The following is a 60603-nucleotide window of genomic DNA, read 5'->3' as shown; positions in this document are numbered from 1 at the left end:
TCTGTGTGTGTGTGTCGTGTGTGTCGATCTGTCTCTCTCCCTCTCTCTGTCTCTCTCGCTCTGCCTCTCACTCTCTCTGTCTCTCTCCCTCTCTCTCTATCTGTCTGTCTCTCTCTCTGTCTCTCCCTCTCTGTGTACGTCTGTCTCTTTCTCTGTTTCTCACTCTTTCTGTCTGTCTGTCTCTCTCCCTCTCGCTCTCGCAAACACATACATACACACGCACTCTCACTCTTTCTCTCACCCACACTCTCACACGCTCTCTCACGCACACACACGTGCATACGCGCGTACACGCACCTGTTGAATATGGCAAGGGTATCTGAACATTACGCGATGTGCGGGTATACTTCAGAGACAAACTTTTAATATGCACATTTAACTGTAAACCTTGCAGTAACTGGTACAGGCTGCATATACAGGGGATCGATTACACTTGACCTGTCCTATATATCGCATTGTGTCTATACAGGATGTAACACAACGCAACAGGTGTTGTCACCCCCAGCCCTTCCAATAGGTCGAAATATTTACGTACCTGAGTTGTTCAACAAAGGTCTCAAGTTTTATTGTTGAACATGATTTTTTTAAAGGTGTTCTAGACTTGCTCATCGGAACAGATATGGATCCTACCTGTAAATATATAGACGTGATTGGGCTGCATGTGATAAAATAATAACTTAACACCTCATACAGAAGGGAAAAAAGATATAAGATATGTGCGCGTGCGTGTGTCCGTGCGTGCGTGCGCACGCGCGTGTGTGTTGAAAATGTAATTAAATGTTGTCTTCATTATTCCATTATTAGTGTTGAAAAAGAATAAATGTCAACATCTACATTATATTTTCCCCCTGATATTCACTGGAAGAAAACCCACTCGTCAGTAAACGTCCATGAGGTGGCTAAAACCTATGGAAGCGTATTGGTGCCACATTCTGAAAACACAAACATTGATACTTCCATCTACATGGATGGTGTTATTTAATCTACACTGAAGACCGTATCATCTACAGTCGAGCATCACTGTCAGAGTAACTATTATCACGATTATAATACCATAGACGTGGTATACGTAGGTAACAGTATCAACTCCGAGGATCGATGCTCATGCTGTTGACCATTGGGTGGTCTGGCCATCCCTCGATTGTCTGGATAGTAGCAATACTGCTGAGTGCGGCGTTAAACAAACAAACGCACTCCGTAGATGTGAGTAGTATCAACTACCTAAATGTACGCATCATCCTTACGTAGACGTAGACGTAAGTACCCTCTCTACGTAAATGTAAGTAACATATTTACGTGTCACCTTTTCATAGATGTAAGCATGACCTATACGTAGATGTAAGAATCGTCTTTACGTAAACGTAAGACTGACTGACTGAGTTTGGTTTTACGTCGCTTTTAGCAATATTCCAGCAACATCACGGCGGGGGACACCAGAAATGGGCTTCACACATTGTACCCATGTGGGGATTCGAACCCGGGTCTCCGGCGTGACGAGCCAATGCTTTAACCATTAGGCTACCCCACCGCCCCTTAAACGTAAGAAACATCTTTACATAGTTGTAAGTATCATCTACACGTAGACATAAGAACCATCTTTACGTAGATGTAAGTTTTCTTTGCACGTAGATGTATGTATGTGTCTGCCCAAGTGTGATCAGCAAGGCTTTGGTACAAGACGTTTGGATCCAGAGACAGGTATGTGATCGACAGCGTTCCACCACACAGCGGGAAATCAGGTTTCTCCTAACTGCAGCAAGTGAGTATGGTATTATGCCGCTTTTAGCAATATTCCAGCAATATCACGGCGGGGGACACCAGTAATAGGCTTCACACATTGTACCCATGTGGGAAATCGAATCGTGACGGGCGAACGCTCTAACCACTAGGCTAACAAACACCCACACCCATCCCATCCCCTAAAGGGGGGACGTCATTGATTTGTGACTGTTATGACACTCAGACATGACATGCGGAACGCCAACAGCGTTAAGACTGTGCGTAATCGTTTCTATGAGGTTTGTCTCCAGTCAGGAAGGGCCAGCTAACCCGTTATCACAGGCCGACATGTTTGGATACATGGCTTAAAATCACAGCAAATGGACAGGACTAGACTGGGTACCTTTGACTCAAGTACCTTTAACGGATGAATGGAGATACTGCCTCGACCTAAAAGTCGTCGTGGACAAAGAGTTTGGAGCTTAGATTTCAGGATCTCAACGTATAGTCCAACATGGAGACCCTACATGGGTCATGGAGGAGGCTCAGTCATGATTTGGGACATGATTAGAACCGAGAAGTAGAGAGGGACCGATCTCCATGTCCTACTGTGCCACACCACGACATATGTACATTATAGAGATGACGTTCTGGATGCATACCTGAGACCGTGTGCTGGTTCAATCTGACCGGACTTCATCTTCATGGACAACAACGCATTATACCATTGTGGTGGGGTCGTTGATGGCTACTTACAACATAAGACCGCATGGAGTGGCCAGCCTGGTCACCAGACCGCAACCGTACGGAACACAGGGGAACAAGCTTTAAATCGCCCTCAAACTAATTGCTGTCCTGCCGATATTCTACAGGAACTCGGCAATGCTCTCACTGAAGAGCGGAACATTTCCCCCTTCAGTCATCCAAACACTTACTGGAAACATGACACGACGGTGCCAAACTGTAATCGCATTACGTGGATCACAGATATGATACTGAGAGAGTGGTTTTGGGTGTGTAGGTTTTTTTCTAATTCTCTGGGGTTTTGTTGTTGTTGTTGTTTTGTTTTGTTTTGTGTTTTAGCTGGGCGATCTGATTGATTGTTGATCATGTTATGTGGCACTTCTGTTCATGAAAGTTGTCTTCATGCTGTAAAACCATTGGTTGTTTCAACAGATGAACAAACATGTGAGAATGCGAAGTTTTAATTTTTAAAACGGTTATCCTTTGCAACCTGTGAGTAGGATATTTAGATAGGAAAGAATATAGACAAAAGAAAGGCTGGAAGAAGAGGATATGACCGGCTTTTCTATGAAGCGTGCATCCAGGAAATATCCTCGTCTTCAATTTCTTGATTACAGAACCCAAAGCACCACGAATGAGTGAGTGAGTGAGTAAGTGTTGTTTAAGCCGCATCAACAGTCTTGCAGCTACTGGCGTCGAGAAAATCCAATATTTCCTTTAGAAACGACTACACAATAAAAGTAATGACGATGATCACTAAACCCTCAGTCTATTATCACAGTAAACTGTAAATAACGTATATTTAAAATTCAAATTCAGCATCTTATCATACAATTTAATTTTCTTCAGATATGCTAACATTAAATGGTTACAAACACTATTGAAAAGTTCAGCAATCGTTTGAATTACATAAAAACGTTGTGGAATGAGCGAAAACTCTGCAACAGGTGCTTGACAGTAATGGTACTGTTGCAAGTAACACATTGAAGCAGCACATAATTAGAGCTCATTTAGATAATTATATTATTTACTCTTTTATGTTGTACTGTTTATATTTGATATAAACACATATTCTCATATGTTATTTATGAATGGACATCGGTACATTACTGACATTCTAGACAGGGTTATTGTACCATACATGTATACTGAACAGCAAAAGAAACGCAAGTTTCGAAAAAATGAAATCCCATGAAGGTAAGCGTTCATGTTTATGGAACGTTCATGGTAAAGTGACGTAATGATCCCAGATGAGATGATGTCATGCAATTTGACGTCCATGCGAAACAATCGCACAAACACACCAACAGTGCAGCAAAACCATAATTTTAGCACGTGCATCGACGGTTATGGAAGAAAAGCATGCATTTCACTCTGAGGTATCCTTTATAAAAGTTTGTGTCAAAAAACAGTGCAGTATTGACGCTAGGAGGTGTACACGCCACACAAACGATGCCTAGACTAACGACTGAGCAGAGGGGAATGGCCATTGGAAAGTTACACGGAAGTAGCACTGCAACCGCAGTAGCTAGACAATTGGGCTGTCATCTTACCACCATTACACGACTAGCTCAACGTCATCAGCAAAGCGGGTTGCTGCTGATTGTCCCCATACCGGACGGCAACGAGTGACAACTCATGCGCAAGATCAGTTCATCCGGGTCACTCATCTAAGGAACCGAACTCAAGCAGCAACAGTAACAGCAGCCTTAGTTCTTGGGTCAAGGGGAGCAGTGCCAAGCGATACGATTAGGCGTCGTCTTAGGCTGGAATCCACTGCCGAAGGCCATATGTGGGGCCAATTTTGGCACGTCAACAACGCCAGCGACGTTTGCAGCCCTCACACAGCAAGGGTGTTGATGGTTTATCTGGCTCAGAGCAACATTAACGTCTCTTTCCCCGGATATGGCTCCCATTGAACATTCTGGGACGAAATTGGACGGAGGATTGCTGAAGGTAGACAGCCACTCACACTTGCACAAGTGGAATAGAGATTGGTGTTTGAGCAGAACCAGTTGCATCAGGCATTCTTTCAGACTCTAGTGAACTCAATGAGGCTACGTTGCACGGCCTGTGTGCAAGCTCAAGGTGGCTATACGCGCTACTAAAGAGACTGTCACTTTTCGCGTTCAAGGGTATCTCCATTTGACGGACTGTGATCAATTTGAACTTATTGCAATTCAATGTCAACAGCAACTTTTAGCTGTTACATTGACAGTGTTTTCTATAGAATAAATGATTAGACATAATTTGGGTTGTTCTCTATTCAAAAAGTTGACAAAAAGCCAGACTTGCGTTTCTTTTGCTGTTCAGTACATTTCGATGACCTTCCTCTGCACACACAAAGAAGGTCTTCATGGACGAGAATGCTTGGACACATCGTGCACGTTGGCGATTTCATGAGTCAAGAGGCGGTAGCAACTCTACTTTGGCTCCCCAGGAGTCCAAAAATACATCCCATAGAGAATGTTTGGTAATTACGGTCGCAGAATACGCCAGAGGTATCCTCCAGTACAAAAACCCTGATGTATTGGAACAAACACTCCATTAAAACTGGACCGCAATACACTCAACGTCAAATTCAACGTCTAATTGTCAATAAAAAGGAGGGTCAAGGTTGTTATTGGAGTTGGAGGTTACACCAGATATTGACAACGCGCTCAGTTATCTGATTTCTTGAGGATTGTATGCCAGAATCTTGAAAATAACCGCACTTGTTAACGTAATACGATCATAGATATACTATTTCCCCACTGGTAGAAGCCTAAAATAACATCGGAAATATATAACTTTTTTATGTTAATAAACATAAACACCCACTATTTTTCAGTTAATGATTTCAATATCCATTTGTGACCTTTGTGTGTGAAATTTGTGACACTATAATGTTTTGAAGAGTCTTAGATATAATTTTAAACATGATCATAAATTTAAAAATGAAATGAATAAGATAAATTAATTATCTGCCCTAAACCAATGGTCTTGGTTTTGAAGTTTTGCTTTTGATATATTGATTTCTTATAGATAATATCTGATGTAAAATTATATTTCTTAAATGGCTATTAATCATGAAACTATAAGTAACCAAATCAGAGAGTCTGGCCAACTGGTCCCGTTAATCGCCTCTTACGATAAGCATGGGTTAATGAAGACCAATTTGAACCCTGATCTTCACGGTTTCCCCAAGGTGAAAGATGGCTAAGTACCATTGTACAGTGCAACATTAGTTTTTATCCACAGTCTGATGAAAAAGAAAATCTTATCACATGAACACTAAAAGCCATAAAGACTGTACATACTTGCAACTGAAACAGTTTGAGAAATTCCAACTAGTTAGTCTCACATCTGGGGTAGCTGCGCCTGAAGATATTAAAGCTGATCTGCAAAGTGCCAAAGGACAGCATACTCCTGATGAACTGGCCTGTTCCCATTTCGCCTACACCCTTATCAAAACAAATTTGCACTTGAGTGAACATAGAATTTGTATGTTGTTCACTGTAGTTTAATGGACTAACCCAAATAATAAGAAACAAACTTGTGAGTTGGGTTGAATTGGTCTGACCATTTTAATAGTATATATATATCTCAAGTATATATAAAATAATATACTGATAAACTTATCAACATAGATATAAAGTGACTTTGATCTCAAACCTATTACAGTAATTTACATTATTAAGCAACAAACCACTTTAATTAATAAAATAACAAAACAAAACAGTAAACATATTATTTTGACGACACTGAGCAGGAAATGTGGGCCATCCCATTCACTGAATGAGGGATGGATGAGTTGCCATCCTCAATTACTGTAGGCGAAATGGGATGTAGGCGAAAGGGGATGTAGGCGAAATAGGAACATCCCGATGATTTTGTCACCAAACAATTCATCATCAGTTTGGATGAAAATATTACTCAAATATCAAAGACCTTTACAACATTGGATAAAGCTTTATTGTCCCCTGGAAGACTGTCATCATCGCTGTCGAGAGTTATAGAGACACTACAACATCTTAATACACCTTTCTGCCTTCTATCCCAGTCTGGATGATGACTGGAGCATATCCCAGGTTCATTCAAGCGATTTCCACCAATTACTCTCCTTACTGTCGCCGTAGGGTAATTGCATTGCCAAGTTACTGTGAAAATCTTAACCTAATGTACTAAACATGTGCACAATTGATGAAGTACGATCACTGAAATGTGAAACAAATATTCTGAAAATAATTAAATGCGACACTGTCAACAAATGATTCTATCATGATTTACAACCTGAATACCTTTTGTTTGAAATCTGCCCAAGACAGCAGAAAAGCATTCCATGGTCTGTTGATACATGTTAGTAAAACATCTCAACGATTTTAAACTTGTTATGAGACTAGCCCCTAGACTATCTGTCTTGACCCGAACACCAAAACCATGCTTGACAGCCTCCCCTTGACAGCCAGAACTAGGATGGTTCAAGAAGTATTAATGTTTTTTACTTCTAGAAGCAGTGCCAACCTGGAAATATCTGGACGTATATTTCTTGTGTACATTTCTGACACACTATCTGAACAACGTCCAACTTCTGCATCATTTAGTCTCCAACTTCTGCATCATTTAGTCTCAGCAGGGTTTTTCAGCAATCAAATATGAAGGACAGTTATCCCAAAGCATGCTTGTCCTCTCGTCCTGTATTCCCTAAAGTGTTTATACAAAGGCATAACCACAGCTCTTATTTGCAGTTTCTCTCTCCCCGTCAAATGTTCAATCTGACTTATCTCAGGTGTGTTCATCAATCTGTTACTGACAGTCTTGTACCCTATTCTTCACGCACTTGAAATAAATGCAAAAAACACTTCTACAAAATCATACGCAATGTCTACTTAAACAGAGTATATTGTACAATTCCGATTTTATCATAGACTGTGTTCATAAACCATGTACCTGGTGTTTCGAAGGTGTTTCCCAGGCATTGAATGATGTAACCCTGGTCAATATTACCTCTGTCGTATGATGTCTTTGAAAGCTTACATTACAGAGGCAATTAGTTTATGAAGCCATGGATAGTTCGATTTACCCTTGTATTACCTTACTGAGATGATTAAATAATAAAGTAACCAAAACGTTTATACTTATAAAAATATTGGAAAAAATACGAAATGCACACTGTCTAAAACCATATTCGTATATATATTATGGCAACTGTATTATATTAATAACAGCTAAATGAAAATAGCAAACACCTGCTAACTGTGTTTTGTCATAGTGATATCTAAATGCATGGATAGTATGTAATCAATAGATAATTGTCACCGCCCACATCCTTCAAAAACCTGCCGCACCAAAACATCGCTTTTGTCATATATTTGTGTTTCAATAATAATGTGTCAAAATGGTTAGTTTCGGCATTGCATTTAAGTAAAAATTAGGTACCTCTTTAATTTAAAGAAACAAATGGATGATGACGTAATTAATTCAGACCAGACTAAATGAATAGTTTCATCTTCAGCACTTTGCGGGCACGAGGGACCGATCATTTAACAGTTTCTCCACAGCTTGTCTAGAAAAATAAATAAATGTAATAATACGATTGTTCGGCTACTTTAAGAGAAATTATTACGTCTTGGGACAGCGTCCGAAAAAATATTATGTCTTTAAAAAATTTATAAGCATCCTCGAGAAAATTAAATGATCGCTCCCTCTGAAGTCTGTCCAGTCATTCCATTTGCGCAGCAGTCGACATACCTTCAGATACAGCCTCCTCCAAAAGTGTCAGGAATCATAAGAAAGGTTTATATAATAGTTGGTATATGTGGTAAGTGTACATGTCACCAGTACCACGTGCTGGCCCCATGCAGGGGCCATTAGCATCGCGTGCTTACAATATTAGGTTTAGGTGAACCACGAGTGCTAGTAATACTTGGCAAGGTGCTTTTGTCTATGGTCTTATCTATACATGGATATTGTTTAATCCAAGCATAGGTTTTGGGGGGCATCAGCGTATAATACATGTTTAAAGTATGTTGTTGCTGTTATCGACTTGAATTGCACCATTAATATCATGAAACTGACCATTAATACAACTAAATCTATTAAACGCGATTTTTGTCAATAAGAACATCAAACTATTCAATACAATCTATAATTAACTCATGAAAAAGTCATAAACGATATTTTGAATAGTACTGGTTTTGATAATATTAAATTTACATGACATCATTTGAGGATTAACTAGACAAGTCCTAAATAATTTTCAGTTGAACGTATGGCCAAAAAATCTGAAGTATTTCCCATGCTTGTCCACAGGGCCGACTGTAAAATGGGAATCGAGAGGTCAGTTATGATCTGGCTAACTGACAGGGGTCATCGTACCCCATGGGGTTGACCGTTGGGTACAATGTGGTACACACATGGGTACAATATATGAAGCCCATTTCTTGTGTCCTCCGCCGGGATATTGGTGGAACATTTCTTAAAGCGGCGTAAAAATAACCTCACTCACTCCACATTTTACAGGAACATTATAACGTGATATATGTGTCTGGTTGCGGCGTTAAACAACATTCTCTCACGCGAATGATGTAAACATTTACATTTAATCCCATGTGACATTCGTCTATCCTTGGGAAGGATACCACCTCTGTATAAAGTAAAGCAGAATAGCAGAGCGAGGGACTGCTTAGTCCGTTATAATTTGCCTTCAGTATATATGTTATACGTGAGTTATTATCTTCATAACCATAACCGCGACAAAATATCTTCCAGAATACACTATCATTTGCTTGAAGGGAGAATTTCTGCAGTGAAATAAAGGTTCATGTAGTTTTATGTTTTATCTCAAATCTATGAAAAATACAGGAAAAACGTTATTTTGCCTCTCGGTTTAGTAAAACGAAACACTTTTCACTTTACATGCAGTGTATTCAATACCCAAACTACACTTAAACAATGAGGGAATTATATTTTAAAAAAATAGAAGCAAAATTCAGAGAAGTATTTTTTTACACTTAACATGGACAACCCACCTCCCCTATACTTATAGGCATCCCATCAGTCAAAAACATTAATGAATTAAACTCTATACAATATAAAAATACTTTCCTTCCTTCCTTATCAACTTACTAATACTTCCCGCTAGCATCTCCTTACCGATTAGGCCAGATCAAATTAGCCTTAAGCACTGCCATGGAGCACAACATAACTAATGTATACTTAGAGTTAACACATACAAAGCACTAGTCAAGCAACATTTTAAAAAAACACTACATCGAGTGAGTGAGTTAAAATTTGTTTTTTTAGCAATACTCCAGCAATATCACGGCGGGGGACACCAGACATGGGCTTCACACGCTGTACCCATGTGGGGAATCGAACCTGGGCCTTCGGCGGAGTGAGTGAGTGAGCCAGTGAGTTGCGTCTTTGTGCCCAAAAAACACTACAAAAGACAACAACACGTCCTGTGAACTGCTAAACACTTATGACCTAAAATTAATATGCTCTATTACTTCATACATGCATCCCCCTCACTCCCACCCCACCCAACCCGAGTCAGCAGGGATAAATAATAGGAAAATAATCATGAATTATTTTGAAAATTGTTATTCATTGAAATATTCTACGTGTTTCAATTTCCCTTGATATGTCATGGTTTGAATATAACTTTCAAGTATGGGTGTCGGTTTTCTACAGAAATTTAATCCCAACCAACTACCGCATTAATATATCATAGGCATAGTTAAAAATTAACATATGATGTGTAATGGTTATATACGTTCTAATATTAAGCCTGGTGTCAAATGAACTAGCTCTATACAAACTCGCATGTCATTAAGCGAGTTACAAGAAAGTATTCACCTTTTTCATTATATAATATACACCCTCCATCCATCCAGTTATAAAAATAAGGGCATCCATATCATAATGGGATGGAGATATATCAAGCGGCTGGATAATAGAGGTTGCTGAAAGACCAAATTCATGGGCAGGTGTCCGCACAACCTTAAACCTTAATAACTGATTTGCTCTTATAAAACGTTTTCGACTTCCAAATATTTGTGAAAAATGTCAGTCTTTTACAGTCATAATCAATGAGAGTTTGCCAGATTGTACACATCTATATTGCGTGGTGTTATTCCACAGGCAAGCTATACAGAGGCCTGCTAACTTCCTGGTAATACTTCCTGAAGTATAGTGTACAAGCTTGGAAGTATTATCCATGTGCTACAGGCGTCTTATCAGCGCAGGTAAATAAATAAACATGATATATGAATTATTAATACAGCGCCAAGCACAGTCCGTAAATATAATCATCACATTCTGTATCTAGCCTGTCTCCAGAATCCTTGAGAATATATTCAGAAAAGAAGTCGAGAACGATTTAGCAAATCTCGTCTACCTCGGAGAGAGGAAATAATCACTTTCTTGGTTCCATTTGGACTTTGTTTTATATTTTGTGGATTTATATTTAAATAAGATAACTAAAATCTTGGGACCGATGTTATAGTGCAAATCAATCATCCTTCCAGGTAATGTTGAACACTGTATGGAGGGAAATATGTCCGTTGATTATAGGCTACATTGACACGGACTCTATGAATCTAATGTACCGTTAACCGGGCTATGCTTCAATGCAGTTCGTACGAGAAGCACTCAGGATTGTATAGGGGATCTACCAAGCATACACATTCCGATGTCTGCATGAGGCATGTTCATCCCTCACTCAGGGGTGTGCACACTCATTTTGAAGAATATTATACGGTAAAATGTTCTATATATATTTCGTGTATACTAAAATTATACGGATATAAACGCAATAACTTAATGAAAATTACATAATCACGCAACGCAATTGTCGGACGAAGTCATGCACTGTTTCCTGTTCATGTTAAAGCCAGGATCGTGCTTATACTGTTATTTAAATGCAAGGCAAAATTGTCGCTGAAAGATATAAGTAGAAAATCGTGACAATTCTAATCCGTATTCTATTGCGTTACGGTTAGGAAGAGGAAGTACTCAATGGACGGTGTGAATATCGTCCCGTCATGAACGTTAGACTAGTTTTGGCGGGAAACGTTGTGTCACCAAATACCACGTGTCTCCCGCCTATCTGCTCCGAGTTTTTCAAATATATGAGTCAATATTGATAAACTTTACATGTTAATGACACTCAAGCCCAATTAGCCTTTATCTAAAATATGAACTATAAAATATTATCAAAATCCTACGACACTGTAAGACTAAATGTATTTATTCCTGACTTTACCAAAATTCTGTTTTCTGTAAGTTATACCTCGGGCGTATACAGTGTTGTTCGTGGTTACACGTATCAAAATTTTAAATAATTTCTATCAAAATGTGGTATATTTTGCTAAATTAGATTTTTATGACGAATCTAGTTCTTAAATTCATGAACGAAATACGTCGCAGTATTCGTTATCCCGGAAGTAATATAAAAACAGTGCCAAATTACGGAATGGTCCCTAAGAATCGAACATGGCCGAGGTAGTTTGGCAGGGCGAAGTGACACACAGCACAGGTGAATAAAATTCAGCGTTTTCTGTCCTCTGTCAACAACAGATATTAATCTGTATAGTAGCGGGGGTGTTGAAGGTAATACTTAATCATGTTTATTGCCGAAACACACCGGCCTTGTGCATGGCAACCCCGCTAATCTCACCAGTCGATCGGCCCTCGACATATTGCTCTGTATCATCTCATTATGCAAAAAGCCTATCATTCCAGTTCGTCTGCTTGTGGCGCAATGCTTGTGCTCATCGCTTACTGCAAGCTATCCCCGATAATGTCTGCGCAAGGTGCAAATTGGGGGAACAGAGAGCATAGTTTGACACCGCCACTGCAAAATCTGTGAATAGTATCCTGCACTTGTGAATACATTTTGGGTGAAATATGTTATTTTGTACCAAATACGTTGGTTGGGATGTATTCGAGGGAGCAGTCATTTTTCGCTTATTGTTTTACATGGGACATTGTTATTCATTGAGGCTTAGTCAGTCCTTCACCAGCTACCCTGCTTTGTTGGTTGTATTTTATGATTATTATTATCATTTTATTATCAAGTAATGTTGGACAATAATAGTTGAAGTTGAAGAGATTGTAACAATGTTATGACATTGATGTCGATTATTGATGTATAGTCAATACCATGGCCTGACTGGTATATATATCCTCTTCACAGCCTTACACAGTATGCAATGTAGAAACTAGTGATTTTCACTTTGCTCAAAAGGACCTAAGGTCTTGTTGAGCTTATGACATTGTGTTATCTATCATCCGTGAGTATATGTATATTTTTTCTGTCTCCGATCTAGCTGAATGGGTGCATTGTAAATATTGCTGTTTGTTTGGGATGAACATTACGTTTCATATATTTTGTTTTGGTTAAAAAGAGAATTGTGAAATGTATATATGGAAACCAAAAGCCTATGGAGGCAGAATCCTTATTATGTTATGAAACACCTCTCTAATATACCAAGACAAAGATCCAGTAATCACATCTATGAAGGTAATGGAGTAATATGAGTAAATTATTACTATCAGTTTGTGTGACTTCAGAGATTGTGGCTCAAATGTGTTTTCAATTAACCTTGAAGTATGAAACATAAAGCTTTTTTGAGCCTATAGATGTGTCATCATCATCATCATCAATGGTGCCTCCCGCCGTGATATTCCTGGAATATTGCTAAAAGCCAACTCACTCACTCATTTATCATCATCATCATCATCATCATCATCATCATCATCATCATCACAAGCAAATTCAGTGCATTGTAGACTATGTGTGAAAAGTGAAGTGTTTTTGTGAAAAATTTGAAACTGTTATACTAAATGTGTTGCAGGGCTCCAGATAAGGGCCGTATCGGCGTATGTACGGATAGAAAAAAATATGTACGATACGGTAGGAAATATTTTGGAAAACGTAGCAGATACGCCCCACAGCAATGGCGTACGGACTTAGAATCATTTACAGACGTATTTATTGGAAAAAAGTATTGTTTTATTGTTCATTGACCTGTTTACAAAAGAGCAGCAATGTTGTGGTGCATATATGAAACGAAACACAAGATTACTGATACTCCAATAATTTCCATTTAGTACTCTAAATGGACTCTTAAGGTTTTCCAGTACTCATATACTGAAAATATAAGGAGTACGTACTCTGGATGTTGAAAAATTATCTGGAGCCCTGGTGTTGAAACTTAAAAGATATCCTACTTATCACGACATTTTTCTGTGTTGTCTGTTAGATATTGCTCTGATGCATTACAGTCCCAAGTCTCACAAAGCAAGTGATATTTCAATGTGATGTGTTGCTAAGCAACAGAGCTGGGATGCTATTTTGACTGGGGATTTTATGTTTGACATGGTTCAGACCACTGTCACAAAACATCTGTTGCTTACATTGATTTTAGATTTTTTGTTAACCACATGTTGAAAGGAAATTCACTACCAGCTGTTTGATAAAACAAATATGGTTGCAGTTAAGTGAAAGCAAGGAAATGTTTGTCTGTGAATAGTTTCTCCTCTTTATTTAAATGAAATTATGAGGTCAAGATTGATTTGTCTGTGATTGTTTTGTTATGTTTCTTGGAAATTGATATGTGAAGATCCGGGTTAGAATTGATCTTCAGTAACCCATGTATGTTCTTATGAGGCAACTAACGGCATTGGGTGGTCAGGCTCGCTGACTTGGTTGACACATGTTATCATATCCAATTTATATAGATTGATGCTCATGCTGTTGATCACTGGATTGTCTCATCCAGACTGAATTATTTACAGACCGTTGCCATATAGCTGGAATATTGCTGAGTGTGGTGTTAAACAACAAACCAGTCAATCTGATGCAAAATCTCCTGTATGATGGTCACAGAACACATTCAGGTGAACTTTCCACTCGGCCAATCAGCATCAGCTTCTATATTTTGGATGCGAGTCTGCAAAATATTTTGACCACCATATATGATTTCTACATCTCACAAAATAAACCAAAATGACTTGTTTGCATATTTCTATATATCAAAAAACAAACCTAATGACTTGCTTTAATATAGGTAAGGGACCGTTCATAATTTATGGCTAGAGGGGGTGATGATGATTTTTATGGAGAAGCTTTTACAATGTGAGTGGAAACACACACACACACACACCCCAAAAAAATTTATGTACAAAATATGTGAAACCCCCCACCCCCCCTGCATGTCATGTACAAAAATCAATGACCCCTTCTCCCCTACCCATAATTTCTAAGCATAATTTTAAGCATATTTTTATCCCCCGCAATGCGTTTTGCGGGGGGTATTAAAATGGAGTCTGTCCGTGTGTCTGTCCGTCCGTCCGTGCACATTTGTCTTTTCCGGAGCAGAACTCTAACACCGTTCACTCTTTCATCACCAAACTTGGCACATAGATAGATCTGGTGGTGTACTGGTGCCTTTTGGTAGTTTTGGAATTCTGAATAAAATATTTTTGGTGTTTCCATGGCAACAAGTTCGACTTTGACTGAAATTGGTGGTAGTGTTCTTTTCTGGAGCAGAACTCTAAAACTGTTCGCTAGTTCTTCACCAAACTTGGCACATAGATAGATCTGGTGGTGCACTTGTGCCTTTTGGTAGTTTTGGAGTTCTGAATAAAATATTTTTGTCATTTCCATGGCAACAAGTTTGACTAAAACTGAAATTAGTTGTAGTGCTCTTTTCCAGAGCAGAAATCTAAAACCGTTCAATGTTTCTTCACCAAACTTGGCACATACATAGATCTGGTGGTGTACTGGTGCCTTTTGGTAGTTTTGGAATTCTGAATAAAATATTTTTGGTGTTTCCATGGCAACAAGTTTGACTTAGACTGAAATTGGTGGTAGTGCTCCTTTCTGGAGCAGAACTTTCAAAACCTTTCAATACTCTCCTTCCACTTTTCTATATGCACACCTAAATATTTGACATAATCATAACTCGTAGACATAATCATGAAGAGCATTTTGCCATTGCCGGGGATATTGATGACTTTATCTTCTTCTTATGTACAAAATTGATGACCTTAATGCCCTTGTGTGTAAGTGCATCTGTACCCAACAGCAAGTACCACTGAAGGAATATCCCTGATCTGTGTGGGTTTTCTTTTGAAAAACTGAAAGTACCAAATCAAGGTATTAAAGAAATTATGTCAAATCATTTTTGAAAACTTATATCTGATTGGCCAGAAAAACAACACAAAGTATTTGTTACTCAATGTCACTCAGGTTTCACCTGACTACACCATCTGACACCAGATCTGACACCAGATCATTAGGATTCAAGTACTAGAGCAGCAAATCTCAAGAAATCCAATCTTCATCGAACAGTCATACAATGTATGAATAATGAAGATACACGTCTCGTTAACATTACCTTACAATTGATGTTCGGCTCACCTGCCTGAAAGTAATATTGGCTGATGTCATGGCACTGAAAATTGCTGACATAATTCAAATCCAGTTCAAACATGGACATCAAATCGGCCATTTTGAAAATGTCATTTTTGCTCATTTTTTCCCCATTTCTGCATGTGTCATCAGGGTTCGAAATACCCCATATATTAGGGTGCAATGGCACGGTAAATGTTGAAATGGCACGGATAAAAAATATTCTCGGTGCCCTTATGGCATGCCTAATTTCTTAGAGACATAAATCACCTTTAAGTCATTTAATCCCCCAAACAAAACACTTATGCAAATGACAAACAAGCAAAAACATTTATTGACTTCATCCCCAGGAAATTACTGGAATTATGATGGATGATGTAAAGAAATCTGGTTTTTTTTCCATTTAGATTGATGGGAGTACTGATAGTTCAGTTATTGAAGAGGACATTGTGTATGTTAGGTATGTTGAACAAGATAACCTGTCACACAATTCTTAGCTATCAAAGGTGCTGGGAAAGCAGAACACATGATGCTTAAGAAAGCCATCTTAAACAGAAGACAAATCAGTGATAACACAAAACAGGTTACATTTGTTGTTTACTAACAATAAATTTCAAATGATCATCATCATTGCTACAGTCATTCATTCTAAAAACGTGGGCACACTTGATTTCTGAAAGGCAGAGTTAAAATATTTGCCTGGTGCCCAAAGGCACACTTAGAAAAAAAGTATTTCTATCCCTGGTCATGAAATTTGACAGACAGCCTATCAGGCATAGTTTGAACACTCTGACCTTATACCCCTATATTTTTAATGTTTCTGAAATTACATTGTCTTTGTAGTTGAAACTTTATGAATAATTCCAGTTACTGTTGTTTCTGAAAAGTGTGGCTGTTTTAAAACATGGCCACCATATTTCCTAAACATTTAGGTGAGCTGAAGTTTCATGACGCTATTTTATGAACGTGTACATGTTGTTGTTTTTCAGCCATTGGATCTGGAACTAGTGCAACCATTAGCGCCAAAATGCCACCTAATTATTATAATTAAGATATTAAGTGCTAAAAGGCTTGGAGTATTTCTATGTAAATCAGTGATGTACAACAGTTAGTGTTGGGCTCAAAGAAGTTAGTTATTAGATTTTCATCTTCAGAAATTGAAAGGCGGGTGTCGTTTCCAGTTTTAACTCAGTTGACTGGAAGTTGTGAGCGGTCATGGCCTGCTTGTCTGGCATCGGCCATCACTGTGTTAGACAAAACCTTCGGATGATGAAGCTGAAAAGTTCACTTGCTGATTCCCACCAATGATGACTCCCAAACTGTTTAAGGTTTTAATCTGGCATGACTACCAAAAAAGTGCCATTGTGAATAGGGAACACAAAGTAAAAGGCTTGATTTAAGCATTTAAAACCTGCACAGGTCCAACATGAAACTGAAAAATGCCTCCTTATATTTATACCAACTTGCACAGGTGCAACCTGAAAGTGCAACCTCATAGTTATACCAACTTACACCCAGTGCATGTTAATATTAAGACTTCAACTGGAAAACAGAATAATAAGGAACTGTCTTTGAGCAGTGACTCTGATGACAACTCAGACAGTGTTAGTATGACTGGTGCTGATCACCTTATGCTTTTTTATGAAATAACACAAAATGTCTTATCAGACCTAGAATATTTTTGTTCTAGTGATGTTCTAAATCATTAATACCAATATTCAAGCATTGTATAAAGTTACATGTTAAACAACAGGTGCAACCTGATTTTGTCTGGTGCAACATGGTCATTGGGTAAGGTTGCACTGCGTGCAAGTAAGTTTGATTTCCTTAAAGCAAGCCTTGAAGTACCAACAGGTAAAAGCAGCAAGTGTTTTGTTTTTATGATGTGAATACTTGAGGTGTCATTTACCTGTAAAACAATGGTTAGTAATCAAAGTTATCATATTCAGAAAAGGTGTTAGATCTATTTTCAGGGTTCTGTGGACGAAACAGTTTAAGGTGCAGTCTGAATGTTGGAAATACCTAGTTTACAGTTTTGTGTAGTACAGATTTCTTTGAGAGGCATTTAGAAGTCGGAGTTGTTTGGAAGGATAACAATATATGGATGAACGTCTTCTTTATTACAGTGAGAGCTAACTTTATATTATAGTGAGAGTTTATCAATTGTTATCCTTCCCTGTTACTGTAGAAACAAGCATATTTAGTTTTTTCACTCATTAATAATGGAAACCTACCCATAAGATTGTCAACACAAAATCTGAGCAAGTTGAAAATCCTTGAGTAACCCGTGAAGATCCGAGTTAGAATTGATCTTCAGTAACTCGTGCTTATCGTATGAGGCAACTAATGGGATCGATGGGTCAGACTCTCTGACTTGGTTGATACATGTCATTGTATCCCACTTTTGTAGATCGATGCTCATGCTGTTGATCACTGGTTTGTCTGGTCCAGATTATTTATAGACTGCCGCCATATAGCTGGAATACTGCTGAGTGCGGTGTAAAACTAACCTCATTCTCTCTTTGAGCAAATCATTATAGATGTGTTCACATGTTGTTTCTAGACTGTGCTTAATCAGGTTTGAATCATAAGTCCTGCAAATGTCAAGATGCAAACAAAAGTTGTCTTCCCGTCCATGCTTCTTTGCTGTTGGTGAAAGTTGTGATGTTTGAAACAAATCTTTGTTGATTTTTGACACAACATTTTCATTTATTTGCAGTGCTGTCTTCAGTGCCGTCTGACACTTGGAGCGACATGTCCCAGAAACCCAAGCGGAAACATGCAGCGATGACGGCCGAAGTGGTGCCAGTGCCGTCGTCAGTTGTGGCAGCAGCAGCAGCAGTGGTGGCCGAGGGGGGCCACAACGATGAACCATCATCCCAGCCTGAGAAGAAGCCAAAGAGAGAACAACCTTCAACATCCAAAGAAGACCTAAGGTCACCTGAAGAAATCACCAAACAGCTAGAAGACACATTTGACATCAGGCGCTCATTCATTACGATTGAAATGCCAGGAATTCCCATTATTCTAGAAACATACCCAGATTTGTTCACAGGGAAGAATATGTTGTTGGAATTCCAGAGGATCTCCAAGATAGACATTGATCACACCATTCAGGAATATTGTGTGAAGTTTGCTCCAGGGATTGTAGAACTGGCCAAGCATACATCTGGATCGGCAGCCATTTTGAAACAAGCAGACCAAGCCAAGCAGGACAACGCTGCATTGAAGCAGTATTGGGACATGGTGACAGCACTGTGTCTCATACCTCTGCTTCTCAAAGAAAACATTGTCGAGATGGTTCGCGAGATCGGTGAAGAGGATGAGGTCGATCCACGAGGGAAAGTTGTTCCAATTCTTATTGCACGAGGGAGCATCTTCAAAAGTGATGAATTTTTCCTGGTTGCCGAGGAAACGGTTCTGCAAGAGTTTGAGGAGTTTACGATGGCATTTGCAACGCTGTTTTCATCATACTGGGTGTTCAACATGCAGTACCCACGTACACTGAACAATACCTATAACTTTGTCCAGAAAGGCATTCTCCACTTGCGGGACGAGACGCCGATTCCGCCTCCATGTAAACAACTGGTACAGAAGTTGCAGAAGTGGAGCAAGATTGGGAAGGGGAAGAAGTAGATCTGTCCATGGTTGTCTTTGGTAGAGCTGGTCCAATGTTATTGTGTCATATGTTTCATACAGACATCGTTGGATTAAGGGATCGGTATAGAAGGTTGCAGTAATACAATTCAAAGTATGTGTTGTCTGCAGTGACTGAGTGGCAACAAACACCCTTTTTCCGTCATATATTTAAAGGGACATTTTTGATACAAAAGTTTACTGGAATTCCCTTATCCAGATTGATGCCAGCCAATCAAATTTTATGAGTCAAACTTCAATCTATGTCCCATGTTAATAGAATGCCAAAGATTGTGTCATTGGACATCACCATTGGAAGTGCAAGCAACTCAAGATAGTTTTGTTGTTTGGAAATGACCTTGGTCCTGCGTTTGTAATTCTTGCCTATTGGTATCTTGACTGTCCTACACCATGTGGAGTCATTTCTACTTGTGCCATTTTCCATCCTCAATGATGATTAGCTCAACAGTTATGTCTAGTGTTTGCCTACACCTTCTCCTGTTGACATTTCGGTTCTCAGATGCGGAAAATCAATAACTGGTTTGGGATTTGTACAGCTGTTCGTGAAATATTTGTCGAAGTTATTTAGTCCAGAAACCAAGTTTGACCTTCCAGATCAGTAAATATTAACTAGGTCAAGGTCACACGAAAGTTAAGAAAAATGTGTGATTAGTTTCTTGGTGTTAACTTTGACAAATATTGAAAAGATTTGAACCAAATTTAATTTATTGTGTTGAATGTTAATTTTTGATAACAAGTCAGCATAAAGGAGATAAAAGAATCATCTAAGTTCAAGAACACATCCCTTCATTTGAGCACAAATCCAAAAGGATTTCTGTTTTATGACCAGACCCGATGTCAATTTATTGTGTTGCCCTGTGTGAATCTTGTATCAAGGACACTGGTCACTGCATGATTGAACAATGTTATCGGTGTTTAATGATCTGAGTCAAAATGCACATCCAGTGTTTGACCTTGGGAAGAGTCTCTGTTTAAGTTTGAAGGGATGAATTGTGTATGGGACATACGGTACATTGAGGATTGGTACAATAACTAGTGTTCATAAAACTGATGTCCTCCCTTATCCTTTGATCGTTAGCACAGACTGTAACAGCCAAAATGTTTCGTGAATTCATGCACATCCCATCGAGTCACAGCAGACGTGAACTTGACATGAACATTTTTTTAGGCATGAATGGCAGAATTAGATTTGACCTCAAGGTTGCATACAGGATAATCAAAGTCATATAGATATCGTATGTATGATAGATACAATCATTGGTACGTATTGCCCGGTAATTTAGAAGGAGATGTTCTCTGTATGTTGCAATATTGCTGTTACCATGGTTACGCTAGGGCTGTAATCATGCACTTTGTTATGATACAGTGTGTGTATCAGGTGATCAAGGCTAGAGTTTATTAACACAAGAACTTGTCCTGTATTGAGTGGGTTTAAGGTAGATATGTCGTCATTGGTTATTTGATATTGTTATACGATACTTTAATAGTGTTTACAGGTTATAGGTCAATGATTGTAAACCTAGTGAAATATAAAATACACAGAATTGGAATATAGGTTAATGATTGTCACCTGTCATAAATGTTCAGTACACAGAAGTTGAATATAGGTTAATGATTGTCATCTCTGTTAAATGTGAACAATGCACAGACGTGGAATATAGGTTAATGATTGTCATCTCTGTTTCATATGAACAATACACAGAATTGGAATATAGGTTAATGATTGTCATCTCTGTTTAATATGAACAAAGCACAGAAGTGGAATATAGGTTAATGATTGTCATCTCTCTTTAATATGAACAAAGCACAGAAGTGGAATATAGGTTAATGATTGTCATCTCTTTTAATATGAACAAAGCACAGAAGTGGAATATATGAACAAAGAACAAAGCACAGAAGTGGAATATAGGTTAATGATTGTCATCTCTCTTTAATATGAACAAAGCGCAGAAGTGGAATATAGGTTAATGATTGTCATCTCTGTTTATATGAACAAAGCACAGAAGTGGAATATAGGTTAATGATTGTAATGATAAAAAATGTTCATATATGTCCATGATTGTAACCCCAGTTAAACAATGAAAAATTCAGAGCAGGTGCATATAGATTCACGATTTTCACCTCTCTCAAAAATGAACAGAGCACAATAGGTGTATATAGGAACATGTTTATCACCTGTTAAAGATGTTCAGTGTACAGGTCACCTCTGTCCAGTAATGGGTAACAGTCTTGTGACAGTGATTATTATTAAGCAGCAGGACCATTTGGCGGGTTATCCGTAGATGACTCCACATTACAGAATATTCAGACAGTTTATGTCACAACAATATGTATATAAGGAATTAGGCCTCTTATTCTGGTAAATTGTTCAAGAATTTTCTCTCTCCTAACATGAAGTTGGTTTCTGGAGAAAATGGATGAAGAAAAAAAGCACTTTAAATATTTTTGGGTCTTTTGTATAAACTTTAAAGGCTACAAGGTGCTCCAAAAGTAATCATTATGATCAAATGCCATGGTAGCCAAATGAACAGTCACACACAAAACTGAAAAATAATAGTTGTGTTTCAAGTAAGATGTTAATAGAAAATCATTTGGTTAAATTGTGAACAACTATATAACCATTAAGTCCTAACTAGTTACAGACAGTGGAACCAAGTTTGTTAAATTCACAGAAAAGGCATGTGTCATCTTTTGCCTTACCCTGCAGTGGATCTTTACAGCCCTAGGTTGCTGGTTTATGTATTAAATATCTCATTCAAATCAGATTCTTACTTCAGGAGGATATACCTCTGACATCTCCAGTAAGGAAATAAATGTTAGATTGTTTTAGAATTCTGACATTGGATTGACTGAAGAACACTGTGTCTGTTTTTGACTGGGTTTTAAGGTTTACACAGTCTTGACCTGATGTGACCTTCCAGATTCCAATGCAGGGACCTATTGCATGGCAGTAAAGGATCTGATCTGAATGAGATTGACGAATTTACGAGTTGTGTATTGACAGATTCATACTATGATCATGTTGACTGCGTATCTTTGACAGATCTTTGACAGAGTTGAGCCTATCGATGTAAGATGCTTTTTCGAGATGTTCGCATGTTTACCATTGTTATTTTTAGAGCAGGAAACTTTCCATCTTTGCTACCAGTGTCATTATTCACCTTCCCTGTAATATACACATTATCACACACCTGTCAGTTTCCTGTACAGTCAGATCTGGATTGATGATGTATTAAGCCGTTCTTACGTTCTGATATCGTAACTGTTGGCTTTAACAAAAACCTGGACAAAATCAGAATTTTTGTTTTTGTGGCAACTTTTGTCATGTCGTATGTAATGTATGATTAAGATTTTATTTCATGATGTGATGTGTGTTTATGTACGTCCTGTCAATCACTTTGTACATTTCATTATAGAATACATTTCACAACCCTCAGTTATCCAGGGTACTTGGTGGTTAAGTTTTCTTGCTGCTGAAGGCAGAATGGATTGCCCTTTGATGTAAGGCCAATAACTCACTGTGCAGAGTTGCTTCCCTTAGGTGCCTGGATCTGAAGAACATGGGTTCAGATCCATGTTCATACCATTCAGATTCAGAACCCAAGATACATGCTTGTGAGTTTATAAAGATTATAGACACCTTTTGCTACACATATACATCTGATACGTCGATGTTCTGTGTCAGTTTATTATTATTTATTATTATTATTATACGATATTTATATAGCGCACATATCCTGGCAACTAGTGCTTGCTCAAGGCACTGGTATTTTTTCCCTCGATCATTGGATGTCAATCTCAACGGCACATCGTATTATCAATCTCAGCTCTTGCAGCCACTAGGTGCACCGAGTTATTGTGGCTTTTTCATCCTAACGAGGTACCCATTCACAGCTGGGTGGACTGGGACACATAGTCACAGTACTTTGTCCAAGTTCACTGCACGCTGCTGTACTCGCCACTAAGCGACATTAGTTTAGAGACATATAGCAATTCTATCATGGAAACCAATGTGGAGAGTTGCATCAAAGTTTCAGTGATCATGAGTTTGAATCCCAGGTTTGATCTGATATAGGGTTAGGTTTGTCAGCACCATCCTAGTGCTGGGGGTGGGTGGGGGGTGTCAACAAAGAGGCAATGTCTTATACCTGCATTGCTCCAGATGTTTCTCCATGATAATACTTATATATTGTGCCAAGCATCATGAAACCAAAGTTACTCCTCTGCTAATCAAGCAGCTTCTCAACTATTTAGTAGTTAGAAGATTTGTGCATGAAGTATATCGGGAAGTGAGGACCTCTAGCATGCCCTTATCTAAACATAATGAGCGTTTTAGTCCAAAGTCACTAATCTTCCTGAGATGTTTGTTATTCACAATGTGTCCAGTTGACTAAAATGTGTGTACATAACTTTGTGTGTCTGAGGGTTGCATCACAGTCCCATCCTTACCCTCCCCATATTAATGTTATTGGAATATACTTCCTTATGACAAGCAGAGAAAAGCCAGAAGTTACTGTCCACCCATGTAGGGAATAACATCTGTATAGTCCCTGGTGTGTCTGACGGTTGCATCACACTCGTCCCAACCCTCCCCATATTAATGTTATTGGAATATACTTCCTCATGACAAGGAAAGAAAAGTCAAGAGTTACTGTCCATCTATGTAGGGAATATTTTCTGTGTATACTGGAGGTGGTCCGATTAATTAAAATAATCGAAGATTGATCGCAGTGACTAAACGACCAAGCAACGATCATGTTTTCTCATAATCGAACACAAGCAATTTTGGAACACTTCCTTGCATTAACATTATTTTTCACAAGTTTTTTTGTCTGTGTCATTACATTTACATTTCAGAAGCACTACAAGCTCGTTCCAAGTCATGACTGAGTATTTCTTAAAGACTCGAGGAAATTTATTTTCCTAACATACCAGTAATCCTTTAAAGATGTGAATTTTGCAAATGCAAAATTTTGTGCAATTTGCAAGAAACCCCAAACTTTTGTGCATTAACAAACATATCAGGAAAATTTGATAAATGACGCTAACCGATCATCAATTACGAGATTTTAACCAATATCCAACACTAGTGTATACCCTGGTGTGTCTGAGGGCTGCATCACACTCACATTGTCATCCTCTGTTCATGTTGTCTGATCTGGTCTGTCATCAACAACCGATATAAACCACACGTTCAGGTCTTGTGTATAGCAACTGTATATTTGATCACCTGAAATGATTTATTATTACTGGTAGCATCTGTTGTGTACTAGTCTGTCAGTTCATCATATCTAGCAGAGACCAGCCATTTAATATTTGGTCGGAGGGTTTGAATTTCTGTTTAAAGACACAAATTGTTTTTTGTTTTCAGCTTCAGCATGTAGTTTTATGTTGGGTTTATGTTGCAAACAATTTGATTCTCGCACATTATATCATGCCCAGTGAACAATTAATGACAGATTATTATAAAAACACTTCCAGGGCCATCACAAAAAATCATAGTGCCATGGCATGGGTCATTATTCCACAATATTTTCGATGATTGATCGGATACGTTTTAACCTTATTTCAAATGGTATAATGGGTGGTGGGGTAGCCTAGTGGTTAAAGCCTTCACGCTGAAGACCTGGGTTCGATTCCCCACATGCATGCAATGTGTGATGCCCATTTCTGGTGTCCCCTGCCATGATATTGCTGGAATATTGCTAAGAGTGGCGTAACACTAAACTCACTCACTTACTAAAGTGATATAAAGGAAGCAAGATGTTTTGTTTGTTTTTTGCTGCTGTTTTTTAAAAGGATATCTGCTAATGCAGCCAGATACCTGGCAGGACATACGAGGGGGCTTCATGTCAATAATCAGAAAAAAATTTGATGTTTTTTTTCTATTTATTAAGGCCAGCTTGATTTTGGGTTGATGCAGTAAATTTGTTTTCATTTTCTTTTACTTTACTCTTGATCCACAATTATGTATTTTCACAAAGCAGGAAATTGCAGCATAACCATTTTAACTTTCCTGAAATGTTTTGTGTGTTTGTATTGTCACTATGGTTACAGATTTATTTGAGCATTTTCTACTTTCATAGTTTATCCCATACAGCTTCCTGTTAGGGCCAATGGTTCCTGCAACTGTTTATAACATTGTCCTCCTTCAGAGTCCCTAAGACCTTCGTGGTCAGCACCTTCCTCTAAAGCAGTGCATGTGCCGTCGTTGTCCAAGTGGTGTCTCATAGTGTATGTAATTAACTATAAAAAAAAACATGAAACTTTTATATGAAGAGGTTGACACTCTCTGACCTTGGGCAATGACAAAAATAAAATATGCAGCAGTCTGTTTTTGATTTTTAAATAAGAAAATTTCAAACGGAAATATAGTGCTGTTGAACAAATATTTTGCTCTTGTGCAGGTTTTGCATTAGGTAAATGTTCAGGCTAAAATGTGAGCAACGGAGCGACAATTTTACAGCATTGTTACATTACTGTTTCATGTTCTCTCCTTGTTTCTTGTTTCTATATTTACTGATCAAAAGAAGTAAGCACTTAATTCCTTTGATACCTCTTTAGTTGACTGTCTAACCATGAGAGATTAACATAATAGAAATATGAAAGAATCGAGAGATCCTTTACGTCTGATCAACAGTATAATCACAAATTTAGACTCAAACCTAGAATACATATTTCATTGTTTGCAATACAGTTATCATATGTTTATCATTGAAGTTGAAGGATGTAAAATGAGAGTGCCAGGCCCAATTCACAGCAAAACAGTCCATGAGGAAACAAAGCTTGTCAGGAGTGTAGGAGTTGTCTCCCTTTCTCAATTTCATCACCAACAATCAATATACAATGCCAAAGCGAGGACCTGAACTAAATATCGGTCTCCGGCTACTTTACCGATGCACTATTTTATGTTGGACTGTTATACCAAACAAGTTGACCTGTATATTGGGTGTTGTATATATTTACAATTTATTTGAGTATTAGTATTTTTAATACCCATGTTTTATTTCATGCATATTATCTGATATCTGCCATACAGATGATGAGTGTCTGGGTGGCTAGTGTAAAAATATATAGCTGTAGAAAACCATATGCACAAATTATTTTCCCTAAACCCTATATGATTGTGTTTAGTAAGGCTATGTGGTCGCACTGTGTCGCTTGTTCTGTAATGGCTTTTAATGGGAAGTATGGAGTATAATGGGCTACTTGTCACAGGAGGAATGATCTCCACATGGATGAGATATAAGGAAGGGAGAATCTGAAAACACATTTTGTTCGCTTGACGTTGCCATGCTGAGATGTTGTCTGTTAAAGCAGTGTATCAAATAAGGCCCGTCCGACCGCCCAAGACGGGTTAGATTTCAGACGGATGGTGTAGATTTACAGCTTGCCAGCCTGATGGTCTGGTAAAAAATTGAGATGTTATATACATCTGAGTCATATCTTGGTGTCTGGTCTGGTTAAATCCATTTTGGACTGGTAACATTTTGAAGATACCAGCCCTGATGTCATGCTGGGGTTTTGACTTATTTCATACCCTGGGTAGTGATGGACTTTCAGTTTGTGAGAACTATCTTATAGCCAGGCACAATACCTTTTGGGAGATGTCATCAGAGACAGTTATGAATGTGATGATGAAAATGTTGACCGTGGTATGTAAAACCCCAACTTGAAATCTCTCTACGTGATATATTCAGTTTAAAACAATGTCCATTGTTCTGTATTGACATAATGCATTGTTGAATCTTGTTTTCCATCTAGGCTTGCTCATATATGCATGCAGTGCTAACAGCTTATCACATGTTGGCTCATGTTGGTTGTCGGCTCTTGTTGATCGTTGGCTCATGTTGGTCGTTGGCTCATGTTGTTGTAGGTCGTTCTGGTCATTGGCTCATGTTGGATGTTGGCTCACGTTGGTCAGTTACTCATGCTGGTTGCTGGTCATGTTGGTCGTTGGCTGAAGCAGGTAGTTGGCTCATGTTGGTCATTGCCTCCAGCTGGTCATCGGCTCATGTTTGTCGTAGGTCATATTGGTCATCGGCTCATGCTTGTCATAGGTCATATTGGTCATCAGCTCATGTTTATCTACATTCTCATAGTACCAGTGGGGACAATGAGCCAACCTGTGTATGTCTTAAGTACATCCGGTGCCCACCCTTCCAGAAATCTTACCTTGGTAGTGGGTCTGTTTTATTGAAGGTCACATATGTGAAGAGAAATATAATCTGCCTGATTATTGTATGGACTCAAAACCAATTAAATAAATCAATATTATGTTGTGTTAAACCAGTGAAATAGACAGCCAGACATTAGGCTATTTATGTTTGCACTTTAAAAGGAGATCGAATTATTTCTCTGTTCATTTATGCACAGATGCACCTAATAAATTACGTTTGCCATTTTTTCAGAAATATTCAACTATTTAGTCAGTGTAAGCTGTTTTATTGTTGATTTTGTTGCATTAATTTATTATTTTGGGTTGTTTTGTTTGTTTTGTGATGTTGCTTTAACTGTCATTGAAATGTATTGATACGTTTGGTACAGAGCAAAGGGGTCAAGTTCAACTTATTTGATTGCTTACGCTGGACCTTTTTTTATGTTTGAATCATTTTGTTTCGTGTGTGAAATGCCCATGATAGTCAAGGTATTCTGTGGTAAGGGTTTGCCAGTATAAAATAGAAGGAGGTTATATTGACTGTATCCTGAAGGACAGACGTTGACCGTGATGCAGGGTGTACAATTAATTGGACTAATACAGGAACAGAAAAAAGCAATAAAATGTATATGTTGACAATGTTGCTATTTTTCCTACCTGAAAGTTTTTGCTTGGAATCAGTCAACATCAATAGAACAGTTAACAGTCGTCACAGTCTTTAGCTTCAAGCTTGAAACAATGTCTGTGGTTTTGTATAGATCAGCTAGTTTAATAACACTGATAGCACGGCTTGTCCATAGCGTGCTTGTTGTCTGTTTTCTGTACTTAAGGCCAGACCAATTTTATTTCTTGTTTTACGGACTTTTTGTCCTCAGAAAATCTAAAGGCAGGAGGGGGAAAAAAATAAAAATAAAATGAACAGTCAAAGTAATATTCCTTCTAAATACTAAAAGTATTTTACTTTTGGGAATTTATGAAGTGTATATGGGGCAAAAAAACAATCTTGTAAGTTTACATTTTTGCCCAATAAAAACATTAGGATTTTATTTTTTGAGCAGGGAAAATTAATTTTATTTTTTTTCTTATTCTTGAAAAAATACGACCGGCGGATCCATAAACAAGAAATATAATTGGTCTGGCCTAACCAACAAATAATGTTGTGTCTCTTTGAGCAATTTTGTCTTAGCTGTTCACCTGGGCCCATTCCAACATATGACCTTAGCACTAAGATGATCATAACTGCCATGTCTTAACATTGTGACAGTACATGTGCTAAGATTGCCTCGTGGAAAAGGACCTTGTTGTTCAATCAATCCCTGATCTATAAACATTATGCCGCCCTGGTGACAATGTGACTGTATAGCTCAATCATGCTGAAGATCCATATTTGTATTGTTTTGTATTTTAAATTTGTTCTACTTCTGTAACCCTAAGGGACAACCATGTGATGTTCCAAGGGGAAGGATGGGAATTCTTTTCTGGGTCCTTTTGTCAAATGACCTGTTTCTGAAAATGCAATGGTAAGATATTTTGTCTGCAGGTTTTACAACACCAAAGAGCCAGTGCAGCAATGAGGGGAGAGGCTTGAGAATTTTTTATGTTTTTGTGTTTAGCGAAATAATCTGTTCCTGAAAATGCTATGTAAAGTCATTTTGTATCCAGGTTTTACAACCACAAGGAGTAGCATGGTGGTTCAAAAAATGCTCCTGTAATGTTCGAAGCCCATAATGGTGCTCCCACCTTGATTTTGCAGTAATACTGCCAGTTCTGCAAGCTCCATACTCGCTATCACAACAAAATATCATTCAGAATTTCGTACAAAATGAAATGTGAATACTTCCTGTTTCAAAGAGAAAAATGGTAGGTTTTAAATCTTTGACTTTGCAAATATTCTGGTTCAAACAATAATACAAGTCTCCCTCTCCCGCCTCCCCCTACTTGAATATCACAACAATTTCTAAACATTATTTGACTTGTATGCACACTGAGACACATCCAGATTGATTGTACCTCACAGCACATGATCTGTCTGCTATAAACTTGAGCTATCTGTGGACACCATTTATTTGACAATGATCCTATGCATGGAAAATTATCTGTTTTGCTGTTCTTAGTCAGTGATGTGAACAATTGATATTTCTGTATGGCTGGACCGGCCTCAGTTGATACCACGCCACACCACTCCAATCCATCCAAACTTGGATACCCTTATGTATTTTTGGCATGAATTGCATATGTTATAACAGTCTGCATCAGTCCCAGGACCTAATCTTGTAAACTTCTGTTTGTTCTTGTGGGCTCAGCAAATAAAAGGACATATAATAACAGTAAACGCTACTGAAAATGATGAAAGAGCAAAGTTTGAGCTAACTCACTAACTCACTCACTCACTATAAGGAAGTTTCTTTTGTCCAAATACCCATCCGGTAAATTAGTAAAGAATTATGATTAATATGTGCTCTCGGGAGTAATTCACTTGTTTATTTTTAGAAAAGATGTACCAAATGAATGTACACACAAAAGCCTTTTTTCAAAGGAAAAGTTATGATTTCCTGCCGATCTGGGTGTGAATCTACAACTCTCCTTTTCTAATGTCTACAAATGTGTGGTTGTTTAAAGACAACAAAAGACAAAAGTTGTATGACATGGCTCTGGGCCTCCTTTCACAAAGCACTAAAGTGATCGTAAGTCACTAAGTGAACCTTAGTGCAGTGTTAAAGAATGGGAGTTAAGGTTAACCTTAGTAAAGGTTGCTTCGTGAAAGGAGGCCCTGGTAAATAGATTTCTGTGTTAGTAGTTAGTTATGTTTGCCATTTCATACAGGGTTTTACTTGATTCCCATTTCATACGTGGTTTATCTTGATTCCCATTTCTTGCCCAGTATGTTTGAATCTTACTGACTGTTTCTGTTATGTGAATAATGTGATTCCCATGTTGTACAATGCCATGGTTAAACAGTATTCCCATTTGGATTACCCTGTTCCCATTTCCTGTTATGTGAATAATGTGATTCCCATTTCCTCCATGATTTTACTTGATTCCCATTTATCATGAGGTAATAATGTATTTCCCATTTCTGTGTGATGAAATTTGTATTTGCCATTTATGGAGTGAATAAGCAGATTCACGTTTCCAACATGGTGAATTATGGGATTTCCCAAATGGGACAGTGTGATTCACATTATCAAGATGGTTAATTATGGGATTCCCACATGGGACACTGTGATTCACATTTCCAACATGGTGAATTATGGTATTCCCCACATGGGACATTGTGATTCACATTTCCAACATGGTGAATTATGGTATTCCCAACATGGGACACTGTGATTCACATTTCCAACATAATAATCCATACACCAGCTACTGTGCAATGATTTAGCATAAGTATCATCACAATAATACAGAATCATAAAATTTCAAGCAAGTCTACAGAAAAGATGCATTTACCATACACAATATGCTGTTTCGATTTTTGGCAACATTTTAAACCACTGTGAATAACAGAGATATTTATTTGTTCATGGTTGTAAATATTGCTAAAATGTACTGATGGTCATAGTGTCTACATTTCAAAGCAAGTAAAACCACTGGTTCTGTGAAAAAGGATTTACTTTTCATTTTCTACATGAACGAATTAGCAATGTCCGTGCTGGTTACTCAAAAGATGTTTTATTTCATGGCCAGAGGTGATGTTATCCATGAATCACAAACTGTTTGTGTCTGTGCACCTGATTACATGTCTATAAACTTTGTTCGAACAAATATATGCTTGAATTAATAGATACCGGTGTCCCTGATAATATGTTTGAAGAATTACTGAAGGGAAACTATTCTGTAAACATTAACCTGCAATATTTTAGTTTCAATTGTTTCCTGAAAAGACTGTTTCTACTTGAGCAGTAGGGCTCTGACGGGTAGGGTAGAGTCCAAAATTCCAGGACTCGAGTACCCGACAACGGGAGATAACTCTAAACTAAACGTGACCACATGTGCAATCATGGATGATAAAAGGTCAAACGTATAGGCCCATTTTGATCTTGACACTTCAAAACACAAAACCAAGTGTTGCCTTTGCGACATTATGCTGAGTTATGCAGGGAGCTCAACAAGCTCAATGAGAAAACATCTTAACATGAAACATAAGTCCGTCAGTGTGAATGATTCTTCCCAAAATCCTGTCAAAAAGCAGGCCACGTTGACGCAGGGATATTTTTGGGGTTACATTTTGTGTATTCATAACCACGTGTTGCAACATGTGGCGCTATACTTCACATGAACTGGTTTCTGCTATGGGCTGTTTGCGCCAGTGTTCAGTTGAGTAATGTGACCCTGCATAGACCAATGCTAGTCAAATAAGTCAATGATATTAGGTTTGTGTTTCATCAAATTGATAACCACACGTTTTAAGGAAAGATTTTGTGTAAGTTTTCAATTCAATACAGACGTCCTAACTTACAGGTGCGGCATTCTTGTGTGAAATTCCATTGAAACTACTTAAAATGCACGCACATAGCTCTCACTAAAATTTATACTATAATTTTCGGGTACTTGAGTCCGGGCTGGGTTTTAGTCCCCGGGTACTCGAGTCCAATTTTTGCTACCCGTCAGAGCCCTATTGAGCAATTTGTAATATGTTGCAATGTTACTGAGTTTGATTCTAAATCAAATTTTGTGGCTCCAAAGATTTTATTTTCGCACACACTGTTCAATAGCTTGCTATGTGTGATACTATGTTGTTTATATTAAGACAGTTAGCATATACATTTGTACATGAGTTTTTAAGTGACGTTGAAAGTTTATATATTGTGGTCAACTTTTGTGATCATCTCACGTCTATTGTATTTGGTGGAATTTGTCTAAGTTTGTGAAGGTATTACTACTGCAATAGGGCATATACTGGTGCTGTGTCCAATTGATATAGTAGATATTTATTTCACTAAAATGTACCTGGTTTGTGGACTGTATACTTCTCACATTTTACCTGCACAGTCCTTTGTGGTAAGGAGCTACAACACCATAACAACATTTAATCAATCACTTTTGTTTCTGGATGCACTGTGTATTGGCATTCACTGTTTCATATTCTGGTGGGGCCTGTCATGTATTTATTTAGGGTTTTACTTTATTTTACTTTTTTGTACAAGGAGGAAATGAATAGTTAAAACAATTCTCACAACTCATATTTGGGTACAACCAGCATACAGTTATGTATTTCACATTTCTGTGTGGTGAAAACTGTATTTGATATTTACTATGGAGTGAATAAGGTGATTCACATTTCCACCATGATGAATTAGGGATTCTCCACATGGGGCTTTTTGTGATTCACATTTCCAACATGATGAATTAGTGGATTCGTGGATTCTCCACATGGAATTAGGGATCTTTGGGTGTGATTCACATTTCCACCATGATGAATTATGGGATTCCCAACATGGGGCTTTTTGTGATTCACATTTCCAACATGATGAATCATGGGATTCCCAACATGGGAAACAATTATTCACCTTTCCAACATGGTGAATTATTGGATTCCCCATATGGGACACTGTCATTCACATTTCCAACATGGTAACTTCAGGGGACAAATTATGTTTTTTCCAGCTTTTTTTATAACATTCTGAAACATGCCCCACTAGGATGTCACTTAGTCAGTCAGTGTATAATGGTTTCAACACAGATATTATGGAAGATTAGTGTTAACTGATGTCCTTAGTCTGTATTTTCTTTGTTTCACTAAAAAAATACTTCCTTCACTTCAGAAGGCAAAGCTGAATGTTGATTTCAAGCAAAATATTTTTTTCACACAACTGACAATCGATTAAGATTGTTTTGATATAGAGACAGCAGACAAATATCCATATAACAAAATGGTTCAAAAGGAAGTATTTTATAACAAACTTTGTAATTATTCTACAAATGATCCAGATACATTGCAAATAGACTTCATGCAAAATTCAACTTGTAATTCCAGTTCAGTGTTAGCAGTAGAGGTTATCTCCCTTGATTCACCACACATGGCTTCAGCTTTAGCTGTGTGTCATGGCCTGTTTCCATTGTTCCGAAAGCATGTTTACATATTGTTGCTTCCTGCATGTACCATGCTCAAATACCGAGAATATTTATTCAAGGTCATTGTTCACACAGAAAATGCTTTAATGAAATTATACTGTCCGCCTCATCAGATTCTCAAAGATGACTCCAAAAACTAAATTGTCTAAGAACTGTCTTTTTTTCTGCATCCAGTATTCACATCATTTGAAGGCCAGACATATTTTGTTTACCTATTTCTTTGGTCAACTTGCCGAAAAGCTTAAGTCAGAAGGCCAAAAATGTGAAAATTTAGAAGTTGATGTAAAGTTAATTTCCTAAAAAATCGTTTTGAATTAAAAGTTGTCAAGTGTATGACTGAGCCGTGTATGAGATGGCATATTTTCAAATGCTACTTTTATACATTTTCATTTTACAAAATTTGGGTAGACACATATATTGTGTGAAACCTCACTATCAAAGAATAATCAGTCTGGTTCATAATAGATTCTATTGAGCATAAAATCCAAAATTGTGGTGAAAATTAAGCAAGTGGATAACTAGTGATAACTAGGGCTGGGATGTGTAAGTCTGGTGTCAGGCTGCTAAATGTTGCTAATATCATATTTCTCTCTCACTATGCATATGCTGTTTCTCTTTGTGCAAAGGGAAAGCTTCTGTCACCATTGGCATTATCAGGCTGTTTTATACTTGTATCTAAATAGTTGTTGATTCTGTTCTAATTAAACAATTCTTTTGGACACTTTACACAAACTTGGGACATAACTTCAGCATCGAGTCAGGTAGCAGGGGCTCAGGTACCAGGGTTGTAAATCTTGAATAGCCCTAATAATGACACCAGGTGTTCGCGGAATGGGTTTTAATATCCTGTTGTGATGGATAACAACAGTAACACAACATATCTTGTCTAGCCTGATTAATACTTGAGCAGTTTTGGTCTAAACATTCTTTATTGGCAAAACAACACAGTTGGAAAAATATTGTCCTCTTATGAGATCCTTTCCTTGTCGAAATCTCAAGACATTGACATCAATGATATTTACACATTTAACTTTTTAACAGATATATTAAAATGTGTCAATATGCTATGGAACTAATATTTAACCATATAACAGCTCAAGCAGTGAAAATTTACCTAAGCCATGACTTTTTGATCAGATTTTAAGTAAGTTCATGTGAAAAATTATATCCAAACAGTGGAGACTTAAACAGGACTTTATATATAGTATTAAAGTACAGGTATGTTTGTAATTGTTTGGCTGTTTTAATGTATTTTTGAACAGACTCAAATGTTTTATCGTATAAAGACTCCACTCTTCTCTGTGAGCAACTGTCGAGCAACTCCTCATCTTAAGTTTACTTAATCTTCATTGAATGTATGTATATTCAAGTTAGTTCTGTGTCAATTACAGTCAAGTATTTGGAATGAATGGTATTCTCATGGAATTTTCTGTCTTCAGAAGAGACCTTAATAATCTCGGTGTTTGATGATGAAGTATCAGCTTGTTATTTTTTGCCTTTGCGGTAGTGTTCAATGTTAAGCTCATCACGACAGCAAGGTTGGATGATGTAATTGACTCACCTGTTGATGCTATTATCAAATCTTGACTGGTCATTGTGTATTCATTGACTGGTCTAGTTTGTGTATGCTTGGACTAATAGGTGATGTTTATAAAATTTGATGTTATATTACCCGGTGGAGATGGTCAGTTTTTGTTTGGTATAAAGTTATAAAATTGAAAATCAATTAAATCTTTGAAAGGCATTTAAACTTGACACATTTAAATGCATAACAGTTATTTTTCATTCTCTTTGAAGACATAGCAGTGCTGCCTCTAGCCCCTTTACCCAATGTAGCAAGAAGTAGTTCTGAAATGTCCTTTAAAAGAAGATGTTATCGATGAAAAATGTCATGTTCTTGAAATTTATTTGCTTTACAATTTCAAGTTAAACATCTCTCGTGAAGAAGGAAAATCATTCATCAAGGAGGTCGTGTTGACTGGTTGTTTTAAAGAGTTTTTTAAAACCAATGAAGAATCCATGCTCATGGCTCACCATCATCCAATCAAAAGCATTTACAAGTCAGTATTTTGATGAAGTATTTAATCTTCCATGTCCATGTTTTTGCTGGCAGGTGTCAGATGTCCCGTTTTCCACAGGTCTGTAGGGAAATGGTTAGTCTGATGCGTTATTGGTGTGTTGGCATTTACAAGATGTTTCCTTTTTATGTTTTTGTTAATGCTTTAACAGGTGTTGTTTTATTTCTGCATATTACAAAGGTCTTTAACATTGTCACAAAAGAATGAAGCCAAAAAGCTGTTAAAATATATCAAATCCAGTTAAATATATTTTTCAGAGATTGTGTTTTATGTTCAGGGTTAGAACAATACCTTCAGATTATGACATTTGTCACCTGATGTTAAGACAGTCTGTGAACTCACTGTTTGATTTCAAACATGTTCTGAAATATTTGCTTATAGTTATCACAAATGCAGCTGTTTCATTCCTTAGTGTGTGTTCTAACCCTGGGTATTTGCTGGGAGGATGTCTCTTTGTTCCCAAGAGATGATTGGTACCATCTGATGGACCATCAAGAACCTGCTAGTTTCTCTGTCCAAAGAGAAGTCAGGTGCTCCCTGATTGACAGTCTAGAACCTGCTCCTTTCTCTGTGCCCAAGAGAAGTGTTGTGCTCCCTGACAGATGATCAAGCACCTAGTGTCTCTGTGCCCAAGAGAAGAGTTGTGCTCCCTGACCTTCAAGCACCTAGTTTCTCTGTGCCCAAGAGAAGGGTAATGTCTCTAACAGACCATCAAGCACCTAGTTTCTCTGTGCCCAAGTGAAGAGTTGTGCTCCCTGACAGACCACCAAGCTCCTGCTGGTACACACAATCATCACTGCATGGCTGTCAGTGCTTGTGAATGTGCTTGAGGCTTCTTGTTCAGTATTCATTGTTGTGTTTCTTCAGACTTACTGAAAAACAAATTTAAATGTATTCTTAGATATAATGTATTACAAACACTGGGAATAAAGATGTTGCTTGGTGCTAGTCAAGTCTTCCATGGTCTATGACTGTATACATGAACAGTGTGTTCAAGGTATGATCAACCCGAGAAGATTCAGGTTAGAACTGGTCTTCAGCAACCCATGCTTGTCATAAGTGGTGACTATTGGGATCAGGTGGTCAGACTCGCTCACTTGGTTGACACATGTCATCATATCCCAACTGCGTAGAACAATATTGATGTTGATCACTGGATTGTCTGGTCCAGACTTGATTATTTACAGACCACCACCATATAGCTGTAGTATTGCTGAGTGCGGCATAAAACTAAATTCACTCACTAATGTTATTCTCCTCTTGAGGATTCTAGAGGTGACCAAATGGGTCAATTGGTGACTCGATGTCTTTGTTGGTTGTGTGCCATCAAATCCTAACAATGTGAACTGGTGCTCACAATATCGATCACTGGATCGAGGTATGATCGCTCAGCCACCCACATACATATGGTGACTGACGAGTCATGGTCAGGTATGGAGTTGCCATAATCCTTGAAAATGAACACTCATTCTACTGCTGATCCAAGAAACTTCAATGTAATGTGAAGAGTTTCATCCCTTATGCCAGGATCTACTGATCATGGGATCAAACACCAGATACATGCTGATAATGATCCTAGGTTTACAAGACCAATCTACTGCTTGTGAGGTTCACTGTAGCGGTACTGGTAAACATTTATGACCTGTATAAATCTCAGCTAATATCCCACTTGCAAGTCCTGACAACTGGAAACACAGTCCAGCAGACAAGCTCTTTCAGGGCCCCGTTCCTCAAGGCGATCGTAGCGCTAAGTTGATCGTAACTCCATACTTTAACATAGACTTACGACTGTCGTAGCGCTAAGGTGATCGTAACTCCCATACTTTAACATAGACTTACGACTGTCGTAGCGCTACGATGATCGTAACTCCCATACTTTAACATAGACTTACGACAGTCGTAGCGCTACGATCGCCTTGAGGAACGGGGCCCAGACCATTAAGAGCAAATTAAAAACTAAATCCAATTCAAGTCTAGACTGACTGGAAGTTTTTATTACTTGAGCTCAAGTTAACCATTCCTCTGGGTTCCATCTTGATTTGATTTTATTGTTTGCTGGTATGGTTTTCTGAATACAGCATATTGACAATGGGAGCTCTTGACAGTATCGACAGCACAGCATGATTTCATCAGAGCTGTCATTCACAGAATATTTATTTGTAATGACACCATGTCATCGTATCCCAAGTGCGTAAACCAATGCTCATGCTGTTGATCACTGGATTGTCTGGCCCAGAGTCAGACCGCCGCCATATAGCTTAAATATTGCTGAGTGCAGAGTTGACACCAATACCTTCACCAAACTGAATTATCTTCTTTTTTAACAGAAACAGTAGTTGACTCGTAAATATCCAGTTTAGAATCTATCTTTGCCGACCAATGAGAGTGGGTCCATGTGGTCACTCGCTGACTTTGTTGTTTGATCCTTTTTGCGTAGTAGGTGCTAATGACGTCAATCACTGGACTATCGGGTCCAGTCAAATGTACTTGTTATGTTTAATGCTTTTCTTTGGACAAATGGAAGATGGGTGACAACAAATACCTTGGCTTCAGTAAATCAACATTTTGTCCCAACCTTCGATTTGTACAATTCAAAAGAAAATACACAAAACAAGTTTTACATTTGTCAGGACCAGACAATCAAATGATTGACATCATAAGCATCACTATTTCAAATTCCATAGATAATCAGAAATGGCTCCCTGACATTGCTGCATGCCAAATCACGTCAACACTAAAGTAACCCTACTCAGATTGTGTGTGTTGAACATACACTAGACTAACGCTAAGTCTCTGAATATATATAATTTTGATAGAAACAAATAATTCCTTTTATGTTCAAAAGACGCCCCTGTGAGATGGGAGATCTTGAACCCGAGGACTTGCTTCATTTAGGGCTTTAGCATTGCAGGGAGGGCTGAGAGAAGGGGAAGATAATGAAAGAAAAATAATGTACAGGCCTACCAAAGAAAACTTTCTCACTGTGCAGAAAAGCCCACATTAATCGTGGAAATAGCAACATAGACATAATACCTCGCTACTGAAACAGTAAAAACGGCAACTTTATATCGCTAACACTGCATCACAAAACGAGGGGCCGCAACTTCGATTTTGCGCATGCGCACATGGAAGAGGAGGTCTCGACCTTATGTTGACATTTTCCAGCTTGGACAAAAGTTACATTCCTTTTAAAGTATTTCTGTTGTGTTATTTGGCATTTATCATCATGATACTTGTGTGCACACTTGTTTAGTTTACTTTCCATTCGTATGAAACGATTGACAGCAATTATTTCGACATATTTAATACTTTTTCTACGCGAGGCGATTCACTGTTGCTCGGAAATTGGAAAGAAGCCCGGATCGCAGTAGAGGTCAAAGTTCGCTGATATATAAATGTTGCAGTTTCATAGTTTTTCGTTGCCGTTTTTACTGTTTCAGTAGCGAGGTAATGTGTTTATGTTGCTATTTCCACGATTAATGTGGGCTTTTCTGCGTTTTTCTGCACACTGAGAAAGTTTTCTTTGGTAGGCCTGATGTAGTTTAGGGATTGTGAGACAGATTAGACATACCCATGAAATATGATGCCCCCTTTTCATTATGGCCGTGTCTTTTGAGTAACCTACAAGCAGTGATGGCTGTCCTCACCATCGGCAGATTACCCCGATCTGTGTGGGGGTTGATAGCTTAGTCGGCTAAGCCTTTGACAGTACTAATTGATGGAACATGGCCGAACACACTAAGCTTGACCACTAGACTGGCTTTGGACGGCCATTACACGGATGAAATGACCTGCGTCACTGGCATGAGATAAGTAAGCTGTCCAGCAATTTACTGTCCCATGGAAGACTGATCCATTCCCCTGGTGCCCGAACTTATGTCTCCTGTGGATAAGATTAATGAACCTGCAAGACACGAGTAAATAATTAGGTGTCAGGTGAGGCGAAATGGGAGTTAAAGTCGCATTCCTATTGTTATACCATTATTAGGAACATAATAATAAATCTAGGTTTTGTTAAATTATCATGACAAAGTTCAAAACCTGGAAAGGATTTCCTTAAGTGTTTGTACAAATGTAAATTATATATTTATTTGTGTCTTGGGATTCATCCGACTGTTTCATCTGAAGATGTTTATGAGACTGTGTAACCTTGTTTTTACGTACATTTGTTAATACTCAGTATTGGTTTGCTTTTGACGATAAATGCCTGAGGATACATAGAGATCAGTTGAAATTATTGTGTAGTCACATGCATACACGCGTGTGGGCGTGTAGCTGCTTGTACTCATCCCGACGGACCAACAAATCATTCTTGAGATGGATTCCTCTTTCTTTGTTCTCTAGTCAGAGAGACAGACTTAATTCTGGACTCGCATATATGCAAAACAAAGGGAAATATATCTCGAGGGCGTGGTTCATCCCCATTTCACTCTCATCCCCGTTTCAGATCTACCCCCAATTGCAAGGCACCGCAATTCCCAATGCAGAGTTGCGTCCCTTGAGCACGCCAGAGGCCTGTAACAGACATAGGTCCGTATCCCTCTTCGCCCCGGTGGTTTCTTGGTCTGTCAGTCACCATACCTGTGGGGGTGGTGTGGGTGTGTGACAAAAGTGGTATTCACTTCGGGGTCTTTCAACTTGGAGCTTGTTCTGACGTTTTGTTTGTGGAAACGTAAATTTGCTAACTTAATCTAATGAACTAAACGTGATAACACTTATTGTCTACAATGTAAAACTGAGGAACTAAACGTGATAACACTTATTGTCTACAATGTAAAACTGAGGAACTAAACGTGATAACACTTATTGTCTACAATGTAAAACTGAGGAACTAAACGTGATAACAATTATTGTCTACAATGTAAAACTGAGGAACTAAACGTGATAACACTTATTGTCTACAATGTAAAACAGGAACTAAACGTGATAACACTTATCTGTCTACAATGTAAAACTGAGGAACTAAACGTGATAACACTTACTGTCTACAATGTAAAACTGAGGAACTAAACGTGATAACACTTATTGTCTACAATGTAAAACTGAGGAACTAAACGTGATAACACTTATTGTCTACAATGTAAAACTGAGGAACTAAACGTGATAACACTTATTGTCTACAATGTAAAACTGAGGAACTAAACGTGATAACACTTATTGTCTACAATGTAAAACTGAGGAACTAAACGTGATAACACTTACTGTCTACAATGTAAAATGTAAAACTGAGGAACTAAACGTGATAACACTTACTTGTCTACAATGTAAAACTGAGGAACTAAACGTGATAACACTTATTATTTCCTAATGAGGAACTGAAGAACTAAATATGATGTAAAACTGAGGACGTGATAACAAGTATGAGTAAAAAACAAATGTGTGAAGAAGTAACTAAATGTGTAAACGTTTGCGTTGATGAATTTCTAAATAATTTAACTAATTTCACTATCTCTTCTAACTCTATTAATTTTCAAAACCCGACTAATACTAAACTAATCTAACCCTGAATATCTAACCTATAACTTTCTTAACTAACAAAACCCCACTGGTTGTCTAAGCTAATTTATGAATATCTAACAACTGACTGACTTTATAACTTAACTCTAAATTTACAATCCCCCACCGTGATTTTGTTGGAATATTGCTAAAAGCGGCGTAAAACCAAATTCAGTCAGTCAGTCTAAATTTACGTCTGGTATCAGCGAAGTTGAAAACCGAATTGAATTAATATTCTAACATATGAAATCTGGGAGCGTGTGTAGTTCACTCGCAGGCAAATCTCCTGCAGGCAGTGTCTATGCGTTTCCATGAATGTTTTTAAATTCCATAAACACTAAATGAACGAGATGCGTTTGAGTGAACTCTCCCGAACAGAGCTTGCATGCCCTTACTTAACTGACTGACTGACTGACTGAGTTTAGTTTAACGCCGCTTTTAGCAATATCCCAGCAATATCACGGCAGGGGACACCAGAAATGGGCTTAAAATCGGGCTTAAACACATTGTGCCCATGTGGGGAATCGAACCCGGCACTTCGGCGTGACGAGCCAACGCTTTAACCACTAGGCTACCCCACCGCCCCCTTACTTAACAGATAGTGTTCTAATCGGCGTTAAAACAAGCGTATCCACTCACTCCCCCTGACTTTGACTGACTCGATAGTTTTTACATCCCTCCTTTTTTCTTTTTTTAGAAATATGTACAATTAAACTATATACATAACTTTGTTTCAAGGACAAGATGTTAGTTTGGTTTATGAACCCAGACAACGGTACTTATCTTACCTCACACATAAATGTCGCTTTCTGATTGGCTGAACGCTCTTCTATTATTTTCAATGTACCCCGCTTACAAGCGAATAACATTTCAATGTACACCGCTGTCAATGGCAACTCATTTGGTACTTCGTGGTAGTAATTCTTTATCTCGAATTACATTGAATCACGTAATGATGTACGGAAATTACCGATGTTTTGCGAATGCAAATCGATGGAAGGGAGCTAACTGTAAATCTGTTTTTCTTGTCAGCAAAATCTAGCGATAGCTACAGTAAGATTTGTACCCGTGCTTCAAACAATTCAAAATTAACATTAAGGTGTTTGGTAAGATAAATACGTTGTTCACTGGTCCCTCGGGGCCCATGGGTTGATGTACCCTCGATGTTTGTTTATACACATAAACAAACATCGAGGGTACATCAACCCATGCCCCCCTCGTGACCAGTGAACAACTTATAATATTTATTGATGACATCTGCCAACAGGGGCTGAAATTCGGGTTACATCTTGTCCAACACTCAAGGGTGTCCGCCCGGGAAAGCCACATTTGAAAAATGCTAATTGCCGCTAAAACCACAAACGTCAGTGCCGCGAGTCGCCGCGAAAGCCGCAATGAGTTAGGGAATCAATACCGGTTTTTTTCAAATACGAGTCACCAATTGATCACAATGGATCGAAATTGTTTCAGTGACTTGTCCTTTTTAAATTATTTCACACACATGTCCTCCGCTGCAAGATCAGACAAGACTAAAAGCACTAAAACTTAACGCTGCAATAACGTCACATCTAAGATAAAAGCCCTCGATGCGCGTCCTTATCGACCCCACAAACTGCATCGCCACGGAGAAACGTAGACATTGACAGTTTAAATAAAAACGTAGTTAAATGTCGTAAACGTCGGCGTACCGAATCAAGCACAGAAACTTTCGTAACACATTCATTACAAGCAGAAAAAATACCGAAAATGTCTTTAAGACACTAAAAATCATTAAAAAATTGACATGTAGGAGTGTTGACGCTGCAAGTATAACACATTGTAAACACCAAACAATGCTTTACGAACACGCTGTGAAAACCTGCTGACTCAACAGAGCCAACTGAATTGCATGATCGAGGCTGTTAACTGAGAACGAAATGGCAGATCAAAGTGAATTCGTGTATTTGGCAGTCGATGTTTGTTGCTATAGACACATTTACTAATCCTTTTGTAGGTAAAGAGGAACAATCACACTATTTAAATAATTATGCTTGCTAAAGATATTGGTGTAACCCACAAGGATGACTAATGCTTCATGGTAGGACAAACACAGGTAGGCACTTTGTGAGGCAAGATAATTATCAGAAGGCACAACATACAAAGAAGATGTTTTCAATATTCTGTTCATGAATATTCCCATGTCATGTTTCCACAGTTATATGAGATATAACAGTTAACTTCTTCAACGCCGTGCTTTCATGTCGATAACGCCCCCTGCTCGTCACGGAATAATGCATGTAACAGCTAAAACCTTCAAACACATTTATTTCAGGACATGAAAACTTCAAATAATTGTACTTTACTAAAAGACTTGTACGCGCATCCTTCTTCAACCGATAGAGATGTCGATAATGTTCTGTGTAATTGTTACGCCTTGATCGTTTTCTGTAAAGAATCGGAGTTCGATATCACATACAAAAGGGTGTCCGCCCGGGAAAACTTGAAAAATACCAATTGCCGCTAAAGCCACATTTCCAGTACAAACCTCTGTGCTGCGAATGCCTTCATGTAAACTACTTTGGTTTGTATGATTGGTATATTGCATCAGCAGAGAAGTTTGGACAAGAATTTTCCATCAAATCTATTGTGACTTTTCGACTTTAAATGAAAATGTCATTATACTGCAGGGGCGGCATAAATACTGATTTGGGAAAATCTAGTCATACATTTTGCTTAAAAAAGACTTAGGCGTCACAAATGGAGTTGTACATTTGTGCTATAAATGGTCATTCTTCTAAAAAACATTTTTAGTTTTTAGCATGAATGTAAACATAATAATTGAGGTTACAATATCTCTTATCTCAAACGGTTATCAAAAAAGGAAAAACATTGAATTGACCCTCCCATAAGTTAAAATGCTTAAAACAAATAATTGGTTGTATAATCATAAATAATTCGCAAAAGGTGTTTGAGTACCTACGTGAGGCAGCTAGTTTGCGTGATCTGGACTTTTCCCCACGAATAATTCAACTGGATTTCTAGTTTTTACACAATGAATGTTTCACATTATTTACGGTAACATGGATTAGGTAATAGCGCATTGCCGGGAGAGACACATTCCCACGATCACTCAACCATGCCCATTGCCGGTTGAGCCACACCATTTCCAGCTCTGTTTTTCTTAAATGTGGCTTTCCCGGGCTATAACCCACCCAAGGGCTTTATAGGCTCGTGTATTATGTAATGCACGTGGATCACGCATGATAAGCTCAATATCCATCACCTGTCACATCCCCATGAAATGAACATTTTATTGACAAACTCAAGTTCAAATGATAATGTACATATTTTCTGTGATAGAGCACAACGCGGGGTGTGTAACATAGTGAAGCGCTTTCAGTTGTTGTTCAACATTCATTTTGTCTACACAGACTATGAGAACCTATGAAGTTCTACACCAGCCGCTTGTTTGTTTAACCTAATATACAAGCGGAAGTCTTTCCTATCCAACGCTACCTAGCCACTATAAAAATCCAAAATATAATTGGGTGGCGCGTGTGTGTGTGTGTGTGTGTGTGTGTTGTTTGTTTTTTTTCGGGTTTTGTAGGGAGGGGTTGTTGTTTTGGGGGGAGGGGATGGGGCTAACGAATCCGTAAAAAAAATCTATGTACACCTTACACATCTTTTGAAACATTTTGTAAATTTGTAAATTTTCAAGTTATATAGAGTGATTTTAATTGTACGCCGCTTCTACCAATATTCCAGCTGTATCACAGCTGGGGACACCAGAAATGGGCTTTACATATTGTATATATATGAAAAGTCCTTTCCCGGTCTCTCTCCCTTTACCTCTCCTCTCTATATTTCTCTTTCTATCTCCCACTCTCTCTCTCTCTGTCTCTCCCTTCCGCACTCCTGCTCGCATTCTGCCTCTCTTAAACGCTTCTAAAACGTTGCTAATAAATTGGTATTATAAGCACCATGTGCCAAACATATCAAGTTGTTGTTTTTTATTGCGGCACAATGCCAGAAATAATGCATTCCGTGTCTGTGGGGCGCATATATTGTTTATTTTACTGCGGGGGGGTGCGTCACTTTGTTCAGATACCAGTCACAATGTATAGGCGATTGCCAAGACACGTGGATGGTAATATTGCCGTGACCGAGCTCCGTCTATATAAATACAACACTGATGGGCTACACAGGGCTTGTTGGAAGACGGGAAAGCACTTCATGGCGTACCACAAAAATATCGTAACAGGTTGTTGGCAAGTGTCGAACTTCGGTATATTTAGAAGCTCTGCCGGAATCCACTTTACACTTTAACACACAATAAGAAAGATGAGTTTTGAATGAGCACCGATAAGTTTGAAACCGAATTGAGATTTACGACTGAGGAAGATTCACGCTATACTAGCCACAAAAAGTAAGGGAACTAATTATTTGAATCCAGGTATAGTTGATGTATATATATATACAGACAAAATATTCGGACACTTGACGTGATTTCCATAGACTTACATGTTATTTCAGTGTAGCATAAATAATTTTCATGAAGTGAGTTTAGGATGGATCTTTGTAAAATTTGACAGGCAAATTTGAAATCATCTCTGCTCTGGGCACACTAATGACATCCCATTTATCAACTTACGTATAGTTCCACAATGCACAATCCCATAGGCCGCCATGTTAGAGTAGTTCACGGCACTGTACACATGTTGATTAAATTGTTGCCATTCGATAAATAAGCAACGGAAAATTAAACAGAAAAATATGTGATTGTAGGTAAAATGATTCCTCACAAATGTGCAAAATTTGACTTGGATCCTAAGAAAATTTAATTCATGAAAATTATTTATGCTACACTAAATTAACATGTAAGTCTTTAGAAATTACGTCCAGTGTCCGAATACTTTTTGCACGACTCTGTATATATATTCACAATACCATGGAGTTGCATCTGAAGGCAACATCCAATCAGTTTCACGTCATGTATGAACAGCACGTATATGCATCCAGAAAAGTGTTCGCCGTTACCGGGTCACAAAGATGTGGCAAAACGAAACACGGGTACAGCAAAACCAAAATTGTTACTTCTCGACTGTGTGACTAGTATCGTGAAAGACATTGAAAGAGGTGAGCTGAAATTGGGTTTAACGTCGTGCTTGAGAATATTTCGCTCATATGACGACGTGCATGCGAGTGTATGTGTATGTGCGGCTGCTTGTACTAGCCCAGACCTAAGCTGGTTTTATAGTGATAGCTCACTGAGATACCATGCCGCAGTGAAGCATGAATACCCCACTCAGACACATTATACTGACTCCGAGCCGACCAGTCCTTGTTGTACCCATTAATGCCGAGCGCCAGGCAGGGACCAACAAGTACCATATTTTAACGTCTTTTGGTATGACGCGGTCGGGGATTGAACCCGCGACCTTCCGCTCTCCAGGCGGACGCTCTAACCACTACACCACGGAGGCGGCCCGACATTGAAAGAAATCATACACCTTAAAAACAAACTGTTTGAGGAGCCCATATTCTCAGCGACGTATACCATGTAACACGTGCAGTACGTGTATATAAGCTGTTCTTCCTACCGTTGTGCCCCCTCCGTTAAACGATAAACTTGTACACAGGACAAAATGATATTCAGTGATGTGGTTACAATACCAAACACTAGATATTGTTGAGTACAGTGTATTCCTTGAACTGTACTGACATTTCATAGATTGTTTATGATTTTGAGTTATTTTGCAATTCATCGTCTTTTGGAGACAAATGATCTGTAACTGCACTGTCCGACAGAATCAACATAAATCTGCTTCTGCTTCCAATCGGAAAATTTCGAACAATAACTGGAACAACAATAACTGGAACACTGATTTCAACATGTACCGTTTGCAACCGGCATCCTGAAGGTAAGGGCGTCCGCCCGGAGAGCGGAAGGTCGAGGGTGCCATCCCCGTCCGCGTAATACCAAAAGACGTTAAAATGTGGTACTTGTTGGTCCTTGCCTGGCGTTCGGTAATAATGGGTAAAACAAGGACTTGTCGGCTCGGAGTCAGTATAATGTGTCTGAGTGGGGTATTCATGCTTATCTGCGGCATGGTATCTCAATGAGCTATCACTATAAAACCAGCTTAAGTCGGGGCTAGTACAAGCAGCCGCACATACACACGCACACACGTCGTTATATGAGAGAAATATTCTTAAGTGCGACGTTAAACCCCATTTCACCTCACCTGGGCTAGTACTAGCAGCAACGCATACACGCGCATGCACGTCGTCATATAAGCGACGTTAACCCCATTTCACCTCACCTCACCTCATCACACCTCACCTCACCTCTCCTCACCTGAAGGCATGGCGCCCTACATGTAAAGGGCGTGATGCAAACAGATTACTATCGACAGTAAAGATCTATGTTTGCCAAGCATCACCAAGGAAGGGCTGTAGGCCAGTGGCATTACTCCATGTTTACAGACCAATCAAGGTTTTGCCCCCAGTTCACAGATGGCAGATAACGTCGTTGCCGACGTAGCGGTGAGCAGTATACCATGGCAGTGAGTCTTGAACATTGAAATTGTTTTATCTGGTGAGTCAATAATGTTTGTCGAGTTCCGTATGATTTCGTGGGATACTGTGCATCCTGAAATGAGCGATGCCGGCGACCAACACCGGCGGAAGGTAGCTCCTTAGGCAAATAGCGGACAATACGACAGCAACCGTAGTCAAGTTCATCAAGAGAATGTCACTTAATTGTCATGCATATATCGCAAAACACAGTGTACACACCAGGTATTGATTGACTGAATTCAGTTTTACTCCGCGTTTAGCAATATTCCAGCAACATCACGGCGGGGGACCCAGAAATGGGCTTCACATATTGTACCCATGTGGGGAATCGAACCCGGGTCATCGACTTGACGAGCGAACGTTTGACAAAATTCACAGATTTATGCGCGGGTTCCATTACTTCCAGTATCAAAATAACCGCTGTTCTAATATGCATGCTTGCTCTTCTACTCCTCCTTGGTCATGGTGACAAGTATCTGCATTTGTTTTTATTAACCAATCTATCATTCAGTGTGGTCGATTTCAGCTAAACTGTTTCTTGAAATACCAGTTTTCATGAATATAACATAGAGCAAGTTTACCACGATTAGATTGATGCCAAGGCCGCGTATTGACTGAGCTACATATCTATTACATATGAAATATGAAGATTTCTAAGATGTTTCGCATAAAGACCATTTTGGCGCTTGTACTTTATCAGGCGATAAAGACACAGTACAAAGATACAGCATTAAGTGACACTGTATTGACGTCACAACGCCATTCTCGTCTACCCCCTCGTTATCAAACGCCTCATACAGTACAGTCAACTACTCCGTAGGCTAATATCACTGGTGGACACATTACGTTTATGCTTTTCGACTGATAAAATGTCTTAGCTAGACTCACAATTAAACCCACAATAGTCCCACAATGCATCCGTGGAATGTCGCGTGTCTCATCAGCTTCATCTGGTTTTAGGGTTTTTAACTTACGTTGGTAGTAGAAATGCGACGTTCATATAGCCCCATATGGTTAATCACAGATGCAATTGAAATAAATTAGAGAAATTTAAGTTATTTAACCCGAACGTAAACCGCCATCAACTGTTTATCATGTGTCTTTTTGGTGGCCGGTGGGGTAGCCTAATGGTTAAAGCGTTGGCTCGTCACGCCGAAGACCCGGGTTCGAATCCCCACATGGGTACAATGTGTGAAGCCCATTTCTGGTGTCCCCAGCCGTGATGTTGCTGGAATATTGCTAAAAGCGGCGTAAAACTAAACTCAGTCAGTCAGTCTTTCTGGTAACGTGCATGTGTGTCTTCCTGATTTTACAGAAGGAATATCAGAAGTTTTGTATTTCTGGAAGAGCATTAACACAGGAACTCTTACAGGATTTCCATAAAATCAGTATGACAGACATGAGAGTGTAACATTTTGTTTGTGCACAAGTAATTGTAAATCGTTTTGAGCTCACCTTTAGAATAGATACACTAACCAACCCTTGTCATGTTAAACCTCTATCGATTGACGTCGACAATATTTAAGTTAAGACGTCGGTTCTAACGTAACGTCATTTCGACCCCAAGAGAGTCGAATGACATTAACAGTGCCGTCCCGATGGCGAAAACATTATACATTATTGTTCTTTTGTTTGTTTGTTGTTCAAAGGGGAAGTGTACACGAATAAATCACGTTTATTCTTATGTGAGTGAGTGAGTGAGTTTAGTTTTACGCCGCACTCAGCAATATCCCAGCTATATGGCGGCGGTCTGTAAATAATCGAGTCTGGACCAGACAATCCAGTGATCAACAGCATGAGCATCGATCTGCGCAATTGGGAACCGATGACATGTGTCAACCACGTCAGCGAGCCTGACCACCCGATCCCGTTAGTCGCCTCTTACGACAAGCATAGTCGCCTTTTGTGGCTAGCATGGGTTGCTGAAGACCTATTCTACCCCGGATCTTCACGGGTCTCGAAACTTTGAAGATATTGGCCACTACACGCTGGGTAGTGTCTGTTTACAGCATGACAATTGCACGTAAACGTTCATCACGTTGCATAAGCCGCACTGCAAATTCAAACAAAAAAATCCCCGACTAGTAACAAACACTAACAACTGTGTGATCAACAGATGCAAGATCATTGTCAAACTAAATGGTCTACACTGATTTATCGACCTTCTGGAAAGCCGTCAAAATCAACAATGACACACCATGCACGTGTTATGGGGCAAAATATTTAGGTGAACTCAATGCCTTTACGAAATATTATACACAGAGGCTATTTCGATAATAATACTTCGAAGTCCAGATTCATCTCTCTCAGCAGAAACCCGTAAATAATTGGAAATAAAAGAGAAGTGTGACATGCAGTTGTTGGCTGCATCTGTCAACATAATCAGTGTTTTTTGTGAAACGTTCGAGACTGTGTGTGGCTGACAAACAGCCAGTAGTTCAGGAACGTAAGCTGCAGTCCTCATGTATTGATTAGATAATGGTTGAAGAACAATAAAAGTTCATCACTTACTAACTGTTGGGATACCTGTTGAAATACAGTGGGCATGCGTGCCCCAAGTAACTTCTCATATGTCATGAATATATTAGATTTCAAACAGAATCCTTAACTCATTGTTATTGAGAGTACGTTTCTGGCCAGTGTCATCGCTGCACACCATTGAGTTCATGTAGTGCCTAACCTTCCATGCACCAACCAGATGTCTTGTAGAAACCCATACAGAAACAACTGATCCAGAAACAAGATATTGTAAACATTCGAGGCTGCCTCGATCTGGCTGTTCAAGAACGTAAGCTGCAGTTCCCATATCTCACTAGTTCATTTAGAGAGTGACTTTCTATGCATCAGTCAGACGTCATTTTGTATGATAATGGAGAAACACATTTGTTTAGATATTTAGATATTTAGTTCATGGGACACTAACTGACTTTAAAATAGCTCGGATGAAATATTAACTCACTGTAACTGACTGCACGTTCCCCGTCAGTATTATCACTAGTTCATTTAGAGAGTGACTTTCTAGGCGTCAGTCAGATATCCTGTTGTAGGACATACAGTAACACATTTGTTGAGATACTTAGTTACTTCACTAACTTACCAGTTCTCATCAATGATGTTTACAGGTTTACAGATTGTGTTGGCACTACAGGGTTATTTTAAATCCTCTCTACCACAAGGTTTAGTGGTTAAATCGCGAAATGAATGCATCACCGAGTGCTACATCAACGCCACTTGTTACTCTGCATTTTACCAGACCTCCTCCAAGACGTGTTACCTGTCAGATGCAGTTTACACCGAGGATGGCCTCCAGGTTTCAGCTGACATGCAGTATCTGGTGTGGAAACGAGGTACCTTTTTCATTACTTTTGTAAAAATTCTTTCCAAATAAGCTTGTACAGTTTGTAGCACGATGTTCCTGCAAATAATCAAATTCTGGCCATGGCAAACGATTCATATTGTTGGTTACGATGCTAAACATAAATGACTGATGATTCTGTAACGTTGTCAACGCCTTTCAACGTTTTCATTGAATGAGTTACACTGGGTTAACAGTATTCCACATATATCACAGCGTGTTTGCTTTCTGAGGGAAGAAAATCCAAATTGATTCAGGTTGAAGCTGAGATGTTACCCACTTTAGTGGAACCCACAAGCACGTGCATGATGCTGTGAAACCTACAAACACAATAAAACAAAGGAAGACACTGGTTATTACTGGCATCTGAGCATTAAACCCTTATCGAATCGTGCTGATATATTTGCTAACAACAGACACGAGTGTGGTATTCTCTGTTCACAGAACTTTGTGAGAATTCTTAGCAGCGTTCGAAATTAACGTCGGTCCTCAGGCCCAAAGCCGACTGAAAACCACTGGGACCCACAGGTTTTGTTTTCTGCTTATGGCCAACAGCGATTTCATTCCCAATAGCTAAGAGAATTATTTTTTCAGTAAATATCATTCAGTAATTTCTAGTTTTCTAAATTAAACTCTTCAACTCGGTTTGTTAGTTGTCACAGTTTTTGTTTGCTGGGAATAACATATATTGTAGCTAAAATATAGGGCTTACACATTCTGATCAGGACCCACAACCTTTTCTGGTTCTGGGTCCTAAGGGCCTGCAGATTTTCAGGGTTAAGGGAAAACACTGGTTCTAAGATACATCATTGTTGACAAATGACCTAGCTCTATATGTATATATGTTCAGATGGCTGTGGCAATGGGTACAGCTGGAATCGGACACTTGATCTGTGCTATAAGGTCCACACAGACTCACCCAAGTCATGGACGGATGCAGAAAACGCATGTATTCAAGATGGCGGACATCTTCTTAAAGTTGACAACCTCGAAACAAATCTACTGATGAACCACTTTGCTTTGAAAAAGAGTAAGTGCATGTTTATGTTTATAGTAAATGAAAGCACCAAAATCTTCCTCGTTCACAAGAATCATCTGCTAAACCATACGGTGCATATCAAAATGAGGAAATGCATGGGTTAACGTTTTTGTCACTGAATCGACAAATTAAGAAATGCCCTCCACATGTCTACAGGGACGGTGGAGTAGCCTAGTGGTTAAAGCGTCCGCTCGTCACGCCTAAGACCCGGGTCCGATTCCCACATGGGTACAATGTGTGAAGCCCATTTCTGGTGTCCTCAACGTGATATTAATGGAATACTGCTAAAAACTCACACTCACCACATGTCTACCACAAAATCTTTTGAAAGGTTTACTGAGATCTTGATGTTGAAATTTTCATAAAACACGAGTGGTACAATGCTTCTTTAAAACCTTCCCAGAAAGTGCAAGCAACGATTGTACTCAAAAGTTGATAACCGTAACGCAGCTCTCGAATCCGTTCTTACCAAGTGTCATTTACAAATCATTTGTCACAGTAACCTTAAAGCGAATGGTTTGTTGGTTGGTTTGTTGCTTAACGCCGCACTCAGCAATATTCCAGCTATATGACGGCGGTATGTAAATAAATGGATCGGACAATCTAGTCATCAACAGTATGAGCATTGATCTACGTAATTGGGATGCGATGACATGTGTCAACCAAGTCAGCGAGCCTTACCATCCGATTCCGTTAGTCGCCTCTTACGACAAGCAGTGAGTGAAGACCAATTCTTACCGGGATCTTCATGGGTTTAAAGGCAAATGGCAAATATGTGCTACAATCTGATTATTTGCGAAGCGCCCGTGATTAGTTAACCCCTTTTTGTCAATCCCATATTAAGGAAAAGCGGTCAGTTTCGGCTACGGTGAATGGATAATACATAACTTAAATATTTATAAGAACAAAGAACATTCAGTTAAAGGGAAAAGATTAAAATTTACCTCTCTTGCAATATATCACGACGTGATGAAATTCCAGCTTGAGGTCAATGCACCCCCAGAATGACGTCATATGTCTCACAACCGTTACAGTTCACACAGAACGGCTGAAAATTAAAGATTTCCCCTTATGCGGTTTACATTCTCAGTTTGAAAGTATCCCAAAACACTTACATCATTTAATCAGAAATTTATTTAACATTTGTATCACGTTCGACAGTATTTCAGTGTACCGTCAAAGGCATCAAAACGTGATATTAACCGTTTGCTAGTGCACACATGACTTCAAAAAACCTTTAAATTCAATCTAAAAACATACATATTTAACACAGCCTTTCAATTTTTTTTCTAAATGGCTATATATTCTGAGCATGCTTAGGCATGGATATATGCGCGGTACAAATATGCTGTAATTATGTATTTTTAAAGAATATGATGAAAATGCAGCAGAGAGGGTTCGGGTGACCCTGGCAAAGTCGGGCTGGTAAGGCTCATCATCACCTCAGGACCCTTGCCCCCTCTACAAGCAGCCCAGACAGCGAATGGGACTTCTCCCAGGAAACGCTGCCTGGTCGAACCCACCACAAACTTTTCGGAGAATATGTAGACACCCCAACACTGCAGCCTTCTGCATTACCCAGAGCGTCAGAAGGGCTGTACTCCCGGTGGAGAGCCCGGTCACTCTCCTGATCTGCGCCAAGGGGATCAGGAGGTACCAAACCAAGGGCACCGAGAACAATGAGGAGCCTGATGACAGTGTACTTTGGATGCAAGCGAGACATTTCAAAGGCGAGGTCTGCATATTTAGCATTCTTTTCCTGAATCTTGCCAATCCCATTGCTGTCAAAAGGGACAGAAAATTCAATGATATAAATAAATTCATTGGCTTTATCAAAAAGGGCAAGATCAGGTTTGGTCGCTGGAATTCTTCTCAAGCTGTATATGTGCCTATTCCACAGAAACGTGAAAGCATCACTTTCCATGACGCCCTGGACATGTTCAGCGTCGAACTATGGATAGACCTCTGAGTCAAAGCCACAGGCATGGCGAAGACGGTAGCAAAAGCAACAACCATGCCATCATGTCGTTTAAGATATGCTGTTTGTGCCAAGGATGGGCATCCTCTGACAAGGTGTTGGACAGACTCTGAAATTCATTGCACAATCGACATTCATGCAAATAGTTTCTTTAAGAATCACATTTTGGTGATTGTGAGTGGGAAGTGACAGGTCTTGAGCAGCAAAAAAAAGCCCTCAATTTCACATTTAAGACCAGCCGACTTCATCCAGACGAAGGAGTCGTTTGGATTACTGTTCTGTTCAACACACTGCAAGTGTATTGTTATAATGACCACCTTCCAACGCTATAGAATGAATTCTACCCATCAGAATCAGTCCATCTGACCAAATACCATATCTTTGTGCGTTAAAGCTCGTTGAGGGATTGTCAGTCGTTCGTGTTAAAGTGTTATGGGTTTTCTCAAAAGGTATTGACTTTTAACTCTCAAGTGTTGACTGCTACTATTTAATTTTAGATACGCATCTCTGGATTGGCGGCACTGATATACAAGAAGAGGGAAGGTACTTGTGGGCAGACAACTCTTCAATTCAAAGGTTTTGGTGGGATACCAATGAACCTAGTCACAAGGTACAAGACTGTCTCCTTATATACAACTTCGCTACATTCATATATATATATTCATATATTAATTCACCTGTTCACCCACGTGTGTTATTTATTGGCTAAACGATTTTATATCATCTATAGATTATTCTTTTCATTCTGAAAAATTAGAACTTACACATTTGCACTAGAGCGAGTCTGTTTATTAATTAGTGATGATACTTCATATATAATACATTAACTCGCCTATTCACACACAATGCAAACGTTTTTTATATTATCAATCAATTTGTTTCTATTGGCCTTTGGAAATTCTGCTGTTTAACATTGCTTACATCAATACATGGTGGCTTTTCAATGTTTTACAAATTCAGTGTAGAGAAAATAAAGATATTGAATCGTCATGTTCTTGTTGTTATATATGTTATATTATATAAATAATGCTTCTATAACGACCTAAAGTTATCTTTGTTGACAGTACACGTGTAGAATATTCGATATGTTCAGGTACTACCTTTCCTTGTTCAGATGCATACTTGCCCGCAATCCTAAAGTGGCAGAAAAAAGAGTATGGGTATCCTCCTGCTGATAAGAGAGTTCATGTTGCCCAGGAACATATACACAAAGAACTTAATTAAGCACCCCCGTGTATTTTAGCAATGATAGGTTTTTTAACACGTACATAAAACTTCTCGTGGTAAACACGATGGGAAAACATGAATGTTTCTGACCCTTATGATCCTTTGGCTCATAAAAAGTGACAAAATGATTGGAATCTATGTTCATTTTATGATGATAATTGCTCATCTTTAAAACAAACACTGATATTCATACAATTCGAGAAACAAGCGAAGTGTGAGATGCAGTTGTTGGATGCATCTGTCAACATAATCAGTGTTTATTGTGAAAGATTCGAGACTGTGTCTGGCTGACAAACAGCCAGTAGTTCAGGAACGTAAGCTGCAGTCCTGATGTATTGATTAGATAATGGTTGAAGAACAATAAAAGTTCATCACTTACTAACTGTTGGAATACCTCTTGAAGGAAAGTGGGTATGCACGCCTCAAGTAACTTCTTATTTATCATAATTATATTAGATTTCAGTATCCTTGACATCCAAATTCTGAGGATTACTTGACAAAACAACTCTGCCTAGTATCTCATTTGCTGACAAACAGCCAGTAGTTCAGGAACGTAAGCTGCAGTCCTCATGTATTGATTAGATAATGGTTGAAGGACAATAAAAGTTCATCACTTTACTAACTGTTGGGATACCTGTTGAAATACAGTGGGCATGCATACCCCAAGTAACTTCTTATATGTCATAATTATATTAGATCTCAAACACTATCCTTGGAATTCTGTAGATTACTTGACAAACCATGTCTGCCTTGTGTCTCATTTAGTGATATCTGTTTGTCTGGTATTCATTTTAAAAGCGTTTATAAAATATTAACTCATTGTTATTGAGATTACGTATCTGTTCAGTTCATTGAGTTCATGTACTGAGTGACCTTTCATGCACCAAATCAGATTTAGAAGATAAAGCTACTCTGTTTTTCAATTTTGCGGTCCTTTATCGTTGATTTAAGACCGCTAAATGTAATTTTAAAAACCGAACGCGTTAGAGTAGCTTTATCTTCATTCTAGCACGACTGATAAGCGTTTTAAGAGCGAACTTTTTGGCGCGCAAGAAGACAAGGCGCGAAAGGGGCCTTTTCTTGAAATCACTTGGAATCGTCCCGTTGAGGGACAGGTTGTGTAATGAACAAAATACGACATTTTCAACAACATAAATGCTTTATTTCAGGATCCAGTATGCTTGTATTTGTAACAAGTAGCATACATAAATAAAAAGCAATACAGTTTATACAGTGAGCAAGTACAATTATTTGTTTTTTGTCAAGAGAATTATTGAGTAGGGGGGGCCTACTGTATGACAATCGACTCGTCCAAATTCAACCCGTGAACTCGCTAAGTTTAGTCGCCGCTAACTTTATTCACGGACATAATTGTTGATAACCACCCTACTATTCCCAATTTGAAAAGACCTGACATGCCACGTTTTATGTGGGATACATGGACAGTGGAAGTGGAAAGACTGGGCATTATGGCCGGGACGGAAGCGGTCAGGTAAGGACGTGTGGGCCGACGTGTGTTGTCGACGTCAACACACGTAGATCTGCACCCGGTTTGAATATACTTTTGCGCTGCTGGCGGATTTTCCAGCTTCGTAGTTTCTTTACTGAGATTAGGGTAAAAAAATTTCTTCTTCAAACCATTCAAAAACACCAACGATGCTGCCGAGATAGAAATTGCCGATGTCCAACACGTTGTTTACAAACAATAGGGTCAACGAGTTCGTTGTATTCATACGCGGTGAATCGGTCACTTTAATTAGCGGTTTTGATGAGCTCTCAGCCAATCAGAATCGTGTATCACACAATGTCGTGCTAGAATTCTTGTTGAAACACATACAGAAATAACTGATCCAGAAACAGGATAAGTGGTTATTATGAAAAATTCGAGGCTGCATCTGGCTGACAAACGTAAGCTACAGTCCTGATATACTGAGTAGACAATTGTTGAAGAGCGATTAAAGTTCATCACTGTACAAACGCTCTCCTTGAAATTCAAATTCTACAGAATGACTTTGTCGTGGCGCACTTACCGACTTTAAAAAGCTCGGATGAAATATTTACTCACTGTAATTGACTGCACGTTTCTCGTATTATCACTAGTTCCTTTAGAGAGTGACCTTCTATGCGTCAGTCAGATGTCCTGTTGTAGGACATACAGTAACACATTTGTTGAGATACTTAGTTACTTCACCAACTTACCAGTTCTCATCAATGATGTTTACAGGTTTACAGATTGTGTTGGCACTACAGGGTTATTTTAAATCCTCTCTACCACAAGGTTTAGTGGTTAAATCGCGAAATGAATGCATCGCAAGTGCTACATCAACGACACTTGTTACTCTGCATTTTATCGGACCTCCTCCAGACGTGTTACCTGTTAGATGCAGTTTGCACCGAGGATGGCCTCCAGGTTTCAGCTGACATGCAGTATCTGGTGTGGAAACGAGGTACCTTTTTCTTTTCATTTTTTTTAAAAAAATCTTTCCAAATAAGGTTGTACAGGTTTTTAACTCGATGTTCCTGTAAATGATCCAATTCTGGCAAACGATTGATGTCGCTGGTTATGATGCTAAACATAAATGACTGAATGGTTCTGTAATGAATTGTCATTGCCTCTGTTTTCATTGAATAAGTTACACTGGGTTAACAGTGGTGGTCCGATCGATGATTGGTAACAGTAACTAAACAACCAAGCAATTGATCATGTTTTCTCACAATCGAACACAAACAATTTTGGAACACTTATTTGCATTAACAATATTTTTCACAAGGTTGGTTTTGTCTGTCATTAAATTACATTTCCTAAGCACTACAAGTTCGTTCCTAGTGATGATTGAAGTTATCTTAAACGCTCTAGGAAAGATTTTATGTTCCTAACATACTAGTCATCCTTCAAAGATGTTAAATTTGCAAAGGCATTTTGTACAATTTGCAGAAAAACCAGAAGAACTACAAATTTTCCTATTGTTTTTTTTGTTTTTTTTTTTTTTTTTGTGTGTGTGTGTGCGTGCGTGCGTGCGTGCGTGCGTGCGTGCGTGCATTAACAACCATAACAGGACCATTGGATAAATGACACTAACCAATTATTTTCGATGATTAATCGGTTGTAATGAAGCAATCATCAATTATGAGATTTTAACCAATTCCCAACACTAGTTAACAATATTTCATATATATCACAGTGCGTCTCCTTTCTGAGGGACGAAAGTCCAAATTGATTCAGGTTCAGAAGTTAAGATGATACCCACTTTGGTGGAACCCACAAACACTGGTATGATGCGAAGAAACCTAGACACACAATAAAACAAATATAAGACACTGGTTATTACTGGCATCTGAGCTTTAAGCCCCTTATCGAATCATGCTGACACTTTGCCTAACAACAGATACGAGTGCTGTATTCTCTGTTCACAGTTGTGAGAATTCTTAGCACCGTTCGAAGGTAAGGTCGGTCCTTGGGCCCGAAGCCGACTGAAAATCCACTCAGACACATAGGTTTTCTTTTCTGGTAGGTCCTTATGGCCGACATCGTTTTCATCCTCAATAACTAAGAGTATTATTTTTTCAGCAAATATCAGTAATTTCTAGTTTCCTGAATTAAACTCTTCAACTCAGTTTGTTAGTTGTCACAGATTTGTTTGCTGGGAATTACTTATATTGTAGCTAAACATAGGGCCTACACATTCTGATCAGGACCCACAACTTTTATGGTTCTCGGACCTAAGGGCCAGCAGCTTTTCAGGGTTAAGGGCAAACACTGGCTCTAAGATACATCATTGTTGATAAATGACCCTAGCTCTATATGTATAAATTTTCAGATGGCTGTGGCAATGGGTACAGCTGGAATCGGACACTTGATCTGTGCTATAAGGTCTACACAGACTCACCCAAGTCATGGACGGATGCAGAAATCGCATGTATTCAAGATGGCGGACATCTTCTTAAAGTTGACAACCTCGAAACAAATCTACTGATGAACCACTTTGCTTTGAAAAAGTAAGTGCATTTTATGTTTATGGTAAATGAAAGCAACAAAATCTTTCCTCGATCACAAGAATCCTCTGCTAAACCCTACGGTGCATATCAAAATGAGGAATTGCATGGGTTAACGTTTTCGTCACTGAAGCGACAAATTAAGAAATGCCCTCCACATGTCTACAGGGGCAGTGGGGTAGTGTAGTGGTTAAAGCGTCTGCTCGTCACGCTGAAGACCCGGGTCCGATTCCCACATGGGTACAATGTGTGAAGCCCATTTCTGGTGTCCTCAACGTGATATTAATGGAAAACTGCTAAAAAGCGGCATAAAATAAACTCACACTCACCACATGTATACCACAAACTCTTTTGAAGGTTTACTGAGATCTTGAATGTTGAAATCTTGATAAAACACGAGTGGTACAACCTTCCCAGAAAGTGCAAGCTCGATTGTACTCAAAAGTTGAGAACCGTAACGCAGCTCTCGAATCCGTTCTTACCAAGTGTCATTTACAAATCGCTTGTCAGTAACCTTAAAGCGAATGGTTTGTTCGTTGGTTTGTTGTTTAACGCCACTCTCAGCAATATTCCAGCTATATGACGGCGGTTTGTAAATAAATGGATCGGACAATCTAGTCATCAACAGCATGAGCATCGATCTACGTAATTGGGATGCGATGACATGTGTCAACAAAGTCAGCGAGCCTTACCATCCGATCCTGTTAGTCGCCTCTTACGACTAGCATGGGTTAGTGAAGAACAATTCTTACCCGGATCTGTGCTACAATCTGAATATTTGACAAACGCCTGTGACTAGTTAAGTACTTATTTGTCAATCACAAATTAAGGAAACGCGGTCAGTTTCGGCTACGATGAATGAACAATACATAACTTAAATATTTATAAGAACAAAGAACATTCATGTAAAGAGGAAAAGATTTAAATTTACCCGCAGCCCAGACAGTGAATGGGACTTCTCCCAGGAAACGCTGCCTAGTGGAACCCACCAAGAATTTATGATAATGACCACTTTCCAACCCTGTAGAATGAATTCTACCCATCAGAATCAGTCCATCGGACCAAATACCATATCTTTGTGTGTTATAGCTCGTTGAGGGCTTCTAAGTCTTTGGTACTCGAAA

General features: G+C 38.7%; 2 protein-coding genes and 1 long non-coding RNA gene across 5 annotated transcripts; all 3 read left to right on the top strand.

The window, feature by feature from the left end:
• The first annotated feature begins 11111 nt into the window (after positions 1–11111).
• LOC124272532 lies at positions 11112–20725 on the top strand. 3 transcript variants are annotated; one of them, XM_046707742.1, is made up of 2 exons: positions 11112–11205; positions 18585–20725. In XM_046707742.1, exon 2 carries the CDS (start codon positions 18620–18622, stop codon positions 19499–19501), a length of 882 nt encoding a protein of 293 aa, XP_046563698.1. In that variant the 5' UTR covers positions 11112–11205; positions 18585–18619; the 3' UTR covers positions 19502–20725. The 3 variants fall into 3 exon arrangements, with proteins under 3 accessions (XP_046563698.1, XP_046563697.1, XP_046563699.1); XM_046707741.1 differs by lacking the exon at positions 11112–11205 and adding an exon at positions 11936–11983; XM_046707743.1 differs by lacking the exon at positions 11112–11205 and adding an exon at positions 11970–12057.
• A 6351-nt stretch (positions 20726–27076) lies between these two features.
• Positions 27077–28319, top strand: LOC124272531. Its single transcript, XR_006897348.1, has 2 exons — positions 27077–27549; positions 27583–28319. It is a non-coding gene; the product is annotated as an uncharacterized LOC124272531 (long non-coding RNA).
• A 22657-nt stretch (positions 28320–50976) lies between these two features.
• LOC124272551 (C-type lectin lectoxin-Thr1-like) lies at positions 50977–59486 on the top strand. Its single transcript, XM_046707761.1, has 4 exons — positions 50977–51234; positions 52093–52272; positions 54757–54879; positions 59305–59486. The coding sequence occupies exons 1-4, from the start codon at positions 50997–50999 to the stop codon at positions 59484–59486; spliced, it is 723 nt and encodes a 240-aa protein (XP_046563717.1). The 5' UTR covers positions 50977–50996.
• The last annotated feature ends 1117 nt before the right edge of the window (positions 59487–60603 follow it).

The sequence above is a fragment of the Haliotis rubra genome, unplaced genomic scaffold (assembly GCF_003918875.1).
Source record: "Haliotis rubra isolate DU_JTF1 unplaced genomic scaffold, ASM391887v1 Scf170, whole genome shotgun sequence".
NCBI lineage: Eukaryota > Metazoa > Mollusca > Gastropoda > Lepetellida > Haliotidae > Haliotis > Haliotis rubra.
Note: the sequence above shows the minus strand (reverse complement) of the source record. Positions and strands in the feature narration are given on the sequence as shown.

What these genes read in the sequence shown, in the direction of transcription:
- LOC124272532 (XM_046707741.1), top strand. Translation starts at nt 11,941, where the DNA reads ATGGCCGAGGTAGTTTGGCAGGGCGAAGTGACACACAGCACAG. An exon ending in CGAAGTGACACACAGCACAG is followed by an intron (nt 11,984 to 18,584) that starts GTGAATAAAATT and finishes ATTTATTTGCAG; the next exon opens with TGCTGTCTTCAGTGCCGTCT.
- LOC124272551 (XM_046707761.1), top strand. Translation starts at nt 50,997, where the DNA reads ATGATGTTTACAGGTTTACAGATTGTGTTGGCACTACAGGGTTATTTT. An exon ending in CCACTTTGCTTTGAAAAAGA is followed by an intron (nt 52,273 to 54,756) that starts GTAAGTGCATGT and finishes ATTTAATTTTAG; the next exon opens with ATACGCATCTCTGGATTGGC. An exon ending in TAGTCACAAGGTACAAGACT is followed by an intron (nt 54,880 to 59,304) that starts GTCTCCTTATAT and finishes ATAAATTTTCAG; the next exon opens with ATGGCTGTGGCAATGGGTAC.